This window comes from Lasioglossum baleicum, chromosome 19, assembly GCF_051020765.1.
Source record: "Lasioglossum baleicum chromosome 19, iyLasBale1, whole genome shotgun sequence".
Taxonomy (NCBI): Eukaryota; Metazoa; Arthropoda; class Insecta; order Hymenoptera; family Halictidae; genus Lasioglossum; species Lasioglossum baleicum.
The window spans coordinates 3,532,329-3,593,276 of NC_134947.1; the positions used below are offsets into that span (position 1 = coordinate 3,532,329).

General features: G+C 40.9%; 2 protein-coding genes across 2 annotated transcripts; one reads left to right on the plus strand and one right to left on the minus strand.

The window, feature by feature from the left end:
* Positions 1 to 29,046: 29,046 nt before the first annotated feature.
* Positions 29,047 to 44,556, minus strand: LOC143218352 (protein toll-like). The gene is given in 8 exon segments (XM_076443484.1): positions 29,047 to 30,171; positions 30,904 to 31,497; positions 31,763 to 31,897; positions 31,900 to 32,089; positions 32,293 to 32,306; positions 32,309 to 32,593; positions 32,595 to 32,740; positions 44,439 to 44,556. Coding segments are annotated over 8 exon segments (2,607 nt in total).
* Position 44,557: 1 nt separating this feature from the next.
* LOC143218353 (uncharacterized) lies at positions 44,558 to 48,648 on the plus strand. Its single transcript, XM_076443485.1, has 3 exons — positions 44,558 to 44,864; positions 45,774 to 48,270; positions 48,618 to 48,648. Exons 1-3 carry the CDS (start codon positions 44,558 to 44,560, stop codon positions 48,646 to 48,648), a joined length of 2,835 nt encoding a protein of 944 aa, XP_076299600.1.
* Positions 48,649 to 60,948: the final 12,300 nt, after the last annotated feature.

Here is a 60,948-nt window from a genome sequence, read left to right on the forward strand (position 1 = left end):
AGGTGAAGTGAAGCTGTGTTGGAGTTGGTGTCGAGCTGCGTAGGTGTTGAAGTGAAGCTTTGTTGGAGTTGGTGTCGAGCTGCGTAGGTGTTGAAGTGAAGCTTTGTTGGAGTTGGTGTCGAGCTGCGTAGGTATTGAAATGAAGCTGTGTTGGAGTTGGTATCGAGCTGCGTAGGTGTTGAAGTGCAGCTGCGTAGAATCCTGAAATAAAAAAGGAAACAAGGTATTAAAAAATCTTTGTAAAATTCCATCGGGATATATCGAGTCCATTTGATTTTCGACAGAAAATATATATGTTACGGTAAATGTGATTGATCCGGTGATTAGTCACTGCACTCGTCAAAATCTACCAGTAAGAAAGACAGTTGTTTGTTCACTTACTACTTGTTGAGGTGAAGTGAAGCTGTGTTGGAGTTGGTGTCGAGCTGCGTAGGTGTTGAAGTGAAGCTGTGTTGGAGTTGGTGTCGAGCTGCGTAGGTATTGAAGTGAAGCTGTGTTGGAGTTGGTATCGAGCTGCGTAGGTGTTGAAGTGCAGCTGCGTAGAATCCTGAAATAAAAAAGGAAACAAGGTATTAAAAAATCTTTCTAAAATTCCATCGGGATATATCGAGTCCATTTGATTTTCGACAGAAAATATATATGTTACGGTAAATGTGATTGATCCGGTGATTAGTCACTGCACTCGTCAAAATCTACCAGTAAGAAAGACAGTTGTTTGTTCACTTACTACTTGTTGAGGTGAAGTGAAGCTGTGTTGGAGTTGGTGTCGAGCTGCGTAGGTGTTGAAGTGAAGCTTTGTTGGAGTTGGTGTCGAGCTGCGTAGGTGTTGAAGTGCAGCTGCGTAGAATCCTGAAATAAAAAAGGAAACAAGGTATTAAAAAATCTTTGTAAAATTCCATCGGGATATATCGAGCCCATTTGATTTTTGACAGAAAATATATATGTTACGGTAAATGTGATTGATCCGGTGATTAGTCACTGCACTCGTCAAAATCTACCAGTAAGAAAGACAGTTGTTTGTTCACTTACTACTTGTTGAGGTGAAGTGAAGCTGTGTTGGAGTTGGTGTCGAGCTGCGTAGGTGTTGAAGTGAAGCTGTGTTGGAGTTGGTGTCGAGCTGCGTAGGTATTGAAGTGAAGCTGTGTTGGAGTTGGTATCGAGCTGCGTAGGTGTTGAAGTGCAGCTGCGTAGAATCCTGAAATAAAAAAGGAAACAAGGTATTAAAAAATCTTTGTAAAATTCCATCGGGATATATCGAGTCCATTTGATTTTCGACAGAAAATATATATGTTACGGTAAATGTGATTGATCCGGTGATTAGTCACTGCACTCGTCAAAATCTACCAGTAAGAAAGACAGTTGTTTGTTCACTTACTACTTGTTGAGGTGAAGTGAAGCTGTGTTGGAGTTGGTGTCGAGCTGCGTAGGTATTGAAATGAAGCTGTGTTGGAGTTGGTATCGAGCTGCGTAGGTGTTGAAGTGCAGCTGCGTAGAATCCTGAAATAAAAAAGGAAACAAGGTATTAAAAAATCTTTGTAAAATTCCATCGGGATATATCGAGCCCATTTGATTTTTGACAGAAAATATATATGTTACGGTAAATGTGATTGATCCGGTGATTAGTCACTGCACTCGTCAAAATCTACCAGTAAGAAAGACAGTTGTTTGTTCACTTACTACTTGTTGAGGTGAAGTGAAGCTGTGTTGGAGTTGGTGTCGAGCTGCGTAGGTGTTGAAGTGAAGCTTTGTTGGAGTTGGTGTCGAGCTGCGTAGGTATTGAAATGAAGCTGTGTTGGAGTTGGTATCGAGCTGCGTAGGTGTTGAAGTGCAGCTGCGTAGAATCCTGAAATAAAAAAGGAAACAAGGTATTAAAAAATCTTTGTAAAATTCCATCGGGATATATCGAGTCCATTTGATTTTCGACAGAAAATATATATGTTACGGTAAATGTGATTGATCCGGTGATTAGTCACTGCACTCGTCAAAATCTACCAGTAAGAAAGACAGTTGTTTGTTCACTTACTACTTGTTGAGGTGAAGTGAAGCTGTGTTGGAGTTGGTGTCGAGCTGCGTAGGTGTTGAAGTGAAGCTTTGTTGGAGTTGGTATCGAGCTGCGTAGGTGTTGAAGTGCAGCTGCGTAGAATCCTGAAATAAAAAAGGAAACAAGGTATTAAAAAATCTTTCTAAAATTCCATCGGGATATATCGAGTCCATTTGATTTTCGACAGAAAATATATATGTTACGGTAAATGTGATTGATCCGGTGATTAGTCACTGCACTCGTCAAAATCTACCAGTAAGAAAGACAGTTGTTTGTTCACTTACTACTTGTTGAGGTGAAGTGAAGCTGTGTTGGAGTTGGTGTCGAGCTGCGTAGGTGTTGAAGTGAAGCTTTGTTGGAGTTGGTGTCGAGCTGCGTAGGTGTTGAAGTGCAGCTGCGTAGAATCCTGAAATAAAAAAGGAAACAAGGTATTAAAAAATCTTTGTAAAATTCCATCGGGATATATCGAGCCCATTTGATTTTTGACAGAAAATATATATGTTACGGTAAATGTGATTGATCCGGTGATTAGTCACTGCACTCGTCAAAATCTACCAGTAAGAAAGACAGTTGTTTGTTCACTTACTACTTGTTGAGGTGAAGTGAAGCTGTGTTGGAGTTGGTGTCGAGCTGCGTAGGTGTTGAAGTGAAGCTGTGTTGGAGTTGGTGTCGAGCTGCGTAGGTATTGAAGTGAAGCTGTGTTGGAGTTGGTATCGAGCTGCGTAGGTGTTGAAGTGCAGCTGCGTAGAATCCTGAAATAAAAAAGGAAACAAGGTATTAAAAAATCTTTGTAAAATTCCATCGGGATATATCGAGTCCATTTGATTTTCGACAGAAAATTTATATGTTACGGTAAATGTGATTGATCCGGTGATTAGTCACTGCACTCGTCAAAATCTACCAGTAAGAAAGACAGTTGTTTGTTCACTTACTACTTGTTGAGGTGAAGTGAAGCTGTGTTGGAGTTGGTGTCGAGCTGCGTAGGTGTTGAAGTGAAGCTTTGTTGGAGTTGGTGTCAAGCTGCGTAGGTGTTGAAGTGAAGCTTTGTTGGAGTTGGTGTCGAGCTGCGTAGGTGTTGAAGTGCAGCTGCGTAGAATCCTGAAATAAAAAAGGAAACAAGGTATTAAAAAATCTTTGTAAAATTCCATCGGGATATATCGAGCCCATTTGATTTTTGACAGAAAATATATATGTTACGGTAAATGTGATTGATCCGGTGATTAGTCACTGCACTCGTCAAAATCTACCAGTAAGAAAGACAGTTGTTTGTTCACTTACTACTTGTTGAGGTGAAGTGAAGCTGTGTTGGAGTTGGTGTCGAGCTGCGTAGGTGTTGAAGTGAAGCTGTGTTGGAGTTGGTGTCGAGCTGCGTAGGTATTGAAGTGAAGCTGTGTTGGAGTTGGTGTCGAGCTGCGTAGGTGTTGAAGTGCAGCTGCGTAGAATCCTGAAATAAAAAAGGAAACAAGGTATTAAAAAATCTTTGTAAAATTCCATCGGGATATATCGAGTCCATTTGATTTTCGACAGAAAATATATATGTTACGGTAAATGTGATTGATCCGGTGATTAGTCACTGCACTCGTCCAAATCTACCAGTAAGAAAGACAGTTGTTTGTTCACTTACTACTTGTTGAGGTGAAGTGAAGCTGTGTTGGAGTTGGTGTCGAGCTGCGTAGGTGTTGAAGTGAAGCTGTGTTGGAGTTGGTGTCGAGCTGCGTAGGTATTGAAGTGAAGCTGTGTTGGAGTTGGTGTCGAGCTGCGTAGGTATTGAAATGAAGCTGTGTTGGAGTTGGTATCGAGCTGCGTAGGTGTTGAAGTGCAGCTGCGTAGAATCCTGAAATAAAAAAGGAAACAAGGTATTAAAAAATCTTTGTAAAATTCCATCGGGATATATCGAGTCCATTTGATTTTCGACAGAAAATATATATGTTACGGTAAATGTGATTGATCCGGTGATTAGTCACTGCACTCGTCAAAATCTACCAGTAAGAAAGACAGTTGTTTGTTCACTTACTACTTGTTGAGGTGAAGTGAAGCTGTGTTGGAGTTGGTGTCGAGCTGCGTAGGTGTTGAAGTGAAGCTGTGTTGGAGTTGGTGTCGAGCTGCGTAGGTATTGAAGTGAAGCTGTGTTGGAGTTGGTATCGAGCTGCGTAGGTGTTGAAGTGCAGCTGCGTAGAATCCTGAAATAAAAAAGGAAACAAGGTATTAAAAAATCTTTCTAAAATTCCATCGGGATATATCGAGTCCATTTGATTTTCGACAGAAAATATATATGTTACGGTAAATGTGATTGATCCGGTGATTAGTCACTGCACTCGTCAAAATCTACCAGTAAGAAAGACAGTTGTTTGTTCACTTACTACTTGTTGAGGTGAAGTGAAGCTGTGTTGGAGTTGGTGTCGAGCTGCGTAGGTGTTGAAGTGAAGCTTTGTTGGAGTTGGTGTCGAGCTGCGTAGGTGTTGAAGTGCAGCTGCGTAGAATCCTGAAATAAAAAAGGAAACAAGGTATTAAAAAATCTTTGTAAAATTCCATCGGGATATATCGAGCCCATTTGATTTTTGACAGAAAATATATATGTTACGGTAAATGTGATTGATCCGGTGATTAGTCACTGCACTCGTCAAAATCTACCAGTAAGAAAGACAGTTGTTTGTTCACTTACTACTTGTTGAGGTGAAGTGAAGCTGTGTTGGAGTTGGTGTCGAGCTGCGTAGGTGTTGAAGTGAAGCTGTGTTGGAGTTGGTGTCGAGCTGCGTAGGTATTGAAGTGAAGCTGTGTTGGAGTTGGTATCGAGCTGCGTAGGTGTTGAAGTGCAGCTGCGTAGAATCCTGAAATAAAAAAGGAAACAAGGTATTAAAAAATCTTTGTAAAATTCCATCGGGATATATCGAGTCCATTTGATTTTCGACAGAAAATATATATGTTACGGTAAATGTGATTGATCCGGTGATTAGTCACTGCACTCGTCAAAATCTACCAGTAAGAAAGACAGTTGTTTGTTCACTTACTACTTGTTGAGGTGAAGTGAAGCTGTGTTGGAGTTGGTGTCGAGCTGCGTAGGTGTTGAAGTGAAGCTTTGTTGGAGTTGGTGTCAAGCTGCGTAGGTGTTGAAGTGAAGCTTTGTTGGAGTTGGTGTCGAGCTGCGTAGGTGTTGAAGTGCAGCTGCGTAGAATCCTGAAATAAAAAAGGAAACAAGGTATTAAAAAATCTTTGTAAAATTCCATCGGGATATATCGAGCCCATTTGATTTTTGACAGAAAATATATATGTTACGGTAAATGTGATTGATCCGGTGATTAGTCACTGCACTCGTCAAAATCTACCAGTAAGAAAGACAGTTGTTTGTTCACTTACTACTTGTTGAGGTGAAGTGAAGCTGTGTTGGAGTTGGTGTCGAGCTGCGTAGGTGTTGAAGTGAAGCTGTGTTGGAGTTGGTGTCGAGCTGCGTAGGTGTTGAAGTGCAGCTGCGTAGAATCCTGAAATAAAAAAGGAAACAAGGTATTAAAAAATCTTTGTAAAATTCCATCGGGATATATCGAGTCCATTTGATTTTCGACAGAAAATATATATGTTACGGTAAATGTGATTGATCCGGTGATTAGTCACTGCACTCGTCCAAATCTACCAGTAAGAAAGACAGTTGTTTGTTCACTTACTACTTGTTGAGGTGAAGTGAAGCTGTGTTGGAGTTGGTGTCGAGCTGCGTAGGTGTTGAAGTGAAGCTGTGTTGGAGTTGGTGTCGAGCTGCGTAGGTATTGAAGTGAAGCTGTGTTGGAGTTGGTGTCGAGCTGCGTAGGTATTGAAATGAAGCTGTGTTGGAGTTGGTATCGAGCTGCGTAGGTGTTGAAGTGCAGCTGCGTAGAATCCTGAAATAAAAAAGGAAACAAGGTATTAAAAAATCTTTCTAAAATTCCATCGGGATATATCGAGTCCATTTGATTTTCGACAGAAAATATATATGTTACGGTAAATGTGATTGATCCGGTGATTAGTCACTGCACTCGTCAAAATCTACCAGTAAGAAAGACAGTTGTTTGTTCACTTACTACTTGTTGAGGTGAAGTGAAGCTGTGTTGGAGTTGGTGTCGAGCTGCGTAGGTGTTGAAGTGAAGCTTTGTTGGAGTTGGTGTCGAGCTGCGTAGGTGTTGAAGTGAAGCTTTGTTGGAGTTGGTGTCGAGCTGCGTAGGTATTGAAATGAAGCTGTGTTGGAGTTGGTATCGAGCTGCGTAGGTGTTGAAGTGCAGCTGCGTAGAATCCTGAAATAAAAAAGGAAACAAGGTATTAAAAAATCTTTGTAAAATTCCATCGGGATATATCGAGTCCATTTGATTTTCGACAGAAAATATATATGTTACGGTAAATGTGATTGATCCGGTGATTAGTCACTGCACTCGTCAAAATCTACCAGTAAGAAAGACAGTTGTTTGTTCACTTACTACTTGTTGAGGTGAAGTGAAGCTGTGTTGGAGTTGGTGTCGAGCTGCGTAGGTGTTGAAGTGAAGCTGTGTTGGAGTTGGTGTCGAGCTGCGTAGGTATTGAAGTGAAGCTGTGTTGGAGTTGGTATCGAGCTGCGTAGGTGTTGAAGTGCAGCTGCGTAGAATCCTGAAATAAAAAAGGAAACAAGGTATTAAAAAATCTTTCTAAAATTCCATCGGGATATATCGAGTCCATTTGATTTTCGACAGAAAATATATATGTTACGGTAAATGTGATTGATCCGGTGATTAGTCACTGCACTCGTCAAAATCTACCAGTAAGAAAGACAGTTGTTTGTTCACTTACTACTTGTTGAGGTGAAGTGAAGCTGTGTTGGAGTTGGTGTCGAGCTGCGTAGGTGTTGAAGTGAAGCTTTGTTGGAGTTGGTGTCGAGCTGCGTAGGTGTTGAAGTGAAGCTTTGTTGGAGTTGGTGTCGAGCTGCGTAGGTATTGAAATGAAGCTGTGTTGGAGTTGGTATCGAGCTGCGTAGGTGTTGAAGTGCAGCTGCGTAGAATCCTGAAATAAAAAAGGAAACAAGGTATTAAAAAATCTTTGTAAAATTCCATCGGGATATATCGAGTCCATTTGATTTTCGACAGAAAATATATATGTTACGGTAAATGTGATTGATCCGGTGATTAGTCACTGCACTCGTCAAAATCTACCAGTAAGAAAGACAGTTGTTTGTTCACTTACTACTTGTTGAGGTGAAGTGAAGCTGTGTTGGAGTTGGTGTCGAGCTGCGTAGGTGTTGAAGTGAAGCTTTGTTGGAGTTGGTGTCGAGCTGCGTAGGTGTTGAAGTGAAGCTTTGTTGGAGTTGGTGTCGAGCTGCGTAGGTATTGAAATGAAGCTGTGTTGGAGTTGGTATCGAGCTGCGTAGGTGTTGAAGTGCAGCTGCGTAGAATCCTGAAATAAAAAAGGAAACAAGGTATTAAAAAATCTTTGTAAAATTCCATCGGGATATATCGAGCCCATTTGATTTTTGACAGAAAATATATATGTTACGGTAAATGTGATTGATCCGGTGATTAGTCACTGCACTCGTCAAAATCTACCAGTAAGAAAGACAGTTGTTTGTTCACTTACTACTTGTTGAGGTGAAGTGAAGCTGTGTTGGAGTTGGTGTCGAGCTGCGTAGGTGTTGAAGTGAAGCTTTGTTGGAGTTGGTGTCGAGCTGCGTAGGTATTGAAATGAAGCTGTGTTGGAGTTGGTATCGAGCTGCGTAGGTGTTGAAGTGCAGCTGCGTAGAATCCTGAAATAAAAAAGGAAACAAGGTATTAAAAAATCTTTCTAAAATTCCATCGGGATATATCGAGTCCATTTGATTTTCGACAGAAAATATATATGTTACGGTAAATGTGATTGATCCGGTGATTAGTCACTGCACTCGTCAAAATCTACCAGTAAGAAAGACAGTTGTTTGTTCACTTACTACTTGTTGAGGTGAAGTGAAGCTGTGTTGGAGTTGGTGTCGAGCTGCGTAGGTGTTGAAGTGAAGCTTTGTTGGAGTTGGTGTCGAGCTGCGTAGGTGTTGAAGTGAAGCTTTGTTGGAGTTGGTGTCGAGCTGCGTAGGTATTGAAATGAAGCTGTGTTGGAGTTGGTATCGAGCTGCGTAGGTGTTGAAGTGCAGCTGCGTAGAATCCTGAAATAAAAAAGGAAACAAGGTATTAAAAAATCTTTGTAAAATTCCATCGGGATATATCGAGCCCATTTGATTTTTGACAGAAAATATATATGTTACGGTAAATGTGATTGATCCGGTGATTAGTCACTGCACTCGTCAAAATCTACCAGTAAGAAAGACAGTTGTTTGTTCACTTACTACTTGTTGAGGTGAAGTGAAGCTGTGTTGGAGTTGGTGTCGAGCTGCGTAGGTGTTGAAGTGAAGCTTTGTTGGAGTTGGTGTCGAGCTGCGTAGGTATTGAAATGAAGCTGTGTTGGAGTTGGTATCGAGCTGCGTAGGTGTTGAAGTGCAGCTGCGTAGAATCCTGAAATAAAAAAGGAAACAAGGTATTAAAAAATCTTTCTAAAATTCCATCGGGATATATCGAGTCCATTTGATTTTCGACAGAAAATATATATGTTACGGTAAATGTGATTGATCCGGTGATTAGTCACTGCACTCGTCAAAATCTACCAGTAAGAAAGACAGTTGTTTGTTCACTTACTACTTGTTGAGGTGAAGTGAAGCTGTGTTGGAGTTGGTGTCGAGCTGCGTAGGTGTTGAAGTGAAGCTTTGTTGGAGTTGGTGTCGAGCTGCGTAGGTATTGAAATGAAGCTGTGTTGGAGTTGGTATCGAGCTGCGTAGGTGTTGAAGTGCAGCTGCGTAGAATCCTGAAATAAAAAAGGAAACAAGGTATTAAAAAATCTTTCTAAAATTCCATCGGGATATATCGAGTCCATTTGATTTTCGACAGAAAATATATATGTTACGGTAAATGTGATTGATCCGGTGATTAGTCACTGCACTCGTCAAAATCTACCAGTAAGAAAGACAGTTGTTTGTTCACTTACTACTTGTTGAGGTGAAGTGAAGCTGTGTTGGAGTTGGTGTCGAGCTGCGTAGGTGTTGAAGTGAAGCTTTGTTGGAGTTGGTGTCGAGCTGCGTAGGTGTTGAAGTGAAGCTTTGTTGGAGTTGGTGTCGAGCTGCGTAGGTATTGAAATGAAGCTGTGTTGGAGTTGGTATCGAGCTGCGTAGGTGTTGAAGTGCAGCTGCGTAGAATCCTGAAATAAAAAAGGAAACAAGGTATTAAAAAATCTTTGTAAAATTCCATCGGGATATATCGAGTCCATTTGATTTTCGACAGAAAATATATATGTTACGGTAAATGTGATTGATCCGGTGATTAGTCACTGCACTCGTCAAAATCTACCAGTAAGAAAGACAGTTGTTTGTTCACTTACTACTTGTTGAGGTGAAGTGAAGCTGTGTTGGAGTTGGTGTCGAGCTGCGTAGGTGTTGAAGTGAAGCTGTGTTGGAGTTGGTGTCGAGCTGCGTAGGTATTGAAGTGAAGCTGTGTTGGAGTTGGTATCGAGCTGCGTAGGTGTTGAAGTGCAGCTGCGTAGAATCCTGAAATAAAAAAGGAAACAAGGTATTAAAAAATCTTTGTAAAATTCCATCGGGATATATCGAGCCCATTTGATTTTTGACAGAAAATATATATGTTACGGTAAATGTGACTGATCCGGTGATTAGTCACTGCACTCGTCAAAATCTACCAGTAAGAAAGACAGTTGTTTGTTCACTTACTACTTGTTGAGGTGAAGTGAAGCTGTGTTGGAGTGGGTATCGAGCTGCGTAGGTGTTGAAGTGAAGCTGCGTAGAATCCTGAAATAAAAAAGGAAACAAGGTATTAAAAAATCTTTGTAAAATTCCATCGGGATATATCGAGTCCATTTGATTTTCGACAGAAAATATATATGTTACGGTAAATATGATTGATCCGGTGATTAGTCATTGTACTCGTCAAAATCTACCAGTAAGAAAGACAGTTGTTTGTTCACTTACTACTTGTTGAGGTGAAGTGAAGCTGTGTTGGAGTTGGTGTCAAGCAGCGTTGGGGTTGGTGTCAAGCTGCGTTGAGGTTGGTGTCAAGCTGCGTTGTGGTTGATGTGAATTTGTTGTGAAGTCCTGGAATCAAAAAAGGAAACAAAATATTAAATAATCTTCTATTTAAGATATAAGATAAAATACAATAGAATTCGTACCATTATTTTCAGCAATAATAAAAATTGAAATTGAAGATATATGAAGACAAAATACAAATATTTTCAATATTCTTCAAATGAAATACTATTTTCAAAAAAATCACTGCCTCGAATAAATTATTTTATTTTCAAAAATGACTGCATCAAATAAAATATTTTCTTTTCAGAGTTGTACATATACATTGTAACGGTTGTCGATTCCGGCGGTAATCGGAATCTTCGCGGTGCTGACCCCTCAGTGTTCGGACAGCTCGTCGGACCAAGGTTCGTTAGCTGACGAGGGGAATCGGCCGGTGCGGGAAGACGAGGTGCGAAGGTTCGGAAAGAATTCGGAAACAACAATTACGTTAAATGACGTATTATATTTAGTGAACGTAAATGAGTACAAACGAGTGAACAGTGCTGCTTCTTAGGCGCGGCGTAGGTGCATGGTTGCAGCGTACATGCATGAATCGGGGCGGTATACGACGGGCATCGGTATCGCGGTAAAATAGTTCGGGCGGCGAACAAGGGTTAGCGGCGCGGATTCCTGCGGGTCGGCGGAGCGGAACGGTGTATCGGAGCTCGGCGGTCTCGACGGTAGCGGCGGGGAGTTCGGTGGGTCGGCGGGACCGGTGGTGGTCGTCGGAGATTTCGGTGTTTCGGCGGAATCGGTGGGTGACTCGGTGGTGCGGTGGATCGGAAGCGTGTAACGGTGGAGTCTTCGACGGCTCGGCGAAGTGAAGGTCAGTGCGGAGAGTTCGACGGCTCGGCGAACGGGTTTCGGAGGGACGGTTTCGGCAGCTCAGCGAAAACAGAGGTCGGGGTGCAGGTTTTCGACGGTTTGGCGAGACGGGTTTCAGGCGAGAGTTTCGGCGGCTCGGCGGACCGGTTGGTGTGGGAGTCTCAACGGCTCGGCGAGACGGACTTCGGTGTGGAGGTTTCGACGGCTCGACGAAACGGGTTTTGGTGTGGAGGTTCCGACGGCTCGGCGGAACGGCTTTCGGTGTGGCTGTTTCGACGGCTCGGCGAAACGGATTTCGGTGTGGATGTTTCGACGGCTCGGCGAAACGGATTTCGGTGAGGATGTTTCGACGGCTCGGCGAAACTGATTTCGGTGAGGATACTCACCCTGGATAGGAGATGTGTCGGCTTCCTGGTGATCGCTGTGACGGCTCGTCTCAGGCAGGAATACAGGACTGGAGTCTAGAATACTTCTAGACGGAATGCGGTAATTTGTCTTCTTTGCCTCGGTTTATATATCATTAACATTGTGGTGAGGGTTGGTGGTGCGGTAGAGGGTTTGTACTGTTTTCGGTACGTTTCGGTCGCGTCCGCCCTTGTTTTGGGGCTGTATTCGAAAAGAACCGTTGGTGACTGGCCTGCTCGGTGCAGGTCTGTTACAACATTAAAAAAAAAATAAATAGGATTATTTACTATTTAAAATACTATTTGCCCCAGCTCTGGCTACATCCGAATTAATAATAAGTAAAGAATTCAAATCGAATTAATAAATTGTTCATTAGTGGATATTCAATAACACAATTTAATCTGGAAGATACATAATAGGTGAATACTCACGCTCACGTCCTTTCCTCCTTGAAGAAAATACGACACGACGCTGCCGCTGGGTCTCGCTTTCAATTTTCGAAATCAGCGATCTCGGCTACCAAGCTGCTCTTCGGAATCTGCAACAGAAAGAGCAAATTTATTAATTACATATACAATAGTTATAATTACAACAACAATTACATATAATATAGACAACAGTTAAAAACTAAATCACAATTAATAATAAATAAATAATTCAACGGCTAGAAACACGAATTCGGTACGGTATACGTATTTATTTACGCGACTTGCCGGACGCGGTGACCTCCCCCTAGCCGAGACGCCTGTTATGGGAATAACAAATCTAAATGGCCCGAATTCTTGCGTTTTTGCAATGACTTTGACCGTTAACGTCTTTGATCTACAACAACTTTAACTATAACGACTTTTAAAGACAATTCGATATTAAAATATTAACATCATTTGACAACAACGTATATAAACCGACTATGTCTAATTCTTCTTATAAGTATATACACCACTGTGCAAAAGAAACAAGCACTCAGTATAATTATAAGAGATATAATGACAAATAATATCTTTATGTAGAAATTGTATTGTACAATGATTGATTTATTGCATTTAAAGTATGTATTAGATAATCCGCAATAACACACATATTCTCAGAACTATTCAATTAAACAGCGGAATGCTTTTTCAAAACTTACTGTGTTCTTATTTGATTTTTAACGCTTTTCTAGTAAATATGGCTGGGTGCTTCATTCTTTTGCACAGCAGTGTATATGTATTATAATGTAATAAGACTATTTTTATACGAAAATGAAAGGATACAAGCGTAGAATAGTTAAAGAAAATGATGTCTGTACTTACTGTTGTCGGTAAAATCTCAAATCGGCCATGATCGGGAATCTATAATCCATAGACACAAGACACAACACTATACACCGCGACAACCGACGCACAGTGGTCTAAAACGCGAAATTTAGTAACATTTTGGTATAACTTCTAAGCTATTAAAGATATCGACGTGAAATTTGGGGTGTAGGATATTAACATGTAATCTTTTTTAATAATGCATAATGTGGTATACTTTTCGTTTATGTAATAGTTTTTTTAACTATTTTTTAAACATATTTACAAATTTAACAACTTCTAGCAAATTTTTTTGAAACGGAATACATTCAGCTTAGTCAATATATTATTTTTCTAAATTTTTGAGAAATCGCTATTTGAATAAAATTTGTTTCTTGATTTTCCAAAGCCTCCGGAGAAAATTTATCTGATCCTTATAAATTCACAATCTATAGTATTCTATAGTATCTGTATAATGCACAAAGTGAAATGTAAACAATAATAAATATAATAAATTCAGATTTGTATACGGAACGCCTCCATTCTTAATAATAACGAATAGCAGAATAATAAAGGAAGAAATGTTGAACACGGAAAATAGTTAACGTAATAAATGTCCAACTATTTATGTACTTACCAAATATTAGTGGAACGATATGTTTTATCACGAACGAGATATAACAGACACAAAATATAAACGCAAACACGCAATATAAATATAAACGCAATATAACAAACACAAATTATATAACAAATACAAAATATAAATTACTGTAAACAACGCGTATGACTCGTGCTGAGTTAAAGTATGTTGCAGTGAGTGTGTGATGATGAACGAAGTGACAACAATATAAGTTTGGAGTAGGCGTGAAATTGACGATCGGGCAAACCAATTCATCGATAGCATTTTTTTCTGAATATTGATGGGAGAAACGGTCGTATAAGATGATTGTTTAAAACGTATACAACGCGTTCGGAGAATTATACTTAATTCTCCTTGTATATTAATATAAACTGTACTAAACGATGGTATAATATTGAACTAATGCATAAAGTATACTGAGGTACGCACTAAATATAAACTGCACAAAACTTAAATAAAAAGGAAAAAACATAGTATATAACGCTCAAAAAATTGTAGCATAGCATAAAGATTTGAAGTGTTTCAAGTCTAAAGTGTTTCTTAGTTGTCACGGACTCCCGACGATAGATGCGAGAACCAATACACACAGCCGCACGGACAGCTTTAAACAATAATAACTTTTGATATAGGACGATCTAGGAAATGATTTTTGCATGACTACATAGAGGAAAGTATGCTGAAAATATTCCATTTTGTCAAATTCTATGACCTCTTATGACTCAAAAGATATTCCTTGCGAAGTCTTGATAATTTTGCAAATTTTCTTCATTACATTTAGCGTAACATTTTTAATGCATTACAAATACTAATTTTCAATTGACAAATAGTAATTTACAGCTTAAAGATAAACCTTTCATTTAAAAAAAAAATTGGAAGGAAAATATTAAAAAGGATCGTCAGGGCATCTTAAAGAAGAAAAGCAATTTTTTCCATGAGAAAGGCTATCTCCAAAACTTCCAACTTTAACTGTTTGTTACACTAATGGCTTTTATTAAATTTTATTAATATTTTCATTTTCGAGGTTGATGGATATTTAGAAAGCAATAAACACTCAACAGATATCTATATGATACAGTTGGTTTTTGGGCAAAATGTCACTAAATTTCGCGTTTTAGACCACTGTGCGACGGTGAGAAAGCCAGCGCGACAGTGCCATCAGCTATCCCGACTGATTCCGATTCCGACTGATCCCGACTTGTAACGGGCTGATTGCCATTGTATCGTAAAATACTGTATATCAATACTATCAGCATATCCATAAGACGATATGTATCAGTTAGTCACCGATTCCCGTCTAAGGGTCAACTTTGGAAACCTTTGCCCGATGACTGTAATCTCCTCTCCGCCATGTCCAGCGGACCTGGGACCTTCCCAGGTCAATAAGGAACACTATTGTATAAGCTTGTACCAAATTTACAATAAAGTTCAGTTCCTGATTGTACGTCTACAGTAACGCTCGTCGCAGTTCTTTCAAATACCTACCCGACCTCGTTCTACGGTTCGCGATCGTTAGGTGTTGAGTTCGTGCGTGAGTACGTTTTCCCCGTAACATTTTGGCGATCCTGCCAGGATTCCTTTTCGTGTGCTGGAAGAAAATCTTCAACGTCAACAACTACGGTCGATTGACGACGAAGACGGACTACGAGAACCCTTCCGAAGCAACACGTTGGAATCAACGGACCAGAGATTTGCACGAGAGAACGGACAGAAGCTGAGGAACAAGTCCTGAATGTTGCCATTACCAATCGGAGACTAAGAAGGAATCAGGGATTCCTTTTCGTGTGCTGGAAGAAAATCTTCAACGTCGTCAACTACGGTCGATTGACGACGAAGACGGACTACGAGAACCCTTCCGAAGCAGCACGCTGGAACCAACGGACCAGAGATTTGCACGAGAGGACGATCGAAATACTCAGAGACCACCAGATCTAAGGAGCCTGCTGGAAGCTGATGACCGAGTCCTGAAGGTTGCCATTACCAGTCGGAGACCAAGAAGGAATCAGGGTAAACTGAGGCACTGGTTTTAAGGTCTACCAAGATGTCCACTCAACTTGAGGAAACCCTCCGAGCAATTACCGATTCGTTGCGAGCTCTAACCGCGCAACAAGAAAAAATAGCGGAAAGTGTAGCGACACTAATAGGCGAGAACGAAAAACGGAAACAGGAAAGATTACATTTATATAAAATGTTGAGACCAACACTTACGGACGACGGGACTACAGCTACAAACGGCGACGCTGCCGCGTATTCTGCCGGCGACAAAGAAGCAGGTGACGGGGACGAAGACTATTTTCAACAGCCTCCGCTGGGTACATCCCGACGTTACATTCGCCCGGTTGACGACAACACAGAGTTCAGGTACGAGGAAATTAGATTGCGGAAGGCCAAAGACTTGGTAGACACGATAGATTGTCTTAATGGACGTGACGACTCTGGAATCGAAGACTTTATACGTTCAGTCAAGCGCGCTAAAGATCGTTGTTTTGAACCGGATGTTCTACTCGATATAATTCGTACCACTAAAATTACCGATCAAGCAAAAAAAAGTATACGGTTTTTAGAGATAAATAGTTATGAAGATCTGTATGAGACGCTAAGAACATACGTGTTCCCATCTGTCTCACCCGACATCGCGAGAAATCGATTAGCTAGTGTGATTCAAGGGAGAATGGAAAGCGTTGCGAATTATACCCTTCGTTTTAAACACCGACTCAATGAATATCGGTACGCGATGCAGAACGAATATACGGTGCCTAGTATGAGGCGAATAGCTCTTGATGTTTTAGATAAGGAAATTGTTAAGACGTATATTAAGAGTTTGCGTTATGAACTCGCCGTAGTTGTACACCCACACAAACCGAGTAATATTGCAGAGGCACAAAGATATGCCTTAGAGGCCGAAACATGGGAGAGAGACTGTAGAAACAAACGTGAAATTAATAGATCGGTACCTTGAAATGATCACGTAGAATGGCCCGCGAATTATAGTCCTACCACCGATACGGGTTGGACCGAATGCGCAGAGCGGTTCGCGAACCACAGATCTGTAGCTGATAAGGATTTAACCGAACGCTCAGAACGGCCAACAAATTCGAGACAGTTCACAAAACCGGTAAATTCGTTAAGGGATTCGCCCTTCGAGAACTCAGTAGGGACCAACTCTTTCAAGCGGAATGTCCTGATAAAATGTAATCGCTGCGGAAAGGTAGGGCACTATGCGAATCAGTGTCAAGATTTTTACATTTCGTCTCAACGAGTCACGAATGTCAGAGAACGAGCAGGAAGATTGCGATTCATGCGAACGCGCTTTGAAACCGGAAATTTCGGACGATTTCTCCTGGACACCGGAGCAGGATTAAAATCAAAGAAAAACATTGTAATAATCGCAAAATTATGAACGAAGAGCGAAATACAGTTGCTGCGAAAAACGAACGCACATCCGAATAAATGTACAGTAAACATTGACGAATTGACGTTCATACATGTCTCCGCCAGTAATAGATATATGTATATTCATCCCACAAAGCCAACTTGATGTACAAGTCGTATGTAAAGATATCAAAACGATTAAATTCACCGAACCAAGTCTCGTATCAAGCGCCGACGATTGCACTTTCCTTACACATAGAACATTGTTTAGAATCGTCGGGAACTCTAAGAATTTAACCTACGAATCAATTTACAAAAATATCGAATACACTAATTTTACACACGACTTTAATGAACTTAGACATGTCATACCAGAGCTACCATTGCGAATCGAGCACAATATTAACATCACACCGTCAAGTCCGTTGATATATATAAAAAAAAAAAAAAAAAAAACGTCTAAGACTTGGAGGACCAAGTCAACTCTAAGAAGGGGGATGTGTAACGGGCTGATTGCCATTGTATCGTAAAATACTGTATATCAATACTATCAGCATATCCATAAGACGATATGTATCAGTTAGTCACCGATTCCCGTCTAAGGGTCAACTTTGGAAACCTTTGCCCGATGACTGTAATCTCCTCTCCGCCATGTCCAGCGGACCTGGGACCTTCCCAGGTCAATAAGGAACACTATATAAGCTTGTACCAAATTTACAATAAAGTTCAGTTCCTGATTGTACGTCTACAGTAACGCTCGTCGCAGTTCTTTCAAATACCTACCCGACCTCGTTCTACGGTTCGCGATCGTTAGGTGTTGAGTTCGTGCGTGAGTACGTTTTCCCCGTAACAGACTCCCGACTTTCGGCTTTCGGTAACGCGAAGCGTCGATCCTAATACCCCCCACCGCCATAGTCACGACTTATCCTAATTGGCGCGCTTCACGCGCGAATCCTAACGGACAGGACCGTATCCGCGAGTAGTCCTCAGGTCCCTGACGACTCACAATGGTTCAGAATCGCCAAAAACATGGGCAAAAGACTATTTTTCAACTTTCTCAAAAATGAATGTAGGGCCGTAGCCGATTAAGATGGTCAAAACTGCCCTTAGAGTTTTTGCAATTACTATTGAACCATTCGAAAGCTGAGCAAGAAAAACCCCTGTGAGTAAAATTTGAGCCCTTCAGCTTGTCCGTGAGGGTAGCTACAGAGTAAATTATATTTTACGCTTTTCTATGCATTTTCCGGTCTCAAATGCGTTCTAAAATTCTGAAAAAAATGTAACATATTTCGGATCCTAATGCGCATATTTTAGAGAATTTTTCAGATTTTTTTATGCAAACTGTGGTCGTAAAAATTGAAAAACCCCCAAAAAATCGGAAAAATGCAGATTTATCGAAAATATGAAAACATGCTATTCTACTGTTTGGCTCCCTGATAAAGTACTATAACAGGCCGTGCCGTCAATTTATTTCAGATTTTTTGTTGTGGGTCATCATTGTCAAAAATAATGAAAACCAAATTTTTTCGACGTTTCTGCTGTGAGGAGGAAAGTTCTACACTTGTGGATTTTACTGCGGGTGTATATCAAGGAATTTTAAACGTAAGTACATTGAAAAAAGCAGTTGTTTCACCTAACAAATGCGATTTAAGAGAAAGAAGACTTGTGTATTCTGTGTAATATACATATACCAGAATGTTCAGATGGAGTGCGGTTCGAATCCTATTGGTGGCAGTAATATTTCATGGTATTCATTATATGCTATTATTGTTATATTATAAAACCGTTATTGTTATCACATTTTTTTCTTAACCTACTTATATAACCCATCAATTCTATATTATTCATTTAAAATCTTATACCAATAGTTACACAAAAAAATGTCACTAAATTATTATATATTATACACAATACATTATAAATATTATAAATTATTATAAACAATATCTTTTGACACGCTTGCAAGGCGTTTTTATCTTCTTGGCAGTTTTTGTATGTGTTGATTAAAAAAAGATTCCTCAAATTTACATTTTACCCATTCCATAAGCATTGCACGTATGAAACGTAAATATAAAATACATACTGTAAGCGAAAATTATACAGAAATCAAATGATGTTTATTTTATCGTCGTCGATTGACAACTGAAATTCAAGACCCGCTTTTATTTCTCAAACAGCGAAACAGCTCGAGCAGTCGTCGCGGCAACGTGCACCGATCAACAACCACTCACACACACCTCACACACACTCACACATACCACCAGCGGCAACCTCTTACAATACTTAGAGCGTAAAAAATGGTTTGGAAGATTGTATTTAAACAATTATGTATTTATGTGATTGTATTTAAACTATGCCGTTTCAATTGAAAAAGGAGTGCAAAAGGTTAAGATAATGAGAAAATTTGTCTTGCAGCAGCATAAGAACCCGTTAAAGCTGTCAAATGAAAATTATTGTTCATTTCAGATTATTCAATGTCAGATATAACGTTCTGAAGACAAAATCGTAAAATCCAGATTAAATAAAACGTTCAAAATATGTAGTCATCATGGACTATCAAAATACAAGTTTAAATGATATTTTAATGAAAGAATAAACAGTGTCGCGTTTCAACGATATAAGCTTTCAGAAGGATTTTAAAAGAGAATGGCTAAGAACGTCAGACATAGGACCATTTTTCATAAGAAACTTTAGACATTTCTGGATATAGTGTATTAAATTTCAGCTGCCACTCTTTCAAACGTTGCGTTATTTTTATAGTTTTAGTGTTTCTGTTTATTTACAAAAAATGTATACAAGTATAACACACATTAATACTCGTAATATATATTTATCGCCGATTTTTTTTATACAGGTTTTGCATTCCAACTTCACCCATTTGCCAAATTAAGAAAATATTCTTTCACGTCATTAAAAAGGAGTTAGTTGCATGTAATAAGCTCTAAGGAGACACATTGCATTGTATCATTAATGCTAACCTTACTTAATGTAAATTGCTGTCGATGCACTTCCTTCAGACTGAAAATAACGTAGCCAGACAATTGAACTGCTGGGAATCGAACAGCAGATGGGCCAGCCGGACTTTGAACGCTTGGCATTACTAATCGGCTTTCTTGTTTTAAAAACTTTTTAGAAGTTTTATTTGCAAGCTGCGAAACATATCACTATTTATTGAAACTGTATACGATTGTGCACCAAAATGTGCTTACCTTTTTATTGCAATTGTTACTGCATCCGTTACCATTATGAATATGATACTTGATATCATGTGGTATAACTTCAGGTAGTGTTTCAAGCCAGTAAATCTCGAACGTAATTGTAATATTTTTGTACAAATCATGTAATTTCATTGTCGGAAAACGCAGGCATGAGTCGCAAACATTTTTAAACGGTCTACCACATCTAATATCCGTGTCAGAGTACAATTGGAAGGAAATAGAAATCTAGAAGAAGCATACGCCAATGCAATTAAAGTCTCGAAACAAATGCAACAGGAAGAGGAGAGAATGAGAGCATTCCAACCTAATCTCAGAGACCGAAGAAATTCGTCTCAGATGCAATATCGATATCAACAGCCTCCAAGGCAAGATTACACGCGGCATCACGCTGGCGCTCCGACCCTACCAATAACAATGATAGGAGCGACAACGGCAATCCGAGACCCAACAGACAAGCAGGGATCAGTAACCAAGCTGAAACGAATATTCCACCTGTTACTTGTAATTATTGTAAAAAACTAGATCATATACGATTAAGGAATGTTATAAATTCAAAGCTAAGGTGGAATCTGGTGAGATTGTACCCTACTCTCAGCAACGGTCGGGAAACGAGAAGTTCTCCCCAGGGAACAGAGGCGCGCCCAAGAGAGAAAATCTTATAGAGCGCCAATCCATAATGAAGATCGATGCATCTACACCGAAGATGACACCGACAGAAGTAACAACAGTCAAGAAGAACGACACTCCAGGAACGAGTCATTCCAAGGATCAAGGATCATTCAAGAGATTCTTCAATTCTTCGATTCGTCGTACTCCTGGTCGTCCTCGTCGTCGTCGATCAAAGAAGAATACGATCGAAACGTCGCAGATCGCCGAACGATATTCACCGCAAGAACAACGATGACACCACGCACACACGCACGCACGCGCGCGCGCGCAAAAACTTCGTTACGTACATTCGCTACATATCCGCGGAACGCCATTTCGTACACCGGCGAAAAGGTAAGACCGCGATCGAAATTGAATTCCGAATCCACTCGCCGAACGACGCTGTTCGACGATGTCCGCGTACAACGTCGTTTCCCTCGGCGGAAAAAACGCTCGAAACGCCACCGAAATGTATTTCCGAATCTGCCAGCCGGACAGCGTGCTCCGTTCAACGAACCGTCTGTAAAAGATGCGTGAAACGGATAGTCGCGTGAACGAAATAACACGTTTCTCCGTTGTTCCTCGCAACATTTATTTCGAACGAACTGAATTGTCGCGACACGAACACAGATTCGTCGCCGAGAATATTCGAAAAATAACGAAATGAGCGTTGACGAATTATTTCGATACGCGATCAACGTTCGCGCGCAACGAAAAATCCACATTATCCTCGTATACGCGCGTACAGCAAAATCTTCGTTATCCGCGCTCGCCGGCGGCCGCGTTGCTCTCCTTCGAATATTCGCAACGTTTTTTTTTCTCGTTTCTCTTTTCTCGAACATCAAAATTCTAGGAATCATATTTTCTTCTTTTTTTCTCCTTATTCCGGCACGACGAAACCGGGTACGAACGACGACGTCGTTTCGTTCGACGAAACGAGAACACGATAACGTTCCGCGATTTCAGTGTATCCCTTCGATAATCATATTGTTTTATGGCGCTAGCGATGTTTAATGACATCATGGCTAACATTAATCCGCATCGTCGATCGAACAAGAAAACGATCGAACCGAAAGAGATTCGTCAACGATATTCGACAAAAACGAACTAGTACACGGGGTGGTCCGATCAAAGCTCGACGCGATTCGACCGCGTATATTTTCGCAACGTAACACGCGTCTCTTCGCGCGATGATACTAATATTTTTCCGTACAAACCAATTTCCTTCCGTGACGTGTGTATAACGCGTGTATTGACTACTGCCAACGGTTATGTGTCGAACGCGGTGTCCGTTAACAGAGTGAATAGAGCTCTCGATCAGTCGGTGCGTGCCGAAAATCGCGCGTTCCGCGGACGCAGGGTGGGGGATGCCGCGACGACGTGACGTCACCCGATCGTGGCCACGCGAGGTCGGTAAAGCCGATCGGATGCGCACCGGTTTGCCGGAACAGCGGTATACGCCAAAAACCTTACATCGCTCGATCAATCGAGACAAAATATCACACACGGATTACACTGTCTCGGCGGTTTCGCCGAGGGCATCGATTACGATCACTTTGAACTCGCCTTTGTCGATCGGATCGTCACAGGAGACACAGTACACACACACACACACACACACATTCGAACGAAGAATTTGCGACGAGACGGCGTCCCGCATCTTCGCGAGACAACGGATCGTTTCGTACGCGTCCATGGCGGTAACGCCGCGCCGTCCGTTGGCAAGAAAAGAGAATTTTTAAACACGTTCCAAACGTTATCGCACATGACTTCCACGATCCAAAGAATAGACCTGACCGACATTCGGACGAAGAACAGCGACGAGACGGTGTCCGGTGTCGACGCGAGCGCAGCACATCCCCATCCCCCGCCAACGACGTTTCCACCGTCGCAGCCAACGCCGCCGTCGTCGCGTACCGCTAGACGAGAAAGACTCGACGAAACAAATTTTCTGGAAAAATAATGATAACGCGATCAACGAAACGATTAATCGCGCGTGGAAATGTTTGGACGCGTCAACGATCGATCGAGATTGATATCTCGAAAAATTTAAAGAAAATATCGTTACCTTCTCGTAGATTGTTTCGCGTATCCACATTTTATGTTTTCCTTAAAATCGCGAAACGCTATGCTGTCCCTGCTGCTGTCACCGCGAAAACTCGCAAGCAAGTGCGCGCGTACGATGCGATCCGTTTTAACGCCGCGAGCGCAGCAGACCCCCATCTTCGAAACACCGCGGCCCGCGCCTCCGTCGCCTCTGTCGCCACCTCCGCGTTCTCGCACAGACGATAGAGAAGATTGCCGAAACGTTCCCGAGAACATTCGGATAACGATTAATCGAAAACGATCAATCCCGCGGAAACGTTTTCGGGCGTGTCAACGATCGAACGAAGTTAACACCGGAACAACGAATCACACAAAAATCCGCATATCTGTCGTTTCGAAAACGCGATACGTTCCGCCGTCGCTGCTACCGTTGCGTCGCCGCGAAAATTCCCACCCGTAGACGCGGGTTTCCCTCCTACCCCTCATCCCTAGAGACCCATCTCGGCAAATTCGAAGGTATACAGCCCCTCGCACTCGACCAAGAGATAATCCCTCTCGGCCCGCACGCGACGGGAACGTCCCTGCGATTCGCGCGAGTACTCTGTAACCCCTGCGATGTCGCTCGACGCGCACCCGGTGACATTCGCCCGAACACCGAGCTCGAAACCGGCGGCGCGAATCCGCCGACTCGACACCCGTAGTTCGTCACCGAATCTCCCCTCGAATCTCTTCGAAACGGTTTACACTCGGAGAACCGTTCCGTCCGCTCCCCGCCCGATCTCGACCAGATCATGGGTCGCGAACGCGCCGATCTCCGCGAGCAGATGCTTAACCGTCGGTAGAATCCGCATCGATCCCAGCGAGAAATGTACCGTCTCGGAAAAGAGATAATTCCCCGGAGAGGAGGAACTCCTTACCATCCCTTACTCGCCGCGGTTTCGAGAAGAGCCCCGCCCCTCTTCCCACCCGCGCACGACGAGAAAAGGGACGAATGGACGGAAACCGTCTCCCAATAGTTCCCTCTTCACCCCCCCCCCAGCAACATTCCCACCATTCGGAGGAGCACCATACTCCTTTCCAAGGTATTCCCGAAAACAGCGACAGCCCCGTAATTGCGCTGGGTTTCGAACCCGGCGACCAAAAGGACCGCGACGTCTCCGCCCCAGTCCACCGAGCCCCCCCCCCCCCCCGACCCTCCTTCCACCAATATCGACGATCTCGCCCCCGCCTCCGTTCCCATCCCGCAGCTGTCGTCACGGTGACCCGAGCAGCTAACCGCGGAGGCATCCCCACCGGCGAAGGTCCCTTCTACCGCGGGAACGCCTATCGCTCCCCGCGGCCCCTTCGGCACCACCTTCCCCTCCTCGCGCCCCTTCGCGCCTTTACCCCCCTCGTTCCCAAACATCTGTTTACACTTAGAGTTCATCGTTGTCGTAGCGTCCTCGGTTACGCACGCGAAGCTGTTCACTCGTCGCATAAGTTACTACCCCGGTGCGGAAAAACGCTAACCACAGGGAGAACCATTCCCCCCCCCCAACCGGCAGGCCCTCGTACCACCCGGTTCGGACATATCCGTGAAGGTGGCATATCGATGATTCGGTGCACCCACCGGACTCACTCCCAGCGCTCTGCGTTCCCGGCAGTACTCCCTCGCCGCATACCGATACTCGGAGTTAAGAACTTCGAGAGTGGGATATCTCTCTATCGCGACGTTATCGATCGATCGAATCGCGAAAATCTTCAACGACGGCTATGCGCGCGCGTGCGATTACCTAGAATATAATTCTCTTCGTACGCGACAACGCGAAAAGCTGTACGCGATTCGACCGTATCTCTGCTCGACGAAACACGCATGTTTCCACGACAATTCGACGCTTTTCGTACAAATACTTTTCCTCTTCCAAAAATATTACGTATCGTCTCTATGCGTGCGTCTGTGTACGCGTGCGTACGTGTCTGCGTGCGCGTACGATACGACTCGTTATCATCCGTTTCCCTAAAGGAATATTCACGGATACTTCTTTTCGTTGTATTTTTCCGCTGTATCATTTTCTTCGCGCAATACCACGAGCGCGGTACACGCGAAAAGCATTATCTCGCTCGCGATAAATCGAGATGAAATGTCTCACCCATTTGCGCCAAAAAAAGAAAAACGAAAACACATATCCATCGATCATACTTTGAAATATTTAATTCGTTCCTTTCCATAAAATTCTCGAAACGTGTTCTCTCGGTAACCAATTTTGTTGACACTTTCGCGTCCAACACACGCACGCACGCACACACGCACACATATTCGAAACCTTTGACTTTAGTGTTTCACAATAGGTATTCCACGCGAACGGAATAGCGTGGGATCGCGGTACGCGAACTCGTAAAATCCGATACGACGCAACTTTAATATAAAAATATTAATTATTACACGAATACCTACTTCGTAAATTCTGCGTTCTAATTCGATTTACGAAAACACGCACGCACACACGCACGCACACGCAAAAACTTCCTTATCTACATCCGCCACGTGTTCGCGCAACGCCGTTTCCGGTAACGGCGAAATTTTCATAAACCTTTCACTCGATCGTTTCGCGATACGTATTTCACGCGAATCGAATTACGTGGAATCGCGTCCCGCGAACTCGTACACCCCGATCTGACGCTACTTTTCGTAGAAATATTTCAATTATTATACGAATACTTCGTAAATTTTACGTCGTAATCCGATTTAGTTATCTATATCCGCAACGTGTTCGCGGTACGCCGTTTCGTACAACGGCGAAACGCTGAAACTGCAAACCAAATGTATGTACCTCCGAACCCATTTGCCACGCGCGACAATGCTCGATACCGTCCGTACGACGCCAATTTCCGCAACGACGAAACACGCTCGAATCGCTACCCAAATTTATTTCCGAATCCATCGTCTGTCGAACGATGCTGTTCCGAACAGTGTTCGCGAAATAGTTAAAAAAACAAAAATATTCGTCTAAACGAAACATCGCATTTCTCCGATCTTCCTTCAAAAATATTTATTTCGAACGAATTCAAATTTCTCACACGAAAACAGATTTATCGTAGAAAAAATCTAACAACGAAATAAACGTTAACGAAAACAAATCGATACGACCAACGTTCTCACGCGACAAAATTGCTACGTTATCCTCTCGTATCTTGGTCTTCATTGACACAAGATACATACATTACACTCACTGTACAATTTATTGACAAACAATGGAACATACAGTCATACACCTTAACCACTCATGAAATGGAAGAACGCCACACTGCAGAAAATATCGCTAATGAATTAAAAAAGACATCAGACGATTGGGAAATAACAAATAAAGTTGTTTCGATAGTGACAGACAACGCTTCCAACATAAAAAATGCAATTTCATTGATGAGTGAGGAAATTGAAAACATAGAGTGTGCAGCTCACACTCTGCAGCTTGCAATCAAGAAGACACTTACGGAAGACATTGTAGAACAAATTATTCGCCGTTGCAGTAAAATAGTTGGGCATTTCAAACATTCCAACGTCGCAAAAAAGGCCCTGGAAATCAGAAAAATGCAACTTGGAATATGGAAAACGACATTGTTACAATGTTGTTCTATGAGATGGAATTCGACCTTTTTTATGTTAGAACGTATTCGTGAAAATAGATGCAGTATAACTAATGTAATTGCAGACAGAGCAATTACTAATTTAAGCACGGCAAGAAATTTGGAGGTAACAGAATGTCAATGGGAAGCCATACATAGTTTATTAAACGTTTTAAAACCATTACAAATAATAACCACGTTGTTTTGTGGTGAAAAAAATGCGTCAGTGTCAATGGTAAGACCATTACTCAAAAAATTAATAGAAAACCATTTAAATATTTTAGAAACAGATAACGAGGTTATTAGAGTATTTAAAGAAACAGTACTTTTGGAAATAAAGATCCGATTTCAGTTAAATTTTAATGAAGAGAGTACTACAACAATAACCCTTTCTTGCTTCCTCGACCCTCGTTACAAAGATTTAGAGCACGAATCTCCTCGCACAAGAATTAAAATTCGTAGCAAAATAAAAAACACATTAGAAAGTTTTCCAAATGAAACAGCAAATAGGAATGTAGATAACAAATTGCAACAAACAGCTTTACAATTTTTATATAATGACGAGATTGTTGACATGTCCGACATACACAGCGAATATGAAAAATACATTGCGGAACCACAAATACGGTTTGATCTATGTCCGTATGAGTGGTGGAAGTCGCGGATAAGCAAATATCCGACAATTGCAAAACTTGCAATGAAGTATTTGGCGATACCGGCAACGTCGGATAGTTCCGAACGTTGTTTTTCAACGGCGGGTAATATTGTCACGCGAAAAAGAACACGTTTTCTACCTGAGAACGTAAACATGTTAGTTTTTTTTTGTACCAAAATAGAAAATTAATTGAATAAATTGTATTTCGTAAAATTGTGTTAATTATTTTTTGTTACCTGTAGCCCAAAAATTTGTTTTTCAGAATGTATGTTAGCTCTGGACAGTCGTTGATCACGCTCAGGCCTCAAGTAACACAGGCGTTACATAAATACGTTCTCTGTTTATATTTAGTAAATATTATATAAATTTAGTAAATACTATGTAATCTTTTCTTTTTCTTTGTATTGTTCTCTTTCACGTCAGTAATGCTCTCTATTTCGCAATAAACGCATCGCTCCATTGATTGTTGAACCGGCATACCATATTTCCCCCGCCCCTCACCTCCCTTGCTTATGATTGTAGAATCGGCACGAAATATCATGCCGGTTCTACGATCTTCGATCGTAGAACCGGCCTATATACTCTACTTACAATATTCGAATGGCGATAAGTGTGCAAATAGTAAGTAACGAATACAATAAATTAGCTCCTCTACTGTTAGTAGCAAGAACTGAAATGATTACCTTTACGTTCACACACACATTAGCTTCCTATACATCTGGAGTGAGATTTAAATGTGTCGAATCTATGGGAATTGGAGAACCAACGCCGTTATGGGTAAGTCTTTAAAATTGAAATAAGTTACCTGATATTTTATTTTCATTGTATTTGGATGGACGTCACATTTTGCTAGCAAAATGACATCTTTCTCGCATATGGTAAGACATTACCTTATATGGCTCGTTATACACGTGTACAAGTGTATTTTAATACACGTTCAAAACCGCGATTTCTAATATTAAGTAAGTACATGTGTCTCTAATGATTTTCACAATATTCCGCAGGATATCCACCTGGTTAACGTTAACTTTATAATAAACTAATCTTGAGAGTAAAATACAATACAGTTAACACGTTCCGTGCCACGTGTACCACCGGTGGTATTTACACGCTGACATATTTATTTAATGCTCTAAAAACATGTGTTCTATAACAATTTTAACACTGTAGAATATATTTCCACCAAAAGAATGAGGCATTATAAAAACTGCAGTGTAGAACAAAACACATAAGTTTGTTTAGTTGTCGAGCAAAAACGGCTCTGCACGGAACGTGTTAAAAGTATTGAATGCAAAATTAACAATTCACAATGAGATTCTTTATTCAGCTTTCTAGTCAACGTTACCGAATAATAATCGATATAATTACAATATGCTGTTGATGCACGCATGCCTGAGTTACATTGTTGAATAAAAATGTGCTCATAGAATTGAGCAATGAACTTACAAACTCACAACAGTAAAATCTGTTTCCGAGTAGTATACAGACACGTGTAGGTCAAATGGCAATATGAAATTAATTTTGTAATGGCCCTTCATCTAGCAAAGCTTTTTTACATCCGTCTACATTCGCTTCAGCGTTATCCTTATTGTAAAATCTATACCGATGACTTCGCGAGTGAAAAATAGTGACGACACTGTCTTAACTGAAATGCATATAAAATTACAAAAACTAGCTATTTACAATGAGCTTTTATACACCTAAATGTCTTGAATTTTTATGTATTAATTGACTTGATCGCGTTCGTCTCTGTTACTTACAAACAATGTAATTCGATAAATTCCGGAAACATATACGGAAAATGTGTGAGTCGTTTCGTAAAATAAATATAACAAGAAATATTTGGCATTGCACTACATACCAATAAGCATTAATAGATACTCACTCACTCAGAAAATCTATGTAATATAACTTCGAGATTGAAATTATGTAAACAATGTACGAGTACATACAAATTTACATAAAGACTAATTAATAAAGGCTAATATCTTGAAATAATTAGAGATACCGTAGAACTATATCGAGAGGTTATTCTACTTAAATGTTGCTTGTTTTAAAAAATACTACGAAACGTAATAAAAGTTCATTACTTCCACGTATATATTGAAATTTACAGAGAAGTACTGTAAAATAACATTTTTAGGATTTAAATATATTCGATCTCAATAGTTTGCATCAGTCCTTATACGATATGTATTGTATACATATGTGTCTCTTATACTCTACGCTCTACACTCTACACAGTGGTACATTGTACCTTATTAGTTGAATTATTCAGTATCAATTGTTCAGACGGAAGGATTCCATTGCTATTTGATATATTTAGCTTTTCAACGGTATCTTTTTCAAGTTCGTTGATGTTGTCGCATTTGAAGACTTTAATGGTATCGACTGTAGGAGTGCTGACCGTAGGTGGTGTTGCCGGTTCGTTGTTTGGGTAAATGAGTTCCTTTTTGTCACCGTTAATTTGTATAGTGGGTTGATGTTTCTCGAAAATTTGGTTCCTGATCGCCCTTCTGGTCAACTCTGGCGGGTGTGGTAGAGCGTATCGCAGTTTATCCCAGAACCAAGGATCACCCCACTTTACGTAGGTGTTCATGCTCAAATAGGCTTTCAGTTCCGAGTCTAACTTATCAATGGCACCGATCTCACCGTACAGGACTAGAATGACTCCTGCTCGACCTTCGCTGAGAGCCTGTCTGTGGACGGCCCTAAATTCCATTCGTCCCCATACGCTTTCCAAGAAGTTTGGTAACAATACGACTATCGTTCTCCTCGAATCATCAACAGACCGAGCTATTTGATTCAGTATCCACTCTCCTGCTAACCAGTCTCTGAAATGTATGCACAGTTTGAACGGTCTGGGACCGCTTTCCAACTTGGACACTAACTCGTTTATAACAAACTCTTCGTCTTTATGGGAATAACTTATAAAAGCGTCGTATAACTTGTCCCTGTCCAATTCGTCTTCGGTTACGAACCATAGGCAGAGTTGATGCGCGTACAGCCATACTTTAATCTCTTCTTGGTACCGGTAGTACAAGGCTGCCAACATACCGATCAACAATCCAATCACTGCTACGGATAAACTGATTCCTACGATCATAGCCGTTTCAGCGGGACAGAAATCGGTCGCCGTCATTTTTACCATTGGAATCTTTTTATTCTTACACGTGATCAGCGAAGACTCCGAAATTCTAGGGACTTCCGTTTGCATGAAGTTCACAACATCTCTGGTATCGCAGTCGCATGTCCACGGATTCTCGTGAAGCGTAATTTTCCTCAACTTGGTAGAATTATTCATGAATTCTAGAACGTCCAAATCCAGCTTGCTAATGTTGTTGTTGTGCAGTTCTAGAACCTGAAATGTTTGTGTATATTATAAGATACCGTTTTTTTTTGTAATAGAGCATCCGAATATTAACGGGAGTCACTGTACTTTGATATTTGACCGTCAATATGGCCGGTAATATCAGCTTCAAATACAAATCTACATGTATTCGATGGAATACGATAAACAATCAATAATACTGTAATACTGCTGATACGCATCTAGATTTAAATGATTAATTCAGTTTTGGCAGTATAATTGATCATCTGGATGTATTAGCAGTATTATAGTATTACATATTGATTGTTTATCATATCACCGAATAGATTTGTATTTTTAGATTGAATGTTGTATTCAAATTAATTCGACAATGTTTATGTGAAAATCGAGATTGTAATGTAATTAAAGATGTGTAAATGATGTGTAACTTGACAAGTTAAATTTGCTCCTATGTATAATAATTCGGGGGGGGGGGGGTACCCAAAAATTATATGGCGCGGGTCAGGTAGTTCCTCGATCTCATTTTATAAGTATTCTTTCAGAAATTTAAAAAATCTACATATAACAAGAAAAGAGAACAGTGCATCGCATTGCATAAAGACTATTTTATTTTTAATTTTTACGAAGGAAACACAATTTTTCAACTCTTTCTCCTTTGTGTAATTAAGTAATTACTATTCAATCCAATAATGATTCCAAATTTCCGGGTACCCGCCCACCCCTAATAATAATATAAAAAGGGGAAACACTTGTATCACTCACCTCAACGTCAGATGGCAATACATCCAAGGGTAGGTTTGAGATATTCGTACCTGACAAAAGCAGCTTTGATATCGATACATTGCTTAAGCCAAGATAAGTTAGGGGTACTAGTTGAGTTAACTTGTTACCCTCTAAATTTAATTCAAGTTGATACTCGTGTACACATTGAATATTGCGTGGAATACTCGTCAAGTTCCTGTAGGAACAATCGATCAAGCAAGCTTTGTCGAATGGTTTCGCCCAACATGTGCAACCTGTTGGACACGGGCTCGTCACTACGCATTTCAAGGATGTGGATTTCAGATGGCTCACAGATATGTTCATTGACCATTCTGGACTTTGGCACATTAAGTTTCCTGGTATGATATGAAAATAGTTTTGAACATAGGGGTGCATGTTCCCCTCTAAATAACGAAGAAAATCAAACAAATCACAGTCGCAAGCTATTGGATTGTCTTCCACTAGTATCACTACGGGACGCTCGACTTTTTGGAACGTCATTAAACGTTCCGCGGTGTTGAGGTAGATGTGAGTTATATTGTTGTACCTTAGGTCCACTTGAATTTCATTCGATGTGAATTGCAGATCTTCGGCCTGAAATGTTTCATATAAAATTTCGACGCTTTAGTATGTTACAGATCCGATTATGTACTATGTATCACAGGGGAGGGCACGTTTTATTTGAAATACGATAAAAAGTGATCATTTGAAATAATGTTCTGTTCTAACGAAATGATACGTGATTATTTCAAGTAACGCGTAGCCAAATAAGAGATGTGGTAACATTATATATTTTAACTATTATTTCTGAAATAATTTATGTATTTGGATAATGCCCAGGATTGATATGTATATTTACCGAAATGTGAGGTATCCGATTGTATCTCAAATCCAATTTTTTTAATTTTACGCTGCTGACAGTCCAATCAGTAAATATCTCGGAAATATTATTCTTGGCAAGGTACAATTCTTCTAAGGAAGCGCAATGATGGAACCCAATGATGGTGATATGTTCCAAATTTCGTCACGGTACAGAGACAATGAACTATTCAACGTGAGCAGATTGTTAGAAAATCTTGCAATTTTTAGTTTCTCCAATGATTTGAAGCTTGCACGATGTATTGTTTGTAACTGATTTTTCGACATATCCAATATGCTCAGCGATAGTAAGTTTTGAAATAAGTTTCTGTAACGATTTAAACAATTGTTTAATTTAAATAATTGCAACTAACAAACGTCGATTCAAAGTTGCTGATTACACTGAAACTTAGCATATGTGTAAAGTATGAAAAAAACATGCGTATTCTTTATGGATGTCTCCTTTTATGTTCGGGAATGTAAATAGTGCCTAAAGGAAGGGATGAAGCATTTCATTTCATGAATATTTACCTGGATATTGAAGTATTATAAAATGATTCTCTGATAGATCGATTTCAGTCAAGGCCTGCGTGTCCGAAAAAATTCCATCGGGCAGCGATGTTAATTCATTCAGATAGAGTTTCAGTACCGACAAACTGTGCAGTCCTTTGAATATATCCTTCGGAAGAGACGCGAGATAATTTCTTTCCAACTCGATAGTGTTTATCGAGCTGGAACCCCGAAACAAATCTTCTGGGAGGGTGACTAAACCGTCGTTTAGCTGTACCACCGTCAATTTAGTTAGATTCGCGAACAATCCCCCCGGGAGGGTCTCTCGTCATGTTCCGTTTGTTTCCATACATGGTCACGATGTCTAATTTCCTGTTGCGTTGGAAGATCTTGGCCGGCAACGATGTAAAGTTGTTCCCGGACAAGTTCAAAACCTGCAGGTTGGTAAGATTGAAAAAGACCTCCGATACTTGTCAATAAACTAACGGATCTATAAAAGCATATTTAGAATGACAAACTTTTGATGTTTCATTAACTTTTACCTTTGTTCACCTTTATACGTTTACCTTTTCTTTTCTTTACTCGCCTTACGACTCTGTTAGACACAACTACTATATTTGGTGTATTTTACCTTAAAATACATTTTAAATTTCTTAATATTGCTTTTAAAAGAATTCTACAAAAATATCCTTGACTAGTGTGAAGTTAGATATAAAAAAAGAAGAGAATTGAGATGAAATAAAAAAAATACACCTACGACGGGCGCGAATCTAGCATAGGCCGGTCCACAATCGAACGCCTAAGGGTACGCCTACAGTGGAGCCGTTTTCGTCCTACGTCCTACAACCGACCACACAGACCTGAGTTTCGAGCGCCTCGAGAGGCATGTGTTGGTGCCAGTACGGCCGACTTTGCCGGAAAATGTGCGTACAGTGGGCCCGTCGTCTGACGAAATGGTCAAAATCACGGGGAGCCGAACCTTTTTCAGGTACTTCGAGAAGGGTAACAATGGACAAACCCCATGGGGCCTCGCCGTCTGACGACGTAGGAGGAAAATCAAATAATTTCAATTTTCGTCCGGCGTAGGACGAAACAGCGTTCACTTCAAATAATTTTCATGTCGCCAATTTTGAAGTATCCGTATTTTTAAAAACGGGGCCGTAAAGAGGACACTTGGGACTATATTATCATAATTTTTTTTTTTCAATTTTCTGGCGGTATGATAGCAATGCGCCTGTTTAAAAAACAATTGCAAAATAAACTATGAAAACAAATATTTTTTCAACTGAAATCATTTTTATTAAATACTCTTATGGTTACACTATGATATAATTTAATGAAAAACTTGTGACTTTGGGTATTCGGATAGTTTTTTCATATTTTCTTAGTTTTAAAAATCTTAATATTAATAAATGTGGATTCGAAATAATCGTTTATCTCGCACTTTCTAAAACCATTGTGACCTTATTTGTGGAAAAGTAACATAAAGTCGCAAATTTTTGGATTATAACCAAATAAAAATCGGTGGCACCATAGGGTCTTAATAATATGTATACAAAAAAATTAATGATTAGCTTTGCATTTTTTATAATTTAAAGTAATGTACTCACCGCACTGAGTAATATCTACACTATGAAACTTTCGAAAATCAAGGAGTGCATATACGCAAAAACAACAAAGAAATGAGACAAAATTTTTTCCTTCAAATGTATGTCACAGTTCTTTCCAATGTCAGTGTTTGGGTTAGGTTCTATTACAATCTATGATCGATGCATTAATACTGTAATGTATTTCAATACACATAGATTTTTAAAAATGACATAATAAACGAATTATTGCCATGTTTTGGGGATTTTGCACCACTGTACGACGTACGATAGCGTAGCGGCTGTAAAACATTGGGCATGCAAATGGTCGGGTCATTATTGGGCGATCAACAGCGAAGCTATTTTCCAGAAAGCTGTTTTTAACGCGTCCTACTCATAATGTTTTACTGTAAAGTACTTTTTAATTTAACACAAGTCAACACGTCATGTCCGATAAAGTGTCGACTTCCAGCTCAATAGTAATGACCTGTCATAAACCTCTCCATAGAGAACAGCCTCGGGAACGGCACATAAACAAATCGAGCCTATCATTGCTAGGTCTGCCTATCTGCCACCACAGCCGCGCCCGTAGTCCCAATGTTTTGACTTCGACGCTGCACGCTACATGGTATGTGTGGCCGCTGTAGCCAATATTTCGTCGACAGCCGAAAATGCGTGTGAAACGAGGTCTGCCTCCTCCGCTCTGATCCAATCGGCCGCTCATTCGTTCCTAGAGACACGTCACCGTAGTCCTGCCTGGGACCCTTCCTCTCACGCTCGCATCAATACAATGTCACCAGTTCGGACCCATACGAGATGGCGCCTTGCCACCCCGACAATCGCGTAGTAGTGGGCGGTAACGGTGTAATATCTTAACCCACTCAGAGTTTTGCTAATTCAATTACAGAATTGAATTACATTGTATTTCAATTATATAGTAATTCGGGCATTGTATTGGACTACTTGTTGGACATAAACAAATTGAAAATGTTTTTTCACTACATGAAAGGTGTCCCATCTCTACTTGGCCAAAAGTGTCTTCCAAGTGGAAGACAGATAAAAGAGTCACTGCACATGGTGTGCGGGTTTGACGGGAAACCCCAAGATGATTAGCTGCAGCCCAAAACTGACCGTGGAGGTCTGCAAGGTTTATAGCACATAATTGCTATTGAGGTATAGGGAGATGTCCGAGTTTTTCTTCGTGGCTCCGACAATAAAGTAATAACGAAGTAAATGGATTTAAGAGAGGTTTTCTCTCAAAAATTGCAATTTGAATTTTTTTGCTTACGATTGATCTATGTAAATCGCAGTTTCTTCTAATTGTTTTAATTTTTAATTATTTTCGAGTATCCATACTTCCATGAGAGTTAATCTACATATACATATACAATTAGTGCACATGAATCTTTCCATGCGAGATAGGACTACTGTTTCGAATTTTGTTCAAATTTGAATATGTTGCAGTCTTTAGCAAAATATAAACGTATCTCGAAGAATTCTTTGAAATCTTGAAAACTGTTGGTTTTACGGACGTGTAATATGAGTTGTGTGTCACAAGTTTTTCATTAAATTATAACGGCTAAACTAGCAAATTGATGAAACTTAGTTTTGGTTACTCATAGTGAAACCATCAGAGTATTTAATAAAAATTATTTCAGTTCAGAAAATATTTGTTTTCATAGTTTATTTTGCAATTGTTTTAAACAGGTGCATTGCTATGAAAGCACCAGAAAATAAAAAAAATAAAAATAATGATAATATAGCCCCAAGTGTCCTCTTTACGACCCCGTTTTTAAAAATACGGATACTTCAAAATTGGCGACATGAAAATTATTTGAAGTGAACGCTGCACCGAAATATTGTATGGTGCAAGGGCCGTCCTGTCGGTTGATGCAGGACGAAACTAGAAGGGCCTCTCACAGACGGGCCTACCTGGGCCTACCCACACATTTGAAATGTCTGCCAGACGGCTCTGACGTCACCATGTCTGTCGGTCGTAGGATGCACTGTAGGCGCACCCTAAGGGTACGGGCACAGTGGAGCCGACATCGGTCGGAACTATGACGTCAGAGGCATCGGGCCCGACCTTCCAAATGTGTGGGTAGGCTCGTCTGTGAGACCTTTCTAGCTTCGACCGACGTCGACCGACAGGACCCCCGCCGCGCGCTTGTATTTCGGTGCAGCGTTCACTTTAAATAATTTTCATGTCGCCAATTTTCAAGTATCAGTATTTTTAAGAACGGGTCCGCAAAGAGGACACTTGGGGCTATATTATCATTATTTTTATTTTTCCAATTTCCTGGCGGTATGATAGCAATGCGTCTGTTTAAAAAACAATTGCAAAATAAACTATGAAAATAAATATTTTTTCAACTGAAATAATTTTTATTAAACACTCTTATGGTTTCACTATGCGCACCCAAAACTAAAATTGTCATTGTTTTGTTAGTTTGGCCGTTATAATTTTATGAAAAAGTTGTGACACCTCATATTCCACCTCCGCGTAGAACCATCAATTTTCAAGATTTCAAAGAATTCTCTTTGAGATACGTTCATGACTTTTTCGGATTATAACGTTCATATTAAGGTCCAGTTCTAAACGAAAAAAATTAATAATTAGTTTTGTATTTTTTATAATTTAGAGTAATGCACTCACCGCACTGAATAATATCTACACTATAAATGTTTAGAAAATCAAGGAGTGCATATACATTATAACAACAAAGAAAGTAGAAAAAATTTTTTCCTTCAAATGGATGTCGCAGTTGTTTCCAATGTCAGCGTTTGTGCTTAGGCTCTATCTCTTATAATCTACATATGATCAATGTATTAATACTGTAATGTATTAATATTTTAATGTATTTCAGTACATATAGATTTTTGAAAATGACGTTACCATAGTAAACGAATTATTGCCACGTCTTGGGGATTTTGCACCACTGTGCGACGTACGATAGCGTAGCGGCTATCGGCACGTGCAATAAAACATTTGGCGCGTCCAATTCATAATTCTTTACTGTAAAGAAATTTTTAAATTACTTTACAACTGAGTTAAGTAAAGTACAACTCGTGTTGTCCGAGAAAGTGCCGACTTCCAGCTCAATAGTAATGATCTGTCATAAACCTCTTCATTGAGTACAGCCCCGGGAACGGGGCAATATTTGCTAGCACATACAAATTGGCGGAATTATAAATGCGGATAGGTATATTAATATACTAAATGAAAACACATAGACGAAGTAGTGAAGAATTTGTCTCTTTGAACAAGATAATAACACTGTCCAACAAATTTCAACTTTTTAAAAGTATTTCGATTCCCACTATGCGATTCTTATAGAGTTTTCCGCGCTGATTCCGAATCTGTTTTTCATTTTTTTTCTATACGTCCAGTTTTTGAGAAAATGGAGTTTAAAAAAAAGACATATTTTTCAACTTTAAACAAATATTGTGATGTTATTATAAAAGATATTGAATTGTTCTTTACAGCAAAAGATATCCAATATTAATACATTATGAGTGTTTAAACATGTTTAAACAATGATTAAAGACGGAGAGATATCACTTTTGCACCAATTTTTGCGGATAGTTTCGAATTTATCTCAAAAAATTAGGGTCTAGCGGAAAACCGAACTATACCACGCGATAGAGCAGATTTTTATCTTGAAAAACCCCCGTTTGAAGTTTGCGACATCGACGTTTTTTTCGAACCAGAAAGCAAAATATCTTCGCACGACATGAGTTTCCGCCAGTGGGAAAATGTCATAAAAAACTTTTCGTATTCGCACGTGTTGACGATGTCGTGATTAATGGCCGGTCGTCGTTCACTGGTCTATTGCAGGTCCGGGTTATAGGACGTTTTGGAATGCAGTTGTCGAGCTACGGTGGGCATAAAGCAGTTAAAAAGATTTCGGAACCGGCCCGCAATTTTGACATATAAATCAAGACCTTTGCTTCTTGACATCATAAATGAAACAGATGTGTTTCCCTCGCGGAACAGTTGTGTAGGCCGCCGAACCACGTTCAGCGAAGCCTTTTGGAAACTCGGGGTTTATGATATGTACCAGGATTTACAGTTACAGCAGAAAACTCAGAACGGAACATACTTTTCCCAACAATATTCATTGGACGAGCTATAAACAGCTTTCTTAAAAACAGCTTCGCTGTCCATCGCTCTATAATGGCTCGACCATTTGCAGAGGAAATGGATAGAGGACGAGGAATAGAAACTACGCCGCATATACAGCCAACAAGCATATGAAAGAAAAACATAAAAATGTATCCGCACTTCTTCAAAGTTCTGGACTATAATTTGGAGAGCTGTATTTTCATGTAATATGTAATTCAGTGATGACGTAGTTGAATTACTATTGTATAATTGAAATATAATGTAATTTAATAGTGTAATTGAATTAGCACAACTCTGAGTGGGTTAAGATATTAAACCGTTACCGCCTACTACTACACGATTGTAGGGGGTGGCAAGGCGCCATCTCGTATGGGTCTGACTTTGCGACATTGTATTGCTGTGAGCGTGAGAAGAAGGTTCCCAGGCAGGACCACAGTGACGTGTCTCTAGGTACGATGCGCGCCCGATTGGATTAGAGTGGAGGAGGCAGGCCTCGTTTCACAGGCATGTTCGGCTGTTGTCGAAATATTGGCTACGGCGGCCACACATACTATCTAGCGTACAGCGTCGAAGTCAAAACATTGGGACCACGGGCGCGGCTGTGGTGGGGGATAGGCAGACCTACAGATGATAGGCTCGATTTGTTTATGTGCCGTTCCCGGGGCTGTTCTCAATGAAGCGGTTTATGACAGATCATTACTATTGAGCTGGAAGTCGGCACTTTCTCGGACAACACGAGTTGTACTTTACTTAACTCAGTTGTAAAGTAATTTAAAAATTTCTTTACAGTAAAGAATTATGAATTGGACGCGCCAAATGTTTTATTGCACGTGCCGATAGCCGCTACGCTATCGTACGTCGCACAGTGGTGCAAAATCCCCAAGACGTGGCAATAATTCGTTTACTATGGTAACGTCATTTTCAAAAATCTATATGTACTGAAATACATTAAAATATTAATACATTACAGTATTAATACATCGATCATATGTAGATTATAAGAGATAGAGCCTAAGCACAAACGCTGACATTGGAAACAACTGCGACATCCATTTGAAGGAAAAAATTTTTTCTACTTTCTTTGTTGTTATAATGTATATGCACTCCTTGATTTTCTAAACATTTATAGTGTAGATATTATTCAGTGCGGTGAGTGCATTACTCTAAATTATAAAAAATACAAAACTAATTATTAATTTTTTTCGTTTAGAACTGGACCTTAATATGAACGTTATAATCCGAAAAAGTCATGAACGTATCTCAAAGAGAATTCTTTGAAATCTTGAAAATTGATGGTTCTACGCGGAGGTGGAATATGAGGTGTCACAACTTTTTCATAAAATTATAACGGCCAAACTAACAAAACAATGACAATTTTAGTTTTGGGTGCCCATAGTGAAACCATAAGAGTGTTTAATAAAAATTATTTCAGTTGAAAAAATATTTATTTTCATAGTTTATTTTGCAATTGTTTTTTAAACAGGCGCATTGCTATTATACCGCCCGGAAATTGGAAAAATAAAAATAATGATAATATAGCCCCAAGTGTCCTCTGTGCTGACCCTTTTTAAAAATACTGATACTTGAAAATTGGCGACATGAAAATTATTTAAAGTGAACGCTGCACCGTCCGACGTAGGGCGAAAAACGAAATGATTTGATTCTCCACCGGCGTCGGGACCCCATGGGGTTTGTCCATTGTTACCCTTCTCGAAGGTCTCGAAAAGGTTCGGCTCCCCGCTGAACTTGACCATTTTGCCCGATGTCGGCTCCACTGTGAGCACTTTTCGGTCGAAATCGGTCGAAAAGACACCAACACATGCTTCCCGAACGCTCGTCTGTGTGGGCAAAAGTCGGTCGTCGGGCGAAAACGGGTCCACTGTGCGCGTACCCTAACGCGCTGAGCCAACTGAATTGTTGGAAACGTGATTTATATTTCTAGATGTAATGTCTATACTGTAGAAATATTAATTAAGTTGATTTCATTTTTTAATTGCTTCTGTAGAATGCTCAAGGTTTATCAGAGCCTGATAGACTTACAGAATAAATAGAACGTAACAATTTTAAGGTTAGCTTAGTTCTTCGCGGAAAAAACGTCGAAAAAATCGGCTTTTATTTTTTTTAACAACAGCGCACCAAACCGAAAAATCTGAAAAAATTCATGAACAATACTTATAACAATATACTGCTACTGTAAAAATACAAATGTGGACACTCTAGAACTTCCATGTGAAATCTGCATATTTTCGATTTTTTTGAGGTTTTTGATTTTTTACAAGCAGGATTTCCCTTTTAAAAATCTGAAACTAATTGCAAAGTATGTATTTGGGTTCTTGACATGTGTCAGATTTTTTTCAGAATTTCTAAACGTCATTAACTAGGGAAAATAGGCCAAAAACTGACTTTTCGATTTTACCCGATATATAACTACCCTCCCGATCGAGATACAGGGTTGAAATTTTGCACAGTATGTTTTTTCTTGGTGTTCTATCGAATGGCACATCGATAAAGGGCATTTTTGACTATCTTATCCGGCTATACCCATTGGCTATTTACAACCAAAAAGTTTGAAATTGGTCTCAATCGCGTGTATGCTATTAGGCAGAATGTTCATGAATTTTTTCGTAATTTTTTATTGAACATGGTGTGATTAAAAATTAATTTGGATGAGCACTTTTGACCATCTTATATCCGGCTATACGATTTTTCATACTTACTATTTGCAAAAAATCTGAAAAAATTCACAATCATAAGGAATAATATCTACAATTTTGTAGAATTTTTCTAGAATTTTTAAGTATACCATTAAATAGGGAAAATGTGGGAAAAACCAATAATTAGTTTTTACCCTTTCACTACCCTCCTGGTTGAGATAAAGGGTTCAAACTTACAAATATACATATAATATATATTTAAATTTTTTGGAAGGTTAAAAAATGTAATTAAAAAAGTAATGAAAAATAAAAATAAAACTCGCTGCACGCGGGGACTCGAAGGCTAGCTCCAGATTGCGATTGATACGCTCGACGCGACGGCTCGACGGCCGAATTTCAGAATCAGTTTCGTTTCCGTCAAGCAGGCGTGGATGTGGATGGAGATGTGGGGGGTCGAGTCGGCTGAGCGAGCGGAGGGGAAAAAACCCACGACCCATGATTCTGGCATCACTGCCCTTGACCAGTGATGCCAGAATCGGGGACGCGAGGACGCTTCCCCTCCAGCACAGGTTCCCCCTCTCTGACGGACCGTCCTCGCCGTAGCTTCTGCTGCGCACGCGCTACACACGAACGTACTTCTACTCTGCCCGTGTGAGTGCATGCTCGATTGCACGCGCGCTACACAAACAAGCGTACCTCTACCATGTCCGTGTGACTACCTGCTCGACCGAACGCGTCGGCGACGCGTTCCTTCGATTTTCACCAATTTTCATGTTGCCGAAGTTTCGGAAGCACGAGTCGGAAAGTCGGGATCTGGAGACGGCGCGCATTTGAATCCCGGGACGGCGCGGCGCGGCGCGGTGCACATTTTGCTATAACTTTTGATCTAAAAAAGATATCGAAGCGAAATTTGGACTAAATTTTTTTTTAAAAAACCGGGTTTAATGGTTCATCCTAAAATATGTTTTGTATTTCTTAAAAAATTTTTCTCGTTGATTTTTAAAGTTAAGGTAGTCCAGAAGGCCCCCAACACAAATTGATTTTTAGTCGAACCATGCTCAATAAACAATTACGAAAAAATTTATAAATATTCCACTTAATAGCACACATGATTGAGATGTTTTTCAGATTTTTCAGATTATGCAGACATGTTTGTGAAAATCTCGTAATTGAAAATCTCGAAACATTCGAAGAAAATGCATATTTCGTATTGAACTTTTCGAGATACCAGTTTTATAAAAATTCATTAGTCCGATATTATTGAAACAATTGTCCTTAATTTTTCTCAGAATTTTTTATAAATTGTATCGTTGTTAAAAAATCAAAATCAATTTTTTCGATACTTCTTTGTTGATGTATTATGTAATACTGAATATTTTTATAATCAGAAAAATAATGTACAGACTTGATAATGCAATATAAAATATTTTATTTACGTTATATTTCAATATACATATGTGCATCACTCCTAACAATTTTGGTAATCACATAATTATTGTAACGACATTTTACATATATCAGGTCGTTAAGTATGAAACTAGACAAATAAAACACAAATTTCAAACACATTTGTCAAGTTTCATACATCTCCGGTTACGAAAATCGATTTTAAATGGTCCCTGCCTTTCTGTAACATAACAAAAAAAAACTAGAGGGTTATTGTTGCTCGCTCGCTTCGCTCGCTCGCGAGTAGGGTTGTTTTTGCTCGCTCGCCTCGCGAGCTCGCGGATAGGACTGCTCTTGCGAAAGGGTTAGTGGTACGCATGGCTAGTAGTACCTATAGCTATTAATGTTTTTTTGATTTGGTGTGTGACTCTCCACGAGCCACACAAAGAACTTCCCGATTCGTTAGTTGCAGTATATTATTATCATTATTTTTAGTACGTTTTAAGAAGATTATACGTTTTCAGGGAAATTCAATAGTTTTCTACTTATCAAGATGTTTGCTATATGGCGTCGCCTTAAACGAACATCGTAGACTCGTTGCTCGCTTGGTTCCTTGTTATAGCGTACTGATGTTGCAAAATAAATTGTCTTAATTATTATAGTTTTTCGCAAACGATACGACTCCTCATTATCCGGGTTAGCAGTATTGACCTTGGTTTTCTTCGATACTGTTAATTTAAATTGTCCCAAAATATATAAACCGCTCAATTTTGAAACTCTGCTCAGTGCTACATACAACATGTGTAAAGTTCGTTTTTCTGATGTTTTAAAATTCAAACATACTTTTCTCGTATGTTTGTCCCTGACTTTTATGAATCGTAATCGCTTCAGCAGGAACCACTGGAAATTGACTACGTGTGATTTGATATTTTTCCTCACTCGACATATTTACTTGATTCGATATTTTTATTATTGGTGGCAAATTTTGATGAATATTTGCATTTTTCATATAATCACGATAACGAGTTCTTACTTTCACTCCTACTCTGGCCAATTGAAAATCTAACCACAATATAGACGGAATTTTAGTATTTTCTTGAAAAGTAATAAATTTTAATATTCCGCATGTGTGCTCCATTAACCAATCCGTTTTCAACATTAATGTTATTAATAATTATCATATTGTTTATATTAATTTTCAATTTAATCTCAGTTAATAATTCGTTTTGAACTGATTGTTTTTTTAAAGATTGTAATATAAATTTTTTTTGTACTTTCATCGATATTCTTTGAAAATGTATTCTCGGGAGTAGAGATGATTAACTCACTCTTGCATTGGGATAATTTTCGATTATTGTAAGCGGAAACATTAGCGTAAGGTACAAAAAAAAAATTTTTTTTTAAATTAAAAAAATTTTTTTTAATTTAAGAAAAATGAAAAAAAAATTTTTTTGTGTAATTACGTTTGTTTCTTCGGTGGAAACTTTCCATTCTCTCGTATAAATTGCATTGTAGAATCAACTCCGTTCGAAAAAAACTAAAAATCTAAAAAACTACTTGACCAATATGGACCAAAATCTAATCAGCTCTAAGTTACGACGGGGCACATCGATTGCATCATTCATCATTCTGATCGCGTTGTTACTTTTTCAGAAAACGTTAACGAAAAATTTGATACCATAGAAACAGACATACGCACACACACACACACACACACACACACACACACACACACATACGAACATTTTGCTTAAAATAGTCTAGAATGACTGCAATGACCATGAAACGTGAAGATCTGCTAAAAAATCGATTTTCGATTTTCGGGGTCATTACAATAACTTCCCTATAAAATCGGGAAGTTAAAAATTAGTTAGAGTCATGATTGCAAAGTATAGAATAAAATATTAATGTATAACTTTATAGTATAGTTTATACTTATCTGTTCGGGATTCAAATTGAAGATTTATTAGTCGTTACGCCGACTGTCGATCGACGTTCGATCTGTTTTGTTGTGGTCTATATTTAGAGTCGAGCAGCGATCAATTGTTACCGTTTCGCTAGGCCACGGTGTGTTTATCGACACTCGTTACCGGTAAACATCTTCAATTTGAATCTCGGACAGTCGTCTTCGAGGATCATGCGATCGATTATGATCCAATCGCGTGCGACCCCGCCTGTCGCTCGAAGAGCGTTTAAAAAGGCTCTCTTCGGTCTTCGCGATTATTCGTCTTTCGACCACGATCCACTGTTGTACATCGCACTCATATTACGATTATCACGGTAACGATTCGCGATCTTCTGGCAACTAGACCGTTATAAAATAAAGTTCAAAATTTCTTTGTGAAACAAGCCAGGTGCATTCAGAATCATCTACTTCCTCAAGTTAACTCCTTATCGTGTTCCTCACGCGCTCACGTCTGAGCGGTTCCGGATATCGGTGATTTCGATCGTCGATCGCCACCGAACATTTTGGTCCTTCGAGCCGGATCGCGAGGAAAATCAATTCAGTGAAGGAGTGTACGAGTTTCGTCATCATGGCACAGTCTCTCGAAGGGCACGTGCAGACGCAGCTGGCGATCGAACGAGCCCTCACCAACCTCAAGAAGCTGGGGAAAAATAACTGGACCAAATCCAACCTGCGGACAAGAATTGTTCACCTCCAGAACCAGTGGCGGAAGTTCGAGACGGGTCATTCCCACCTCTTCGCTACCATTCCATCGGACGACCGTGCGAGCATTCCGTACTTCCTGGAGGACCATTTCGCTGCAACGGAGGAGGTCTACCTGGACACGTTATCGTTCATGACGACTCATCTCGACGCGCTCACTCTCGATTCTCCAGGTCAGTCTGCTTCCGTGAGCGACGGACAAGCGTGTCCGTCGGTTCCCGAATCACAGCTTCCACGGATAGATCTACCGCAGTTTGAAGGCCGTTACGATAAATGGGAATCGTTCCGCGATAAATTCTTAGCTCTCATTATACATAATCGCTCGCTTCGCGATGTAACGCGCCTACATTATCTCGTTTCCGCATTAAAGGGTCGCGCTCTCGAAAGCATTGACAACTTATCGATAACCGAGGACAATTTCAAAATCGCGTGGAACACATTGAAAGGTCGATACGAAAATCCGCGGCGTATCATTTCCGCTCACATGTCGGCGTTGCAAAACATTCCTGCGTTATCTCGTGAATCTGCGACGGATTTGGAAAACCTTTGCGATCGTGTCGGCAGCATACTCAAGTCGCTGCAGAAAATCGGACGAACACCAGAGGATCTCTGGAACGACCATTTGGTCCATCTGGTTTCCCAAAAGCTAGACGGTCCGACGCGAAAGGCGTGGAAATTAAAAATCAGCGACGACGTTACACCTCCGTCTTTCGAAACTCTTCAGAAGTTTCTCGATTCTCGCGCTCGCGGTCTTGAGGAATTTTCAACTGAATCTGAATCCTCGCCCACATCGCGCTCGGAAACTCTGCCTCGTCCCACAGCTGGTTTCTCGCGAGTCCACGCAGCGACCACCTCGCAGTCTTCTACAACGTCGCGACCTATCTGTCCAGTGTATAGGGCGTCACATGTTTTTAGTTCGTGCCCGAAATTCATGGCGCAAAACCCTAGCGGCCGCCGTGAACTAGTTCAAAGGTTTTCGCGCTGTTTTAATTGCTTGAGCGGTAATCATGTTCTACGAGACTGTGCGAGCAAGTACTTGTGCCGTGTGTGTCATAAGCGACATCATTCGCTATTGCATGAAGATGCACCTCGTTCCGCGCCGTCAGGTACAGCCTCGTCGCCGCTTCCGTCGGAAGATTCGTCCGCGATCAATTCGCATTTCGCGTCCACCCTCGCCACCTCGAGCTCAAGTATTCTTCTGGCCACCGCATGGGTTCAAATTCGCGTTCCGTCGGGCCGGTGCATCACCGTACGAGCCTTGGTCGATCAAGGATCCGAAGCCAGTTTCGTCACTGAATCTATGGTGCACCTATTGCGTGCGACGTGCACCCGCGTTGCGACATCCATTTCCGCCGTCGGAGGAGTTCACGCCGGTACGGTGCGTCGAGCCGTGCATCTCCTCGTAGCTCCTCGCGACTCCGACTCTCCGTCAGTCGAAACCACAGCGCTCGTTTTGAAATCGCTCTCCACGTACATGCCGAAACGTATTCAAAATGATCGAGCCCTCGCTCATTTATCGCAGCTTAAGTGGGCCGATTCTGATCCGTCGAGTTCCGCCGCGATTCATCTCCTTCTCGGCGCAGATGTGTATTCGCATATAATTCTCGACGGTCTCAAGAAGGGTTCAAGCGGGCAGCCTATTGCCCAGAATACAATTTTCGGTTGGGTAATCTCTGGTCCCGTGTCATCTCCTCTCTCTCAACCTCGTTCGGAATCAAGCATCTCGATGCATCACTGTATCCAATACGACACTCTGTCGAACGATCTGCGCCGATTCTGGGAAATTGAGGAAATCCCTGCGCATTCCCCCCTCACCAAGGAGGAAGAACAATGCGAACGGCATTTTCAAATGCACACGTCGCGATCATCCGATGGACGGTATATCGTCCGTCTCCCTTTCCGTAAGGGCCCCCCAATTGACATCGGTCACTCTCGTTCTGCTGCCGACAAGGTCCTACAATCAATTTATAGGAAATTTCAATTGCAACCCTCGCTAGCTGAGGAGTATAAGGAGTTCCTCCGAGATTACGAGAATCTTGGACACATGCGTCAAGCTCCCGATTTGCCCTCCTCTTCTCAATGCGTTTACATTCCACACCATCCGGTCCTACGTGCCGACAGCGTTACCACACATCTTCGCGTGGTTTTCAACGCCTCCAGTGTCACCTCAAACGGATCTACGCTAAATGATCATCTTATGCCGGGTCCCAAATTACAGCTCGATCTTCCTGCCGTCATTCTACGGTGGCGAACCTTTCGATTCGTTTATACTGCAGACATTGCCAAAATGTATCGCCAGATTCTGGTGGACGAACGCGATGTTGATTACCAACGCATCCTCTGGAAGCCCTCTCGTTCCGAGGACACGCAGGCATTTCAGTTACTGACCGTCACGTATGGGATGACCTGTGCTCCCTTCTTGGCTCTCCGCGTTCTTCAACAACTAATCAACGATGAAGGCAAACGATTTCCGTTAGCAGTTCCCGTACTTCGATCTCACATTTATGTCGACGATGTTCTTTTCGGGGGCAACGACCTGTCGGCTATTCGCCAATCTCGTGACCAGTTGGTCCGCCTTCTCCAATGCGGCCAAATGAAGCTACGAAAATGGGCCAGTAATACAACCGAATTTCTTTCCGACATTGACCAGGACGATCATGGACTAGCATGTTCCAAAACTCTCGCTCCCGACGATCGAGTCAAAATCCTCGGGATAAGTTGGAACCCCTCTCGAGATTCCTTCGAATTCAATGTCCATCTCTCTGATCCGCCACCGCTCACCAAACGCGCGATTCTTTCAACTATCGCAAAGTTGTACGACCCTCTCGGATGGGTCACTCCGGCGATAATCCCCGCAAAAATACTCATTCAAGCATTATGGCGCCTCAAAGTAGGATGGGACGACGTTATCCCGACTCAGTGTCTTGAGCAATGGGAATCAATCTATTCCAAATTTTTGCTCCTGAACGGAATCCAGATTCCACGATGGATCGGGTTTATTCCGGTGGCTTCGCGAATTGAACTTCATGGTTTCGCGGACGCGTCGACGATCGCGTACGCAGCAGTCGTTTTCGTCCGTTGCACCTCGGCCGCCGGAACCACTCAAGTGTCGCTGGTTGCTGGAAAGTCCAAAGTCGCTCCTTTGACTCCTCTGACCATCCCGCGCCTTGAACTGCAAGCCGCAGTTCACCTCAGTCGCCTGATGCATTTCGTGGCGTCCTCCCTCGACCTGATCGAAGTTCCATGCTACTGCTGGACCGACTCTACCGTAGCGCTTGCGTGGTTGAAATCTCATCCTTCCAAGTGGAAGATGTTCGTCGCCAATCGTGTTGCCGATGTGCAAACTCGTCTTCCTCACGCAATTTGGCAGCATGTTCCAACCACAGACAATCCCGCCGATTGTGCGTCACGTGGACTTTCTAGCGGAAAACTAGTCAAATCTCACCTTTGGTGGCACGGTCCATCCTGGCTTCTCGAGGATTCCACGGAATGGCCCCTCCAACCTCAATATTTCACGGTTGAAGACCAGTCCGAATCCAAGGTTGTGCTTCACAGCGTGGCTCCAGCTCCCGTTTGCGAGTTAGAATCTCGATTCTCTAGTTGGCCAAAACTAATGAGAGTAACGGCCTATATTCAACGTTTCGTCCGAAATGCTCGCTGTTGTCGCCGGTCCCGTCAAAGGTGTTTTCTAGGACGCGCCCTGTCCGCTCGCGAGGTCTCCGATGCAAAAAATTTTTGGTTGCGCCGCATTCAAGCAATTCAGTTTCCAGAAACCATTGCCGCTATCAAAAATAAAAAATCTCTCTCGTCAAAGGACTCACTCGAGTCTCTCAACCCGTTTATCGACGAGAATGGACTTCTTCGCGTCGGTGGCCGGCTGCGCAACGCAGTTTTACCCGTTCAATCGAAGCATCCGGTTGTTTTAGCTCCACACCCGTTAGTGCGCCTCATCATTGAACAAGCCCACGCACGGGCCTTGCATGCCGGTTTGCAGTTAACCCTCTATATTCTTCGTCAAGAATACTGGCTTCTCCGAGGTCGGAGTCAGGTGAAGGCTGTCATTCACGCATGTGTCAAATGTGTCCGCGAACGCGCCTCGATCCCGACCCAGATCATGGGAGATCTTCCTGCCGTGAGAGTGTCCCCGCCGAAAAAACCCTTTTCGCATTGCGGGCTGGATTACGCAGGCCCCGTTCTCATCCGCGCCTCCGCGGGTCGTGGGATCACTTCCCGCAAAGCCTATATAGCGCTTTTCATATGCATGGCCACCAAGGCGGTGCATTTGGAGTTAGTCGCGGATTACTCCACCTCAGCCTTTTTGAACGCATACGTCCGTTTTTGTTCTCGTCGAGGCCTACCGGAGAGCATGTATTCCGATAACGGAACAACGTTCGTCGGAGCAGATCGGGAATTGACCATGTCTTATCGCGCCGCTCTTCGAAATCCAGAATTCCAAAATCAAACCGCCAGTGATGGTGTTGTTTGGCACTTCAACCCCCCATCTGCCCCACATTTCGGCGGCCTATGGGAGGCCGGTGTTAAAAGCGTTAAACACCATCTCCGACGCGTTCTAGGCGATCGAAAACTGACGTTTGAAGAATTTACGACGCTCCTTTGCGCAATCGAGGCATGCCTCAATTCACGACCCATCTCACCTCTGTCCGATACTCTCGATGACGTCGTTCCGCTAACCCCAGGTCATTTTCTTATTGGATCTGCCCTCACAACCCCTCCGCAACCTTCGCTTCTGGATATCGCCGAAAATCGCCTCTCGCGATGGCAATTAGTTCGACATATGACCGAACGATTTTGGAAATTATGGCAGAACGATTACCTCAATACGCTTCAGCAACGCGGAAAGTGGCGTCGCCCCCGCCCTTCCATCTCGATAGGACAACTAGTCCTCCTTAGGAATTCAGACCTTCCTCCGTGTAAGTGGGAGCTGGGGCGAGTGGTGCAATTACATCCCGGCGACGACAACCACATTCGCGTGGTGACCGTCAAAACATCCACCTCATGTTTTAGGCGACCCATTGTGAAATTGTGTCCTTTGCCCGTAGCGTGCGAATCCGAAAGATAAAACAAACGATTATATTATTGTAAACTATGTAAAAAAAAAATTCTGTCATTTAATCCGATTTCATTTTAGTATGCGTTCAGCTGACCGCCGCTCTTTCACGCACGCATCAGCGCATCTCGCGTTCCAGTTCCGTCAAGGCGGGCGGCCTTTGAATTTCGTTCCGGCGTCGTCGAATTTTTTTTATGTATATAAGGCTCCCGCATTCGTATGGTGTTCACCGTTCCACGGCGGGCGGCATTCCGTTTTCGCAGATCTGGGATTAGCGTGCGCGGCATTGTAACACGCAATCCTTTTATCGTTTAAGTTCTTCCTTTAAATTTTTGCGCTGCCGCACCCCGCCGCTTTCATTTGCGTATATTGCGTTTCGAAACTAATATTTCGAGGCGGGCGGTATGTTCGGGATTCAAATTGAAGATTTATTAGTCGTTACGCCGACTGTCGATCGACGTTCGATCTGTTTTGTTGTGGTCTATATTTAGAGTCGAGCAGCGATCAATTGTTACCGTTTCGCTAGGCCACGGTGTGTTTATCGACACTCGTTACCGGTAAACATCTTCAATTTGAATCTCGGACAGTCGTCTTCGAGGATCATGCGATCGATTATGATCCAATCGCGTGCGACCCCGCCTGTCGCTCGAAGAGCGTTTAAAAAGGCTCTCTTCGGTCTTCGCGATTATTCGTCTTTCGACCACGATCCACTGTTGTACATCGCACTCATATTACGATTATCACGGTAACGGTTCGCGATCTTCTGGCAACTAGACCGTTATAAAATAAAGTTCAAAATTTCTTTGTGAAACAAGCCAGGTGCATTCAGAATCATCTACTTCCTCAAGTTAACTCCTTATCGTGTTCCTCACGCGCTCACGTCTGAGCGGTTCCGGATATCGGTGATTTCGATCGTCGATCGCCACCGAACATTATCTTTTCTTTGAAGTCATTCTCTTGAATCTGCTAATATTGATTTTACGTTGTCCAGAAAGTCCACTCCAGCTGACACACACGCGATTTTGAATGGGCCTCTGCCTTTCTATAGCATAAAAACACATAGATAAAGGAATGAGTGAACGGTGTGCTCTCTCTCTCTCGCATTTAAGTGTAAATTTAAGTTAAGAATGAAGAGATAAGGAAGGTGAAGTTTGTAAGCGGAGCGGAGGTCCGCGTTTGTACCCCGAAATGGGAAATAAAATACTATTATTATTATTATTATTATTGTTACGAGCCAGGGCCGCGAGAAGCACGAGTGGCCGGCGAAGGGTTATTAACCCAGGAATATGGTATCAATTTGTTAGTTAAGGTACTCGGACGAACCCAATGCGAAATTGGGGAGCCGCTAGGATGGTATAGTTTTCGTGGACGAACCCAATGCGAAATCGGGGAGCCACTAGGTAGGAAAAATCTCTATTTGATAATTGGTAAGGCGCGAACGAACCTGATGCAAAATCAGGGAGTCGCTAGGATAGTTAGTAGACCTCGTAACTTATATAATCTAAGTGATACAACCCGAGCGGTAAGGTTGTATCGTGTGGGAACGTTCAATTACTATATAAGGATTTTGGACGATAATTATAGGTTCAATGAACTTGCTCTAATTACCAATAACACAAATATATTCTACTTATAAAATTCTGTAGTACAAGTGTGTATGTGTCGCGATTGGAAATGAGAGGAAAAGATATGAAATGTGAAAGAAAGAATTTACCTAAACTACGGTGCTCGGTTTTCACTCACTGGCAATGCGGGGGACTCGGAAACAACTTCAACACTGACCAATAGACTATAAACCGAACAAACGGAATCTATAATGTTAGACTTTGATCCGAAAGGTACTTTAGCCCGATCTCGTTAGAAGTTAACTTTCCGAAATGCAGCACGACGTGACGCGATGCGTGTCTACTGCAGTACTAACCCACGAGAGTGAGAATCTAAGGGTTTATATACCCCTACAATGAATGGAATACTTTGTTCATTATCTAATCGCGCTTAGAGATTAGGGCTTACGGCCAGACTCTCATTTTTGTCACTTCTAACGAAATCGGAGCCAGAGCTCGGTCCTAAATCAAAGGGTTCGAAAGGTTATCTAGGACGCTTCCCGCCAGAGACGATCTGGAAGAGATTCCTGTGAGAAACGAACGGAATATATTCTCTATCCGTAACATTATTATTATTATATAGTAAACAGCCTCCAGTTTCTTTGTCGCGTTTTTAATACTTTTTAATGGGTTTTTAACATTTTTTTATCTTATTATGAATTTATTTTAGTGAGTGACCATATTCATCGATAAAAAAAGATAAGTATACGTTACTATTTATATTGAGTCCTACAAGATTGCAATTAGAATTACGATTTTAATTAGGTCTACTTTTTCTTTGAATATAGCAACGCGTGGGTGTCAGCGGTAATGAAATAGCAGATTCAAGAATGACTTCAAAGAAAAGCGAAGTGTATCGTTACATTAATATTTCATTCTGTAAGTACTTTGTACTTATAACTTTAACTATGTGTTTTTTTTATGTTGTAGAAAGACAGAGGACCATTTAAAATCGCGGTAACGTAAAATCAATATTAGCAGATTCAAGAATGACTTGAAAGAAAAAAGATAAGTATATGATTACATTAATATTTCATTCTGTACTTTGTATAATTATAACTTTAACTATGTGTTTTTTATGCTATAGAAAGACAGAGGCCCATTCAAAATCGCGTGTGTGTCAGCTGGAGTGGACTTTCTGGACAACGTAAAATCAATATTAGCAGATTCAAGAGAATGACTTCAAAGAAAAGATAAGTATAAACTATACTATAAGGTTATACATTAATATTTTATTCTATACTTTGCAATCATGACTTTAACTAATTTTTTTTTTTGTTATGTTACAGAAAGGCAGGGACCATTTAAAATCGATTTTCGTAACCGGAGATGTATGAAACTTGACAAATGTGTTTGAAATTTGTGTTTTATTTGTCTAGTTTCATACTTAACGACCTGATATATGTAAAATGTCGTTACAATAATTATGTGATTACCAAAATTGTTAGGAGTGATGCACATATGTATATTGAAATATAACGTAAATAAAATATTTTATATTGCATTATCAAGTCTGTACATTATTTTTCTGATTATAAAAATATTCAGTATTACATAATACATCAACAAAGAAGTATCGAAAAAATTGATTTTGATTTTTTAACAACGATACAATTTATAAAAAATTCTGAGAAAAATTAAGGACAATTGTTTCAATAATATCGGACTAATGAATTTTTATAAAACTGGTATCTCGAAAAGTTCAATACGAAATATGCATTTTCTTCGAATGTTTCGAGATTTTCAATTACGAGATTTTCACAAACATGTCTGCATAATCTGAAAAATCTGAAAAACATCTCAATCATGTGTGCTATTAAGTGGAATATTTATAAATTTTTTCGTAATTGTTTATTGAGCATGGTTCGACTAAAAATCAATTTGTGTTGGGGGCCTTCTGGACTACCTTAACTTTAAAAATCAACGAGAAAAATTTTTTAAGAAATACAAAACATATTTTAGGATGAACCATTAAACCCGGTTTTTTAAAAAAAAATTTAGTCCAAATTTCGCTTCGATATCTTTTTTAGATCAAAAGTTATAGCAAAATGTGCACCGCGCCGCGCCGCGCCGTCCCGGGATTCAAATGCGCGCCGTCTCCAGATCCCGACTTTCCGACTCGTGCTTCCGAAACTTCGGCAACATGAAAATTGGTGAAAATCGAAGGAACGCGTCGCCGACGCGTTCGGTCGAGCAGGTAGTCACACGGACATGGTAGAGGTACGCTTGTTTGTGTAGCGCGCGTGCAATCGAGCATGCACTCACACGGGCAGAGTAGAAGTACGTTCGTGTGTAGCGCGTGCGCAGCAGAAGCTACGGCGAGGACGGTCCGTCAGAGAGGGGGAACCTGTGCTGGAGGGGAAGCGTCCTCGCGAGTCGCGTCCCCGATTCTGGCATCACTGCCCTTGACAAAGGGAAAATAGGCAGAGTGGTTCTGGAAGTCAGAGCGAGTAGATCGAATAGCACAGCGTAGAACAGCGTAGTACCGAGTGGACTTCTTCTTTTTTTAGTATCGTTTGTTCTTAAATAAAGTATATTTCCTTTTACGTTACCTTACACGCGAACTTGATTTCCACCAAAACCTTCCAATTCCCACACATTTGACATCAGAATTCCTATCCGTAAAGACCTAACGATTATTTATCTCCTACATTCTTCAAAATCAATGGCTCCGAAAAGGAGTACATACTGCATTGATTATTCAGGTAAGTTAGAAGGTAGAAGGCGTTGTACCGTTCGTCCGTTAGCCTCTGCCCTAAGCCCGTCAATTTTATTACGGGTAAGGACGGCTACTGATGAGGCTGTTGTAAAGATTAGTTGCTTTGACGAGTATGAATTACTGTATGACCACCGTCCGACGAAAACACGAAGGAAAACGCGTGGCCATCCCGCATGGGTCCAAACTGTAGACATTGTATTGGCGCGTGCCTTTAAAGAAGGTTTCCAGGCAGGACAACGATGAACGGTCTATACTCTATCCAAGGAGAGAACAGTACCGTGTGAAGACCAGTTTTCGTTCGTCGCTGCGCATCTTCGCCCTAATTGGTTCAAGAAAGTGGGGAGTGAGAGATGATAGGCTCGCTGCGCCCCACCATCTTCCAAGCTGCGCGCAACGATACTGTTCTTTCGTTGGATATACAATAGGTACGAGTGCGCGGCCTATTGGACCAGAGTGGAGAAGGCAGGTCTCGTTTCACACGCATTTTCGGCTCTTGTCGAAACATTGGTTACAGCGACCACACATACTATGTAGCGTGCAACGTCGAAGTCAAAACATTGAGACTACGGACCTTATGATAGGCGCGATTTGTTTAGGTGTCGTTCCCAGGGCTGTTCCCTATGGAGAGGTTTATGACACAGGCACTTTTTTTCCGACAATACGTGCTCACTGTAAAGTAATTTCTGTAGGCCCCGAGACTTCTCCGGCAAAATAAAAATGTGCTATATCCGAGCAATCTACGAAAAAGCACGTTCAGTAGTCCCTGTTATAAATATTCGCTGTTTCTACGTACCTGCAAATATAGTATTATTTCAACAGTGGATAAGCATCATCCTACAAGTGGTCATCACAAGTTGTCTTGTAGCGAAGAAGATATTAGAAACGAAAAAACTGGGAAGCGTGCGTACCATGTTCATACTGAGTGTCTGCCCTATACTAACAGTATTTATATCCTCATTTCTTAATATATACATCGCAACCGCGTGCAACGTTAGCTAAATGATTATTTTATATATAATACGACAAAGTGTAAACCGCATCCAGACGTTTTTACCGGTTGACATTGTAACCAGCGAATAAAAATTACGAATAAATTACGTGTATGTGTATGAATAAATGTGTGAGTGCAGTGTGCAGTCTAGAGAGTAGTAGAAAGTGAAGTGAAGAATCGTGGGGCAGTATAAATCAAAGGTTATTATTCTAATCCCAATCGTTAAGTATTTCATCCAAGAAATATAGTATTATTTCAACAGTGGATGAGCATCATCCTACAAGTGGTCATCACAAGTTGTCTTGTAGTGAAGAAGATATTAGAAACGAAAAAACTGGGGCCCCAAGCAAAAGAGGTCCCCGAACACAAACCAAGATCCAAATTCTACGTTTTTCTCATAAAGTTATTTAGTTGGGGTTAGCGCGGCCCCGGAATTCTACTTTGCCCAAGGCCCCAACTAGTTATAACGCGCTACTGTTTGTTTGAGCCGTAGTTGCGGCGCCGCAATACAATATTTACCGCGATTCCGTTACCGCACGTTAGAAAAACGGATGTTAAATCCATAGTACATATTTCAGACCGCAATTCCGGTACCGCACGTTAGAAGAACGGACGTGTGTAGGGGGCCTAAGAGTTCCACCGAGCCGATGGAAAATAAAACGTAGTTGTCTTGATTGTCGGTGAAACTCTGTCGAAATGTTGCGCTCTTGGTCTCTTTCGGAAATGCGTAGGTATCACTAGGAGGAAGAAAAGCGAGAAAGTTTACTAACCTGGACCGTACGACGACTTCTTCAACCAGTCGTGGGGTCTCCTGAGATTGTTGTTGTTCTTAGAGGTCACAGTGGTTGATGCGCCGGGATTGCTGATCTCGCTTCCGCTGACGGTGATCGGCGGACCAGGTTCTCCGGCGACGACCACGGGGTTAGCTTCGTCACCGCTACAATCATGTTGGTATTGGACATGCGCATCGTGATGAGCGTGATGATGAGACCAGCCGTGGAAGGCATCCGGGTGGTCCAGATATTCGTGAAGTCCGGGCGATTGATTCGCCGCGGGCGGATATCCAGGAGGATATAGTGGTGGCAAATCGTAGGAACACGAGGCCGCGTATTGCTGAGCCTGTTGCGCCTGGCTTTGTTGCTGAGCTTGCTGCGCGAGTTGCTGCTGTCCGGCCTGCTGTTGTTGCTGGTACTGCCCGAGCGGCTGATAATACGAGCTGCCGATATCCTCCATGTGGACGGTCCACCCACACCCTCCGTCAGCCTTCGCCCCAACGCTAATGTCGACTGCGACAATTCCGAGTGGTCTAGTGGCGGATGCTTCTGTAACAGTATCTGTAATCCGCGCGAGTACCATTCGTCACGGACATCGCAATTACTTCTATTATAATTAATAAATTTCCTCTTTCTGTTACAGATTCCGAGGGGAAAGGAATGAATCGAAAGAGCAACTTGGTGGTCGAGATCGATGCTTTCAATAATATAATCGAAAGCGTGCCGCGGCGCCTCGCCGCGTGTCGTATTTTATTCAAGGAGGAAAGGACGTGAGCGTGAGTACCTATTATCTTCCCAATTAAATTGTGTTATTGAATATAAAATAATAAACAATTAATTAATTCAATTCTCTGTCACAGTGCCTGAGGGAAAAGAATCCCCGAATTCAAAGACGACATTATCGATTTCTGAGATTGAGATGCAAAATGTAGCGGCCGCGCTGGACGGATTTTATGGTAGGGACACCCCTATTGAACATGGGCCCGGTACGTGCCGTCTTGTAGTTTGGCTACGGCGCACAGTGGGTAAAATCGACGTTCTAGCTGTTTACGCCTATTTCACCATTATTTCAATACATAAAGACCACATTAAATAGGTCGTTGGATTCGTCTTGCCGTCAGCTATAACATTATTGAATAAAAAATATATAGTTATAAATAAATAATGAAGGTGACCACAATTTTTTATTGAAAAAAAATTTTTTTGGAAATTTTTTGTATTGATATTTGTAAAAGACTGTGTACTGATTACTTTCGTAGGAAACATTTTTTTGTCACACCACCCGAAATGTCTGAAAACTCGTGTGAATAATGAATAATATTTGAAAACTGGGTGTTCACGCCTATTTCACCATTATTTCAATACATAAAGACCACATTAAATAGGTCGTTGGATTCGTCTTGCCGTCAGCTATAACATTATTGAATAAAAAATATATAGTTATAAATAAATAATGAAGGTGACCACAATTTTTTATTGAAAAAAAATTTTTTTGGAAATTTTTTGTATTGATATTTGTAAAAGACTGTGTACTGATTACTTTCGTAGGAAACATTTTTTTGTCACACCACCCGAAATGTCTGAAAACTCGTGTGAATAATGAATAATATTTGAAAACTGGGTGTTCACGCCTATTTCACCATTATTTCAATACATAAAGACCACATTAAATAGGTCGTTGGATTCGTCTTGCCGTCAGCTATAACATTATTGAATAAAAAATATATAGTTATAAATAAATAATGAAGGTGACCACAATTTTTTATTGAAAAAAAATTTTTTTTGGAAATTTTTTGTATTGATATTTGTAAAAGACTGTGTACTGATTACTTTTTGTAGGAAACATTTTTTTGTCACACCACCGGAAGTGTCTGAAAACTCGTGTGAATAATGAATAATTTGGCCACGATTTCGATCGAACTCACCACTGTGCGCGTGTCACGCGACGCTTTAAACTATCATAACTACGGTTGCCCGGGTCGTCCCGGGTATAAATTTTGCACGATCTTTTAGAGGAGATCTTGCCGAAAATGTTCCACTTTGTCAGACCATGGGAATCCCCGGGAATGACAACTTTATCCCTTGTCAAAGGTGAAAAACTTCGACGATTTTCCTTAGTTCATTAAATATTTTTTTTCATAATAAATTATGAACAATGACGTTTAGTTTCTTGTGCGTTCTCAACATAGATATACATTCTTCATATAAAAAAAAAATTGGTCGCTTAATCTTCAGTAGGTTTTTCAGGACATCATTATGAAGAAAAGGAATTTTTTCGGTGATAAATCGTATCTGAAAAAGTTTGATCTTTGAACGTTTATTGTAACGAGAGTTTTTAATAGCTTTAATTAATATTATCGTTTTCGAATGTAATAGACATTTAAGAAACATTGTGCATTCGTTAAAAATCGATATGAGGACTTTGAGTTTTTAGCCCGTGAACAGCTAGAACGTCGATTTTACCCACTGTGCGGCGCGGCGTTTGGGACTGTCATCGCCACGTGATTTCCGTCCGTACCTGGGTACCCTCGATCCCGTCCTTGCCGTAAAACCGTATAAAACGTATAAAATTATTTCAAGTTTATAAACATATTTTCACAGTACATTAGAATACAAGACAAATATTTATTACTACATACTACAATAATTTGTAAATTGCTTTCAGATGCCAGACAGAATAAAGATTGTTAGGGATGCAGTCCGTAAAATAAATATTTCATCGCGGTCGCACCGACGACGATCGCACCGATGATCGCGATCACAAACGTCGCGAATGGCGACCGTGGGTTCGCCAAGAAGAGATCGGGAGACCACCACCCTGGATATAGTGAGGTGGGAGATGCATACAGTACGTATATACATATACAAAAATTTTTGTAAATTTTCAATTTTGGAAACTTTTAAAAAAAATTTCATTTTCGTTTTTGTATTGCAACTTCATCAACTGAAGAAAAAATTACTGAAAATAAGATACGGCCAGGCCAGCGGGGTGGAGGAAGCCAGGCAGAATAGAGAGTGTGAAGGACGCAGTCAGCGAAATGCATATTTCATGCAAATCGCACCGACGATCGCGGTCGCGGTCGCACCGACGATCGCGATCGCAAACGTCGCGAATGGCGACCTTGGGTCGCCAAGAAGAGACCAGAAGACAAGAACCCTGGATATAGGTCAGGATGGAGATGCATAGAGTACGTACATATACACAAATTTTTGTAAATTTTCAATTTTGGAAACTTTTAAAAAAAATTTCATTTTCGTTTTTGTATTGCAGCTTCAGCAACTGAAGAAAAAGTTGCTCAAAATCAGATATGGCCAGCGGGGTGGAGGAGGAGGAGGAAGAGGAAGAGGAAGAGGTGGTGGAAGAGGAAGTGGAAGTAGAAGAGGAGGAGGAAGAGAAAGAAGAGGAAGAAGAGAAGGAGGAAGAGAAAAAATAGAAGGAGGTAGAGAAAGAAGAGAAGGAGGAAGAGAAAGAAGAGAAGGAGGAAGAGAAAGAAGGGAAGGAGGAGGAAATATTTATATCAATTTATAACTTTGATACTAAGGTGGACGTATAATAAAAAAAATTAAATAGTTAAAATTGAAATTTAATTTGAATGATTGGAAAGATTAGAATTGAGATATAACGCAGTTTTGAACCTACCTGCATTCATCGGCTTCGTGGAAATCGGAATGTGGAAATCGAAGTTGGATAGTTTCTTTAATAAATGATTTGATATTTTATTTGTTTGAATAAAAATAAATCAAAACTATATTTTAAGCTCCACATTTCGGGGATACATAATATTATCGAAATCTTATTATAATTTGTTAGTAATTACCGCTAAGTAGATTTCTTGTTCGCTGTAACGAAAACTATCTCCTTGTGGTGAGGACTTCTGGGTTGTCTTTTCTTAACTTCACGCACAATAATGATTTTTTACACCACGTACTGATCGACTGGTAATGATACAAACTTTGATTAATAATAATAATACTGATTGTGGAATGGATTTGTAGACTGACTGTTGTTGACTGAATGACTGACTGCGTATTGATTGAACTATGATTATTTAATAAAATATACTGATTGCAGACTGAATTTTTGTAGACTGAGCTCCTAATGAGGAGTCATCCCTTTTATAGATCGATCAATCCTTTGTTATTAATTTCGTCAGGTGATTATCGCGTCATTTTCTTCCATTGAATTTCCCATCCTCCTATTAGCTAAATCATATTACTCTGCGTATCTCCTAGACGAATTTCTTCTTATCTGCTTTCCTCTCTGTCACTCTCGTAGCCAGATCGTATTACATCTACGTCACACGTGGGGTGATGAACAATTTATTGCTCATCGATTCTTGATGGACAATCTTCAGCGGATATTAGGTCACTATTTATATTTGAAAGTGACTTGATCATTTAGTGAAATGGTTTCGCTACGAAGGTTCTTTCATTCAGTAAGATTCAAATGAGGAACGAGTTTTCCTTATTCTATCGCACGCAATGTGGAGTAGTATACGATAGTTCGATATTGATTATAAACAATAATATTTAATATTTAGCTTCTCGTACAACATTATGCATAGAAAGAAATTCAAAAAGGGTATACGTTATACATCATTGATTATATCAATTATTAATGATGGCTGAACCACCGGACGTGACACACGTACATTTCGTATTAAAAAAATAAACAGTTACTTGACTTACAGTTAAGAATTACAAAAGACTTACCAATTAAGAATTACAAAAAAAGCTTTAATCACTGTAATCGTAAAGTAAATCGTAAGGCAAGGGGGTTGAACGGTCACACCTATAGCATCCCCGGAAAAGCTCTCCTCGAGCGCAGGGAATGGGAGGGGTGTACTGGCCCAAGGCAGCAACCGACGCTGCTGTGCAATCAGCGCACGTTTCGGGTGCGCCTACAGTGCATCCTACGACCGACAGACATGGTGACGTCAGAGCCGTCTGGCAGACATTTCAAATGTGTGGGTAGGCCCAGGTAGGCCTGTCTGTGAGGCCCTTCTAGTTTCGTCCTGCATCAACCGACAGGACGGCCCTCACGCCATATATTTCGGTGCAGCGTTCACTTCAAATAATTTTCATGTCGCCAATTTTGAAGT

Excerpts from the sequence above, each read along its gene's own strand:
- LOC143218353 (XM_076443485.1), top strand. The coding sequence starts at position 44,558 with ATGGCACAGTCTCTCGAAGGGCACGTGCAGACGCAGCTGGCGATCGAA. Across the intron at positions 44,865-45,773 it reads GCTCACTCTCGATTCTCCAG|ATGCACCTCGTTCCGCGCCG; the intron begins GTCAGTCTGCTT and ends TATTGCATGAAG. Across the intron at positions 48,271-48,617 it reads GCTCCAGCTCCCGTTTGCGA|CTCCACACCCGTTAGTGCGC; the intron begins GTTAGAATCTCG and ends CGGTTGTTTTAG.